This window comes from Talpa europaea (assembly GCF_964194135.1).
Source record: "Talpa europaea genome assembly, chromosome: 14".
NCBI classification, from domain to species: domain Eukaryota; kingdom Metazoa; phylum Chordata; class Mammalia; order Eulipotyphla; family Talpidae; genus Talpa; species Talpa europaea.
Window position 1 is genome coordinate 12534888 of NC_140082.1, and position 71265 is coordinate 12606152.

Consider the following 71265-nt stretch of genomic DNA (forward strand, 5'->3'; position numbering starts at 1 on the left):
GAGTCAGGAGCTCTCAGGTCCTCCTGAGGAGGTGAGTCACTACTGGCCCCTGGGAAGCTGTGGAGATGGGCTGCTGCTTCAGGGGTGTCTCTGAATCCCCACACATTGTCCTGACTGCGCGCGCAAAGCGCATTTGAACCACCCTGGGTTCAAATCTCAACTCCACCATCTACAACTGTGTGGGCCCAGTTTCCTCATCTGTAAAATGGGGAAATAATTACCTCCCACAAGAAGATTGGGAAGATTAAATGAGATAACATATGTAGAGGGCTTGGCCCAAAGCTGGGCAGACTGTAGATGAGCAAGGCTGAGTGAACGAGTATGTGAATAAGGGGTCCTGCTTCCCTCCTGTAGGGTCAGGAAAGGACACAGTGCAGGTTTTCTATGATCCAGCAGACCGAGGAGTTAGAGTCCTCAGTGGCTTTTGCAGGTTTTTTATTGGGATTTAGCAGGTACTTGGCAGGCAGGGGCGCTGGGGGGCTGGCAGGCCTCCTAGCCCCCAGCAAATCTTCACTCTGGGCTCTCCGACCTTCTCTCACATTCTCTCTGCTCTTCTGTTTGTTCTGCTGCTTCTCGGCTTCTCTTTCGGCTTCTGCTGGCGTCCTCATGACGCCGCCCTTAAAAGCCCAGTCTCAGCCCAGGTGAATCCCATCTACCTAGGCCCACACCCTGCTCCAGGTGCCCGCCATCAGGCATGCGTTCAGGACCGCAAGGATCCATCATCTGTCCTGATGGCGGGAGGACAGAAAAACCTGATACCTTTTCCCTTACCCTGCACCTCCTTCCCTCTTCAGACAGAGGAGAGAGGTGAGGATTTGAGCTCTCCTGCTGCATTGGGAGCCCAGAGAGGGAAGGGACGTTGTCTCTCTGGTCCACCGCTTTATTTTCAGCTCCTGGGATAGTGCCTGCTATGTGGCAGTTGCTCCCTGAATATTTGTTGGGGTGGCAGGTGGGTGAAGAATGCACTGGAGCTGGTTAAGTGTCAGCCAGATCCAGCAGGCAGTTCAGCAAGAGCCGGAGAAGTATTTTTTGACACTTCATGATACAGTGTATGTTTGACAAATATTTAGGGCGTGTGGGCCTCAATAAGCTTGTCCACAAGTGAATACCCAATCAATTGAAGTTGCTTGACCCCCAGTTTGGTTTAAAGAAGAAGGAAGGCAGTGTTCTAGAAAACTCAGACCGGGCTTCTCTCCAGCACCACTGGGGGCTTCAGGCCGTTGGCTTCCCTTCCCTTCTGGGTGCTGCATCCCTCCCTTGGGAAGGTTCAAGAACCCTGTGAGCTCTGGTCTCTGTGAGGAGGCTTCTCATGCCTGTGTCCGCTGTTTTGCAGGTAACAGCCCCGGGGCCTAATGCTTGACTGGATGGAAGCCCCCCAGCCTCTGTTTCAACCAGGTGGACACGTGGAGATGGGTCTCCAGCTGAGGAAGAGACTAGAAATGGAAATTGTGTGGCTGGACGGGCTGAGGAGCTGAGAAGGGGCAAGAAGGGACGGTGGCTGCTGGCCATCCCGACTCCTCCAATGACTATTTTCAAAGCTCTGTGGGAACTCTCTGAGGCAAAGAGCAAGATGGAGCGTGATGGGACCATCTCCTGGGTGTCTCAAGCCTCAAAACTGCTCTCCTAGCCCAAAGAAGCTCACCTTGACCTTGGGAAGGCTGGTGAACCCCACTCTCCTTGCTCTTCACCTCACCCCAACCCTAACCAGGCTGACCTTCCTCTCCTGGACCTGGTCATCACCTTCACAGAGGGAATAAGCTGAACAGCCCCAGGGGCTCCCTTCCTAAGGGAAGTTTGGGAAACAAAGCCCCCCTTCACCTCCTCCCCGGACCGCCCCAGCGAGCCCCTGCGCGTCATTCCGGAATGATCCCGCTATGGCCAAGCTCTGGTTCAAATTCCAGCGGTACTTCCGCCGGAGACCCGTGCGTTTCTTTACCTTCCTGGTGCTCTACCTGACAGCCGGGAGCCTCGTCTTCCTGCACTCTGGCTTCGTGGGTCAGCCGGCCGTCTCTCAGAGCCAGGGGAACCCCGCTGCAGGGGCCCCGGCCGAGGGCGCGGAGCTGCCCTTCTTGGGTGACTTGCATCTGGGAAGAGGTTTCCGGGACACGGGTGACGCCTCCAACATTGCCCGCCGGTATGGACCCTGGTTCAAGGGCAAGGATGGGAACGAGAGGGCCAAGCTGGGAGACTACGGTGGAGCCTGGAGCCGAGCCCTCAAGGGGAGAGTCGTCAGGGAGAAGGAGGAGGAGCGAGGTAAGAGGGTTAGACGGGCTGCAAGGTGGTTGAGGAGAAAGGATGGAGGAGGATGATCTATAACCAAGCTGTGGGCTCGCAGTGTGTGGTGGAACCAGGCACGTATGGGCATGGCTGCAGACACAGCACCACGCAGCTCCGCGCTTCCATTTGGCAGAGGAGAAAATGAAAACTCAGAGAGGTTAAGCAGCTTGCCCAAGGCCACACAGCTTGCAAACAGTCAGGCTTGGATTTGGACCCCACCCCTATCAGAGTTGAAAGTCAGACCCTCCCCACAGCCTTTTCCAATCCTTGTTAAATACACATGAGAATAAAAATAGCTGGCATCTCTTGAGGACTCTTCATGTGTTGAATCACTCCCATACTCTATGTGGTAAGTGCTGCTATTCCCACTGTAAAGATGCCCGTGGCACCAAGTCCCCCAAGGTTACGCAGCGCAGGACGGAGCTTCAGCGCCACCTCGGTCCTCTCAGTACCCTGCTGGAGCCCTTGGTGGTGGTGCTCGGCAGACATCAGTGCCTTGGGCATATTTTATTGCATTTCCTTTGCCTTTTACAGTCAAAAAGAGCTTTTCTCTGGGAGTACATTACCTCATTTGATTTTCGCTGCTCTGTGAACCTGAGCAGGCAGTGTGACCCTGTGTCCAGGAAACATGTGCAAACTGAGGCTTAAAGAAGTGACGACACTTGCCCAAGGCCACAGAGTTGGTGAGCGCTGGGGTTCGAATCACATCTGTCTGACCTGAACGCTTTTGGCTCTGCTGCTGCCTCCCAGTCTGTTGGCATCTGCCATCTGACCAACGTGCTGGGAAGGACACTGCAAACCTTGCAGCTGGTGAGAGTAAAACCAGTGGATATTTCAGGAATCAGGCAGATGGTTTGGGAAGATCCACCACTGACCGGGGCAGAAGGAAACCTCCCGGGTCTCAGTGTCCCTGACCACGCGTCACTCGCCTGCTGTGATTTGTGGAAAGCCCTTTTTTCCACCATGAGGGAAATAGGATCGATGGAGGGACCTCACCCTGGGAGCACACCACCTGTTTCTGGCCCCGAAGCCATCCCAGAAACTCACCTTCCAACCCCCAGGAATTTCCCTGAATCTGCCCCTTCAAGAGCCCAGAGTGCATAGGGAGGAAAAGGAGAAGGTAGCAGGTGGAAGAGTAGATTAGGGACTTGATTCCCATCCCAGCTCCATCTCAACCAGTTGTGAGTTCCAGGAAACTGGCTTCACCTTCTCACGCCTCAATTTTGTCCTCTGTGAAATGGGAATTATCACTCCTCCCTTGAAGGCTTCTCTTGAGAGTTCAATGAGACAGTGATCATGAAAATGCCCAGAACAATGCCTGGGACACGGTAGGTTCTTAGAGGTGATCAGGAAAATCTCACAGATCTACACAGGAAAGGATCCATCTGTAGTCACAGGTGAGGTGTGAGGTGCTACTTTGACGCTACTTTTGCCACAAGCTTGCACCTTGGGACATGCTCCCAGTGGTGTGTAGGATAAATTCTAGGGTCCCTACCATGGCTCAACTCTCCAACCTCAACTTACAAGCCCCCTCCCCCATCTCCCTGGCTACTCCCGGCCCCGCTGTCTTTATTGCTGTTCATGGAGCACACCAGTCCTGCTCCAAACTTAAGATCTTTGCACAGGCAGCCCCTTCCATCTAGAATGCTGTTCCACCAGATCTTTGCGGGGCTCACTTCCTCGGGGCACCCGTCAAACCTTGCCTTCCCATGGAGGCCTTACTGGACTATTCTAACTAAAATGGTCTTTGAATCTGGTGACAGTCACATCCCCCGGTTTTATTTTTGCCACAGCCCTTATCACCATCTGTAAGCATCTTGGTGATGTGTCTATCGCTTGTTTGTTGTCTGCCTCTGCTCTGCAACTGTCTGCTCCATGAAGGCGGCCATGTGGCGTCTCCTGTTTGCCTGCGTCCCATCAGCACCAGGGACAGCGCCGAGCACACAGATGGCGTGCGGTACTGGCTTGTTGAATGTCTCCCCTCTGGTTGGACATTTGAATGAATAACACCCCTCAGCCTCCAAGGGTTAACACTACTTGTCCTCCAGGTCTCTGCTTAGCTCATCTCCAAGAAATTGCCCTCACCTCCCTCCACACTTGATGCTACTCCTTGATACTCCCTGCCATGGCCCTTGCACGAATGGTGTTGCTGTTTGTCAAGGTTCTCTGATAGAGTACGAGCTCCTTGTGGCACATTTGATACAATGACAGCACCCCCCCCCATTTGTGATAGGAATGAACTTCTATTCATTCCTCCTCAGGCTACCACTACTAGTCATTATTCCCTTTCCTTGGGCACCTGCTTCATGCCGGCCATTGCCTGTGGCTTTTCATATCTTATTTGAATGGAACAATCCATGTCAAATGCTATCACATCTCCTACTTATAATTATAGGTCACTTAATAGTTGCTGTTATTAATAACTGTGGTAGTAATAGCTGATATCTATTGAATTATCTTTATGGGCCTAGAGTCTAAGTGCTTCATTGCTTTATTTAATTATCACAATAACTCACAAAATTAGAGACAGTTGCTATCCTATTTCACAGATGGGAAAAATTAAAACCCAAGGAATAGTCACTTACCCCAGGTAGCAAATGGAAAAATCGAGGTTTAAAACAAGGTCCGTTTAATTGCATAGCTTACAGTGTCTCCTACACCACACTGACCCCCTGGCCCTGGAAATCTTATATATGTTATAACATATCACAGAAAAGGAAATAGAAGATAAAAAAAGATGCTCTGAGCCCACAGCTCTCAACAGGCAGCCTTAGGAATCAGGCGGCATTATTAAGAAAACACAAATCCAGCCTGTCCTTGATTAACTTATTCAGAGTTCAGCGAGGAAGGAAAACATATTAGATTAACGCTAATAAAAACGAGACGCTTCTCTGACCTGATGGTAAACACATTTGGTTTTTCTCTGAAGCTGGCAAGAACTCTACTTGATGCGGTGAGGCAGGACTTAAACTGCAAAGGATTCAGAGGCCCTCCCAGGCCAGGAGCAGGAGGAAGGCCCTGCTCCCAGGATAGGCTGGAGCTGGGCTGGAATTCTGGGTGGAGTTGGCCTCTGCAATGTGCCCATCACTCTGCTGGGGCCTGTGCTTCACACAGCTGCTGAGAACCATGTCTTGAGCAGCCAAATCAGGGTTCAAATCCTGGTTCTGCTACTTACTGGCTGTGCAACCCTGGGTAGGTCATTTCACCTCCCTGAGCCTCAGTTTCCTCTTGGTGATAAAAAGTCCTATAACATTTGATGCCTATTGATGAGTATATAAGTTAATTCATGGGGTGCTCTTTTAAGCGCCAGCTACTGTGCTAAGCACATAGCAATGATTACATCACATAATCTTCACAGCAGCCCAGTGAGGTACATGTAATTTTAACCCATCTTAGAGAGAGGAAATGAAGGCACAGAGAGGTGAAGTAACTTGCCCAAGGTTCTCCAGTTAGAGGAGGGGATATTTGAACCCAAGCAACCAGACTGTACACCAAACCTTACCTACTACTTCACCTCACTTCTTAGTGCACACACAGAAAGTGCTCAGCACAGCACCTGGCACATAGTAAAAGCACTTAATTCATGGTCACCATTATTACTAATATTGTCATTTTACCCGTGAAAGAAGGTGCAAAGGGGCGGGGAGTGATTTGCAGAATGTAACACATCTAATTGATGGCAGAGCCAGGAGCCAGACCCAGTTTGGTTTCAAAGCCCATGCTGTTCCTGTCCCCCCAGGTCACAGGAGAAATGGGTTGGGCATGACAGAGGAGAGGGGTAGGCATTTTGGAAGGGCCACAGGGCGCCTACTCCCCACCTCCTCAGCTGAAGATGCAGTGTCTGCCCTGACTCCGTAGTTTCCTCCAGCTTCACATCAGGGAGGAAGTACCCAGCCCCTCTCACAGATGAAAAAACAGAGACTCAGAGAGGTGTAGTCACTTGTGCAATGTCACACAGCTGCTAAGGCAGAGCAGACTCCAACCAATTCTGTTTGAGGCCAAAACCCTAATTCTTTTTTTTTTTTAAAGATTTATTTTATTTATTTATGCATACAAGAGCTGGGATGTAGATCAGAGGTGTAGGGGGTGAGAGAATTCACCACAGACAGAGTGGGGAGCAGAACAGGTGGATCTACTGAAATACACTGCTGAGGGGAGCAGCGGGTGAGTCAGGAGAGGTCTGCTGTGCTGTGTGGGTTAACTCCCTGGCTGGGGATCGAACTCATGCTGCAGTGGCTGTAGATAGCTTCATAGTGCTTAGACCTAACACTTTTCACCACCAGGGAGGCCCCAAAACCCAGTTCTTAATCACTGAGCTACCACTTTCTTAAAGTGTAGAATTCCCAACTGCAGTGATTCATTCATGCATTCATCCACATGAAGTGTGCACCTACTATGTGCCCAGCCCTGTGCTGGGAGGTGGAGACACAGAATGGATTCAAGCACAGTTTTCCCCTCTGGGAATAGTCACAACCACTTGGGGAGAGCAAAAGGGAAGACACACAGGTAAAAAGATAAATTATATCTTCAAAAATGAATTTCTGATTTTCAAAATGACACATACTCAGTGTGAAAAGTTAGAATCTATAGAACAAGAGAGAGCTATGAAAACCCCACCCCACAGCTGCCACGGGGAGCGCTGCTGGCACGTCCCCCTCCTGTCTTCCCTCCTGTGTGTTTCCATATTTGTGTGTGGCTGCCATTGTACCCACTATTTTCCCACAATAGCACTTTCTTGTTTCATTAGAAATTCTTTGATGGTGACCCTGAATTATTTCTGTGTGAAAAAGTCCCTTCTACCCCAGGGAAACCCCGGTGTGAGGAGGAAATTCCATGTCCTGCATGGAAAACCAGAGAGCACTGAAGGGTCATCTGGAAGGACAACCTTCTAAGATGATGGAGAGGCACAATTCTGTGAGTCCCTTCTCTGTGTCGGGCCCTTTGCTGGCCTCAGTGCAGATGAGCCTCACTTACGGTCAGTCTCAACAACACCCTTATTTTGTTTCCTGAGGCTGCCCTAACAAGGTATCATAAATGGGAGGCTTCAAACACAGAAATGTGTTCTCTCGCAGTGCTGGGGCCGAGTCCACACTCCAGATGTTGGCAGGGACACTGGAGAATCTGACCCGCACCCTTCTCCGAGCTTCTGAGGTCACCAATAATCCTTGGCGTTCCTGGGCTTGCCATTGTGCGGCTCTGATCTCTGCCTCCATTTGCACCCAATGGCCCCCTTGGGTCTCCGAGTCTTCCTAAAGCCATCTTACAAGGACATCGGTGATTCTGGATCAGGGCCATGCTGCCCCATCATGACCCCATAACCTAAATGACACCTGCAAGAACCCTGTTTCCAAATCAGGTCACTTCCTAAGGTCCTGCACTTAGAACTGCACCATGCCTTTTTGGGGAAGGGGGTGAACAATTCAACCCATAACACCACTGGGTTTTGGTCCCACTTTTCAGACGGGAGGGAGAGCTGTCTGCCCAGTGCTTGAGCCGTCCTGCAAAGCCACTGCAGTGTCAGGATTGAAAGCCAGGTCTGGTTGACTCCAAAATCACTCTCCCTCTAGGACACTATGCCTGCTGGCTGGGAGTGCGCTCACAGACAGTCAAGAAGGGGAACACAAAGTAATATATGTTTGGCTATGCTTTTAACAAATTACCCTATTGAAGAGTGCAAAAATTTCTGGAAGAGGAAGATTAATGAAAGCAAAAGGCAAAGGGAAAGAAAAAAACACACCCAGAGGTCTCTTTTCCAGATGCCTGCACCCTCCCGGCCTCACCCTTGGCTGCTTTATGTGTTTGAGATAAATCACCAGGCTGGGGTGACTTTGCCATTTCAGCAATATTTGGATGACTGCAGAGATGAGCTGGTAGATTGTGTGAATGCAGCTATGAATCCACCTTCAAGTGGCCTGTGATTTTGTTCCTGTTTTACATACCTGGCCTCCCGGATTCTGTCACCGCTGCAGGTGCATTCTGGGACTTGAAGGTGGGGCCCGGGTGAATGGTTGTCCAGTGGGCTGCCTGCAACCGTGCCAAGGAACTCACTGCTCATGGGGGACGGAACTCCAGGGGCAGGGACATGGTTGTGTGGCTGCAGCCCGCTGTGCAGACCAGTGGGGAGGGAGCCCCCTGCCCGTGCCCAGGACAGGGAAGAAACTGACTTAATAGCCATGTTTTGACCACAGTGCTCAGCCCATTCATCATGCTCTGGTGTGAAATGTGCCCACATTTCTCCAGAGCATTAATGAAAGGTCATGTGTCATTTTCTGCCCCTGTGGGCAGATAAAATCGCAGACAGTCACCCGTTCATGCAGCAAGTCTTGGAGCACCTGTCGTGTAGGGATATCTCGGCCAGATGACTGGTCTGGTAGTCAGGTGAGGAAAGGTAGGCATGGCATTTAAAAGCCTGGACTTTTGGGCTGCTGGACCTGTGACCAAGTCCCAGCTCTTCTCCCCAAGGGACCCTCCGTCTCCCATCCTCCCCGAGATGTCTCCTCCTGAGCTGAATCTGACTGTGGTATGTGGGAAAGGGCAGCTTTGGAGATGACAGGTCTGGGGGTATCTTTGGGTTTGACCCTCACAATAGTGTGGAGTCACATGACTTAGCTTGAGTTCCAGAATATTCATCAGTGCTCCTTGGGCAACTCGGGACCATTCCTAACCTAGCTGAAGCTAAGTAAGAAAATGTACTATGCACCAAACTACAGGAGGGGCAGGGTTTGTAAATGAATGATTAGTGTCCGTCTCTCACTCTCCTCTCTGCTTATCTCTTCCTTAGTTCGGTTCTCCCAGACACACTTGCTTTGGTGCCAGGGATTATGGCTGTGGGTAGCTCTGGGCTTCCAGAATGTCACTGTCATAACCCAAGGAAGACAGTTTGTTCTCTCAGCTTTAATCTGTAAGAATCCAAAGAATAGGTCCTGTGCCCACTCCCCAGTGTCCCTGATGGTTTGCCAGTGAGACGGACAATATGACTGACCTTGCAAGGTCAGTGTCTCCCCAAGGTCAGGGTGGGTGAGATCGGCAAGTAGAAAAATAGGAAGAGGGGGTGCTTTAAAGGGGCAAAACATGCCATTACAGTCACTCCTTCACTCCCCAGTAGACACACACACACTTCTGCTCCCACTAATTCGATGGCAGGAATCTTGTGTGACAAAAAGCACCTACCTCAGCCTAAGGAGAGACCTCCGAGGTCCACCTGCCAGCCCAGCAGACCCCCCGAGGCCCACCTGTAAGCCCATGTCAACATGGCTCCCCATTAGATCTCTCTGAGGTGCTTCAGGACCCTGAAACCTCGAGGCCAGAAGGAAGCAAAACTTCCCCCCACGGGAGATGGCTGGAAGATAGACCCAGGCTTACTTTTCAAGTGGCAGGCGCTTGCACAGAAGACATAGCTTCACCTCCACTTAGAAAGGAGGAAATGCAGACATGTCGTGCGTGGCGATGGGTCAGAACATACACATGCGCCCAACCCAGGCGCTGCTCCTAAGGCAGACAGCTGGAATACCCCTGGGGTCAGCGTCCTCGTCTGGAAGCTGGGGGAGTAAGAAGCAGGTGGACTGTGAACAGTGACACACTTTGTAGTAGAGTCGCCCTCACGTCGAGATGGCCTAGGCGTGCATGAGCGTTTCGTCCCTCCTCTGCCTCCCTCCTTCCCTCCACCCCTCCCTGTGTTGACCTGATGACACAGCCCTCGTGCCACCTGGCCCCTCCCATCTCCTTCCTCCACCTCCCTCTTCTCCCCCTCTCCTCCTCGCGCTTCCTCTGTGTCCTCCTGCCACCCTAGGGTGCATCCTGGACACTGTCCCCTGGTGGACGACTGAGCCAGGCCTGGTGCGGCCCACCCCCAGCACGGCCCCGGGGTGCTCTGTCCCCCTCAGGTGTGACAGCCTCGTGCTCCAGGCCACAGGGCCGTGGTTCCATCTGCGACAGGAGGGTCACGCGTTGTTGAACAAACACAATGACAAGGCCCGGCTGTCACTGGCTGACATGCCTGCTCCAGGGAGGTGATGTTTCTTTTAGAGATGGACTGTTCTTAGTCGACCAGATCACCTCTGTCTGATGACAGAAAGCCGAGGCGGTCAGGGTCGAGGCGCGGGGCTGTCAAACCCCACACTTAGCCGGGCAGCCAGCGGCTCAGGGCTGCTCAGCGATGAGGCTGCATCTTCCGCAGGCGCTGCAGGCGCTGCAGGCGCAAACCGCAGGGAGACGGGCAGCAGACTGTCCAGCAGGAGGGACGGGGACCGGGGGCGTTTCCCTGGTCATTCTCTGAGGACCTTTGGGTCCCGGGGTCGGCCGGCTCCCCCTCCCCGACCTCCACTCCTTCCAGATGGAGAAGGGCGTTGGTTTGGGTCCACCTGAATATAAATCTTCGTTCTCACACCAGCTGAACCTCTTCCCTGTTCTCCGGCTCTGTTTAACCACCCGAGAGAGAGTGAGAGAAACCAGGGCTCTCCCGCAGCACCTGCGTCTCCGCACAGATCCCTGGTGGGAGAAGAAGCAAGTAGTTCAGAACATGGACTCCGGGGCCTGTGTGCCCGGGTCCCTCCTGGTGTCACGCATACAAGCTGTGTTTCCTTGGGCAAGTGACTTAGCCTCTCTGGGCCTCAGTTTCCTTGTCGGTCCAGAATGCAAAATCAAGTGCTTACTTCACAGGCCACCGTAAGAATTCAGTGAGCCCGCATGTGTAAAGCGTTGGTCAAAGATCAGATCCAGATAATAATAATAATTGTAAGAATAGACTTCATAAACTGAAAATACTTTATGAACTGAACATGTGCACGTAGTTCATGTGAGAGTTATTTTTTTAACCATGAAGCACAAAACACATTTGCTACTTTAAGAAAACGAAGTATGTGGTTTATAATGGGACGGCTGTTTTACTTCATTTGAATTTTTCCTTCGGCTGGATGGAAACACTCACTTGGCTCACAACATATGCAAACTGTAAAGTGCTTACTCAGCACTGTGAAGGGCCTGTTCCTTATTTCACGCACCTTAACTTTGTGATCATCATATGCAAGACACTATGGTAGAAACATTTGTCCAAGTCATTCTATTTTACCTCACTGGGTTGGTGTTTTTATCCCCATGATGAAGAAAACTAGATCTCAGAAAGGATGACTGGTGCAAACTCACCACTCCTGGGAAGTACCCAGGGGTGAGAGCCTCGGTCTCTAGATAGCCCATTTCCTCCCAAGGAAAGATAAATATCCTTTTTAAAGGATTTATTTATTTATGCATAGAAGAACTGGGGTACAGGCCAGAGGTGTGGGGAGTGAGAGGATTCACCAGAGACAGAGTGGGGAGCAGAATAGGCAGACTGACTGAAATACACTGCTGAGGGGATCAGTGGGTGGGGAGAGACAGGAGAGGTCTGCTGCACCATGTGGGTAGCTCCCTGGCTGGGGATCAAACCCCTAGGCCACCAGGGAGGCCCTGAAAAGTAAATATCTTAAGAAAACTTGTAGCTGAGAGGATGCTGTCCTCTGGTGAGCATTTCAAGCTGTCTTAATGTGCATCTCTCTCCTTGGTGCTTAGGGCTAGGAAACAACACTTGGGTTCCTGGTGCCAGCTGTTTCCAGGAGAGCCCAGGGGTTTGACCATAACCATGGCGGATGAAGGGTCCCTTCCTCTGTGTTGGCCTCCAGGCCCACAACTGGACCCACTGCCCTCATGGGTCAGGTTCTGCCAACGCACATCACATGGTTTCCAGTTTCTCCTGCATCTGTGCTTCTGCTTGGAGGGAGGAATGGATACCAAAATGTCGACAAGGCCCCATAACAGAGGTTACTCCGTATAACCCTTTCAGCCTTGCACCCCATCGAATCTGACTTTTTTCCTCTCCCCAAAGCCAAGTACATCGGCTGCTACCTGGATGACACCCAGAGTCGGGCCCTGCGAGGCGTGTCCTTTTTCGACTACAAAAAGATGACGGTCTTCCGTTGCCAGGACAACTGTGCCGAACGGTAGGGCCCCGACGTCCCAAGCTCCATTCATTACACCCCCTTCCTTCTCAGCTTCCTGCCTGTGGTGTTCTCTCCTGCTCCACAGAGGGTGTGATGGAGAATGAATATACCTGCCACAAGGAAAGGGCGACGCAAGGGGACATGTGTGTGCATGTGTGTGTTTGCATGTGCATGTGCGTGTAAATGACAGGGTTGTCTGGAAATGGGCTGGGGAAATCTGAGCGTGTTGTATGAGACCGTGTCTAGGAGTGAGTTTCTAGAGTGCAGGGTGAGCTGGTCATGTGTGTGTGTACTTGATACCACACATAATTATCTTAAAGTGCTAGTAGCTGTCTGTACAGGGATCTCTCAGCATTGCAAATATTAGCTCTTTGACCCCACAAGATCGCTCACATGATGGGGTCCACATTCCACAGATGAGGAAACTGGGGTGTGCAGATACCAAGTTTGATGGCTGCAAGGCTGAGAGTGCTGCATGATGAGGAATATGGGGGAGGGGGGATTCTGAAGGTTGAGGTATGAAGGGCTTCATATGGACGGCCCAGGACGACTGATAAAGGTGAAATCTTGAGTCAGGTTTTGAAGGATGAATAGAAGTTTTCCAGATAGTAGAATAGGGCAGAAAAAAATGGCACCCTCAGAGAGAATTCCTGAGACATCCTAATACTCAGCCTCCTCAGGTAGGCAGTATGGGGGTACATGGAAGGCCCAAGAGGAGCTATTAGAAGGGGAAGCTACAGAGCTGGCTGAGACCCACTGACATGGGGTCCTGAATGCCAATGAAAGCAGCTGGCTTGGCCTTGGATGCATTGGGAGGGTGCTGGGGTGTTCATCAGGACAGTGGTCTCCATCCACTTAACAGATACTTATGAGACACCCATCGCATGGCAGGCACCGTCTCAGAATACAGGAACCCCGCAGGGTCACCACCCTCCTGGAGATTATATCCTACAGTGGAAGACAGGCAATTTAGAAGAGAAATAAATAAGCCAGATCATTTCAAAAGTCCTAAGTGTTAGAAGAAAGTAAAACAGGGAGGCGGGAGAGAGCCTGGCAGGAGGGGCGATGTTAGGGGGGTGGGTCATGGAGGATTTCTCTAGGACGGACTCTTGGAGCGCAGAGCTGCAAGGCAAGAAGGAACCAGCCACGTGAAGAGAAGGGTTAGTGTTCCAGGCAGGGGAGCAGCGGGACAGTCTTTGAAGCAGGGTCAAGCTTGCATGTTTCAGGATCAGAAAGCCCAGGACTGCAGCAGAGTTTGCAAAGGAAGGAAGGTAGGAGGTGAGGGTGAAGTGGTAGGTTGGGGGGTGCTTGGATGGGGGCCAGGTCAGCCAGAGTAGGGGTTCTTCACCTGGAGGGCAGCCGGCAGCATCACCTGGCAATCCTTTGAAACATATCTTGGTGGGCTCCGCTGCCACATTTTGATCCAGTGGGTTTGGGGTGGAGCCCAAGAGTTCGCATCTTGTGTAGATGCTGCTGGGACCTAGGGTGGTTCTGAATTTTACACCCAGAGGCACATTAGAATCACCCAGGAAACTGTTCAAACTCTTGCCGCCCAGGTCCCACCCAGGTCAATTATGTCAGACCCTCTGGGCATGGGACCTAGACTTGGCATATAAAGAATGTCCCCCAGGTACTTCTAGCAGCAATCCAGCTTAGAGAACTGCCAATATGCGGGTTTGTAGGCCAAGCCATCTGAGTGCAGTGGAAGCCGCTGGGGGATTGTAGGCAGAGGAGAGCTGTGATCTGTTTTAATTTCTGGAAGGTCCTTTTGGCAAAGAGATAGCAGGAGGCCTAGTCTGGAGTCCTCTCAGGGATGGATGGGGGGCCCATGGTGCTGCCTCCATTTCCCTGAGGTATGTTATCCGTGCTGGGTGACCACTGTCCCAACATTAGCATCTTAAAACCACACATTCATTACCTCACAGGGTTTGTGAGGGTCAGGAGTTCAGAATTTGGGGATGGGATGAGCCAGGTGATGCCGCCTCAGTGTCTCTCATGAGGCTGCAACCAGGGTCCCAGCTGGGACTGCAGCCATCTGAGGGCTTGACCCGGGCTGGAGAACCCTCTTCCAAGACGGGCACCCACACGGCTGCTGGCTGGGGGTCTCAGGTGCTCTCCACCTGGGCCTCTCCACGGGGCCACTTGAGTGTCCTCACAACATGGCGGGCGGTTTCCCCTGGAGAGAGGGATCCAAAGAGGAGGCCAAATCAAACGTACCGGCTCTTCCACTGTCTGCTATTCGGTAGAAGTGAGCCCGTATTCACGGAGAGGCAAATTTTCTTCTTTTTCAAATTTTCTTGAGGGAAGGAGTAATATAAAGAACTTGTGAACACAATTTTTTTAAGTTACAGTTTTTCCATTTATTTATTTATTTTAGAGTAGAAGAACTGGGGTACAGGCCAGAGGTGCTGGGGGTGAGAGAATTTACCAGAGAGAGAGTGGGGAGCAGAACAGGCAGACTGACTGAAATACACTGCTGAGGGGAGCAGCAGGGAGACAGGAGGGGTCTGCTGCGCCATGTGGGTATCTCCCTGGCCGGGGATTGAACTCAGACCATAGCAGTGATAGCACTGAGTTTTAACCCCTAGGCCATCAGGGAGGCCCTGGTGAATACATTTTAAAACCACCTCGCCTCCCAACCTGTGGGGTTCCCTTGGCATAACTGTCAAACGCCCTCTGCTTGGGTCTCCGAGCACGCCCGTTCTCTTCCTCCCCAGACCTCACCCTCCCAGCCTCTGAGCAATGGTCCACCTACTGCTGTGGAATTGATAACACCCTCTGGGCCTACTCTTGGGGAGCGTTCCTTTCCTCACTGGGTCCAGTTATAGGAGAAGGGCCCCAAGGGCACCCTGAGATTCAGGTTTGAGAGAGACAGAGACTGACACAGAAGGCGGAAGGGGGGCGACACAGACCCAGAGGGATTCAGGCACCGAGATGCCCATTTACTCTCACCTGCTCTGGCCAGGCTTGGCCACATGCCACCCAGAGCAGCCGGCATGCGGGGTAGGTCTGTCTGTGGGTGAGTCTGCCTCCCCAGGGCCCCTTGGTGTCCAAAGCAGCTGGACATGAGCCGATGGGTCCCACTGGCCAGCCTGAGTGCTTGGGCTTCTGAAGATGCCACCGAGGTTCCGTGGTCCACAGGGCTGAGCTGGGCCTGTCCTCCCACACCCTCCCCGCCCCTGAAGCCAGAGCCAGCAACACGCTTTTCCTGTGTTTACAGATTGGCATCCACTAAGAGTCCTTTTTAGGAAAGGATTCTATGGCTGTGGAAAAAAAGTTGAAAACCTCGTGCTGCCTGCATTTTTTTTATTGCAGGGGAAAGCTTGTTGTGCTTGGCCGGTGCGAGGCCTAGACTTCCCACCTTCCCAACGGAACACAGAGTAGGCTCTGTGTCCAGCTCCTCTCAAGGGACCTGGCGGCATCATTCCTGGGAGATGTTTCCTGGAATGAAGGGGCCGGACTCTGGAGATTCCATGTCTCCTGGCTGCAAACAGGGAGAGGCAGAAGAGGGGTGGGGGGGAGCCCCAGGAGCCGAGGGGTGTGTGTGCACGTGTGTGACGGGCACCTCATGGACGGTGTATGTGCAGGTTGGTGTGAACATGCACGTGGTGCATCTATGTGGGCAGGCCCCTGGGGGTGGCAGACAGGTGGGAACACAGGAGATGGGTCGCCCCTGGGGGTTCTAGTCCCCAGAGCCCTCCCATTCCCCAGGTCTCCCTGTCCCTGGGTCTCCACGGTGGCAGCTGCTCCGACCTGACGGCAGCTTCCCCCAGGGGTTACCTGTACGCCGGGCTGGAGTTCGGCGCCGAGTGCTACTGCGGCCACAAGATCCAGGCCGCCAACCTGAGCGAGGCCGAGTGCGACATGGAGTGCAAGGGCGAGCGCGGCAGCGTGTGCGGTGGCGCCAACCGCCTCTCGGTCTACCGGCTGCAGCTGGCCCAGGAGGCGGCCCGCAGGTGTACGTGAGTCCGCCCTGGCCCCCTGGCTCCAACTCTGCACCCTGCCCTGCCCCTGCTGCATGTCCCGGCTCTCCCCGCCCCTTGGCTGCCCGGAGGCTGCCCAACCTCCTACCCCACCCCCAGCGCAGCCCTCCGTGGCAGCTACTTCCAAGGTTCAGGGTCCTCTTCTCTCCCGGGCTAGCTGCCTCCTCAACAGACTCGCTCGCGCCCGAGCTATCCCGCCCTTCCTGAGTGTCGTCTGATGTTCTCCCAAGAGGTCGCTGTCCACAATGATGCCACGTGCATGCGCCAGGCCTTGCTAAGTGTCTGTGCGCATCAGCCCGCCTCATCCTCATGAGGATCCTTGAAACAGGCACTATGACTCGCCTGCTCCCACTTGACAGAGGAGGAAATTGAGGCTCAGGTCACATTGCTCATGAGCACTGAAGGATTTAAAGCAACGCCAGAGCCTAGGTCTTTAGTGGCACCATGGAGAGATTTATCCCCCACGGGCCAGTGCCGGAGAAACCTCCAGGCCTCTCTTCCGTGTACATTTTCTCCTGGGCGTTCAGTGACAAGTAATATCCATGATCAGAACCTGCCATGTGCCCAGTGCTGTGCTCAGCCCCGCTGGCCTGGTTTCATTTGCTGTTTCTACAAGATTTTCAGACAGTGGCCAGTGCTCAGTAGCCCCATTCTATAGCCAGGAGCCCGCAGCCCCGTGGGCTAATGGTCTTGACTAGAGATAGAGGCTGAGGTTTCTTCTGGCTGTTCTTCTGATGCAGTGTGGAAGCAAGAACGGGAACTCTTTGGCCAGTGCGTGCCAAGTATGAATGTGCAGGTGCATTCCTATGGAGATCTTGCTAAAATGCAGATTGTGATTCAGCAGGGCGAGAGGCAGGGGGAGAGTATACATTTCTAAGGAGCTTTCAGGAGCTGCCAGGCTGCTGGTCCATGGACCACACTTGGAATCATAAGACTTTAGGCTTCAGTGGAGCTGACAAGTCCTGCCCAGGTAGTCAACCTGCCCAGACAGGTGAGTTTGGCAAAGAAAGGCCTCTTCCATATGAATGCCATGGTTTGCAAACATTCTTTGTTGCTGTGCTTGATAAAGTGTGCTGCTTTTCAAATCCCATTCAACCTTTGCTCTGCAATAGGGTTGCAAAGGGGCTGTTTGCAAAGGGGCTGGTTTCTACAAATGGATGCATTGTCTACCCCTCCCTGCCCTCCTCTCACCCAGCTCAGAAGGCATGGCTGGTACAGGGCAGAGGTGGTGGGTGAAATCTGGAGAATGTCCACACAGTGAGTTTCTGGTTTGGCCATTAGTGGAATGAGGTTTTAAGTTGCTGGTAGATTTATCATCCTCACTACTGATCCCTTGAGCCAATATTTACGTTATATTGATGGTGACTTTCACCCGATGAGGAGGGGTCTTAAAGTCATGGGTATTTAAAGGGAAAACTGCTGCCACTAAAATGTCTTAGTGGATGAGGATGAGCTACATAACTACAACTATTGGCCAGACCTCCTTTAGCTAATGTTCAGATTGACTGGGTGATCTGGAAATCCTTTCTCTCTCTCTCTCTCTCTCTCTCTCTCTCTCTCTCTCTCTCTCTCTGTCTCACACACACACACACACACACACACACACACACACACACACACTGTTGTGATTACCTGGTATAATAACACTCTCATGGGCCATCAAAGATTTTTCACTCAGCTGAAACACGCACACAAAGACCACTAGCTTATGTTCTAATAGGGTGTCTTCTGTCCTTATAGCAATATAAGAGCTGGTGGTAGCCAGAGAGCAGCCTCCGAGCTCGGCTGCAATGCTGCTGTACCCTCATCTTGCTCACTTTTGCAGGGGCAAAGATTGCCTGGGTGGTGTTTTATTCCATCTGAGAAATTTAGTATTTATGTCCAAGTAGGGGCCCAACAGAGAGTGGAACCCTGAGCTCTCTAGGTCCACCGCCGATATCCTGAATCACTGCTGTACTAAGTTTGAAGCTTTAGTCAGAGAATGCAGAAGAAAATCTAAGCCTTGTTAACCTCAAAGCTACAATGGCTGAGGTGAAAATGGAGATGGGTAAGGGGGTGGTCCAGTTGGCTCTCCCAGTGAGCTCTCAGCAGAGGGCTCATGGAGACTTGCTGAGCTCCCAAGTGCATTAGACATGGAGAAGATCAGTGGGGGATAAAGCACAGTCCCTGCCCTCAAGAAATGCACCATCCAGTACAGAGATAGACCTAAGACTAGTGAGACTAGCTGGAGCATGGTGAGGGGCAGGTGATGCTTGGGATTGCAGGACTGTGTCTGCAGGAGTCAGTGGAGTGACATTTGCACTGAATCTCATTCTAAAGAGATGTCCAGGTAAAAGGAGAAGTATTCTTCTCAAGCAAAGTATTCTTCTCAAGCAAAAGTCCAGGGCCAGCAAAAGTCCTGGGCCAGCAAAAGTCCTGTGAATGCCCTGTTGGAAGCAACTTCCTTGCGATGTCCCCATTTCACAGTTTTAGAAACTGAGGCCAACGGAGCAGATAGAACTAACTTGAATAGCCCTGAGGAGGCTCCACAGCAGGATATGATTAGACCTTGAAAGATGCAGAGGATTTTGTCTGGTGTATAAGAGGTTATCCAGACTCAAGGAAGGTCTCTAGGAGTCGGAGTGAAATCTATACAAAGGGAGCAGAGTGTGCAAAGGCCCAGAGGTCATTTCAGGAAATGATGGGCAGACATGGATTTTCCAAAGCCGTCGTGCCTCTTAGGGATTGGGCATGGGCTGGAACCCAGACCTCTGATTCCTAATTTGGGTGTCCACTTTCTGCAGTGGAGCAAACACCTTGACCTCTTATATTGTTTTCAGTACCCCGAGCTCCTCTGTGTATTACACAAGCAAGAAATGAGCAAAAATATCAGGAAACAGGTATGGTGGGAACCAAAATACAGTGGTCAAGCCGTTCATGAGTATTAACACCATGTCTTAATTATGTTTTCCTGAGCAACAGCATAGAGCTCTTAATGACTGTGAAGATTCAAAGGAGGCTCCTCATCCCCCAAGCACCACTCGAATGGGGCATCCTCCTTGAAGGGGGGCCAGCCCTCGTGTTTCTGAGGTGATGAGTAGCAAAAGCGTGAAAAGGTTGACAGAGCAAATGTCTGCAGGCACCTGCTATTCTGCCTTGACACAGACTCTCGGGCACATGGACTCTTTGCCCTTGTTACAAAAGAGCCGAGAAATGGACTTCCTTCTTGCTTGGATTACATTTTTCACAGCAGTTTGCTAAATGCATTGGCAAGTGCAGCTCTTCTCCCAGGGGCAAAGACCTGCTGGTGATTTGAGAACATTATGGCTTTATAGGATGCTGCAAAAATTTTCATTTGCCTGAAAGATTCTTGCAAGATTTGCCTTGCAAGGTTCATTAAAACGACACTGAACACATACATGTGGGACCCATGGGTGGCTGTCCGTGGTCCTGAGCATCTTTTTGTTTTGCCTAAAAGCCCCATCACAGCAGAGGGACCTCTCCCAGGGCTAGGCCACTTCTTCCTCGTATTTTTGCTTTTTCTGTCTTGGTGAAGGTATTAGGAAACGTGCATTGTCCCCGAAAAAAATGGATCTTCGACTTTTAGTTCACAATTCACACAGCAGATTTTGTGTACTCTTGTTAGTTTTGGCCATTTTTGTCTTCCAGACATAGAAGGGGAATTTTGTTGAGGCTGTGCTTCATGCTGTCTGGCGCTGCATTCTAACCACTTTTTCTGAGGTTTCCTGCAGAGCCTCAGGTGACCATGGAAAGGTACACTGGATAGATGGACCCTATCTAGCTCCTTCTTTGTCAGGCCTGGAGACTTTCCCCTTCCCTTTAATATATGCCTGGCACCTTGGAGCTCTATAATTCAAATGGCCCCTCGAGAGTTCTGCTGTTGAGGACCAAAGGGATGATAGGTAAGAAATGTCATCCTGTATCCTGATGGGAAGGGGTGTTGGTTTGCTTATCTCTCTTAAGCAAAACCCAGGAAGGCACGGGAACAATGTAGAAATCAAGCAGATTTTGTCTCATCCCAGCTTTCTCTCTTACTTGCTGTGTCGACTTTGGCCAGTGCACTTATTAATTCTGGGCCTTAATTGTCTCATCTGTAAAATGGGCACAATGCCAAACTTTCAAGCACTGTGACCATTGAGGAAGGTAAAATCCAAAAAGCCCATGGCACAGTATCTGTTAGGGAGTAGCTGTGGTACCCCCCTTTCCTAGGGTGAAAACTCTTAATTCACTTTGGGCAGCACCCAGTTCAAGCTACTGGAATTTCCAACAGCCGGCAGGAGCCTTTGGTGATGCCTAAAAATAGCTGGTTTGAATTTTCCTTGGACAGTTAGGCGCTTTGTGTAATTCGGTTTCTCTCTGATTATAGGTGGCCGTTAACAGCTCCCAGCTCCCTGCCTTTCCTCCTCACCGGCATCTTTAATGCAGTAAAGCTTGGCCTAATTACCCGGGGGGTGGTGGCCTCTTTCAAACCAAGGAGAACTCTTCTACGCCTGGCTTTAAGCTGATGCCTGGTGACATTTACCTCATTTTTGTGAAGCCCTGGAACAAAGAGATGATAGGACTTCAGAGATAGATGCAGCTGGTTCTGGGCTGTTCTTCATCTGCCCCCAGCAAAGAGAGTTGATGAACCGTTGTTCGGTTTGCTTCTTGCTAGTAAAAACCCCAAGCTGCTGAGGTCAAGCTCCAGCCCAGCTGGCCTGGTCATGAAAAGCTGACATTGTCAGAATGTGGGGCGTGGGCTTTTGTGATCCTTGGGCCCCTACGGCAGGGACTGGGAGGGCTTCTGGGAAATTTAGGTGTCTGGCCTGGGGGTCTCTGCAGCCCAACCATGTTAGAATTGGACAGGCCCCCTGCAATGACAGAGAGGTGGGGAACTGCGATGTGACGTCAGATAAGATGGGGGTCAGACCCCAACTCTGCTTCCCACTAGCTGTGTGACCTGGAAAAGTAATCCTGGTTTGAAGTCTCAGGTCTCTGACTGTCAAACAACATAATTGTATCTTCTTGTCAACCTCATAGGTTGTTGTGAGGATTAATTGAGACATAGTATGTGTCACACACTTAGCACGAGTGACACAGTCTAGAACTGTTGTTAGACGCTTGTTGTTTCTCTTTATTTGGGAAGACACTGCTCAGGGTTGACACCTCCGGTGGGCACCGTTCTCACAGACTGTGGGCCTTTAAGAGTGTCCCTGAACTCTGCAGACTAAAATGCTTAAAGATCCAGGATGTTGTAAGCTGGGTTCCCCCAGAGACAAGGATGCAAACCTTGGTGTGTTGGGGAGGTGACCCCGGGATGCACCTGTCAGGGAGTGGAGGAGGGAGACAGGAAAGGGAAGGAGACAATACAGGTTCCTTTCCAGGGCAGATTACTACTGAGCTCAACTAGCACTTAATCCCAGTGGGGAGCTCTGAGAGATGGTGGGGAGTGGCATCAGCGGTGGCCTCCTGGAGGAGGAGGGTGCCACAGCATTTGTTTCCCACGCTCACCCATCCTGGGCTGAGGGTAGCTCCTGGGGAGACTGACTCCCTGGCTAGTCCAGCCTGTCCCTCCAAGGCCGTAAAGTGGAGAGTCCTTGTGGTTACAGTAGGTCACTGTCAGCCTGACCGGGGTGGCCGGGTACTGCCAGCACCTCCTAGGCAGGATCTAGCCCACCCTTCACATGTCATGGTGGGCACTGGGGAAAGGAGCAGGAGACACGGGCCGAGTCCTGGCTGGGTTTCAGGTGCCGTGGATGTCATCACCTGGACTTTCCCCCAACTCTGCAGATGTGACTCCATCTACAGATGAGGAACCCAACGCTCAGAAAGCAAACGCCTGCCCAGCCACAGAGATAAGGAACACCTCTCCCGGGTCTGTCTGAATTTACAACCAATGCCCTTTCTTCTGGGCACCAGACCTTTTTGCCAGCAGGGAGGCGGCCACCTCCTGCTGTGGAAATCCACTGTTCTTTATATCACAGGAGAGTGTCAGGAAGGTTGAGGGAGCCGGTCTGGACACTTCTCTTTCATTTTTAGACTTAAGAGGTGAAAGATCTCTCAGCACCGATGGGAGGACAGGTGACCCATTTTGCAGATAGAGGAAATGAGGGAAGCAGGAGGATTAGAGGTCTCGGCTGCTTTGTAAGCTCCCAGCTCTCTGATTCCCAAGCCAAAGCAGAGTGACCCACAGAAACGCCCTCCAAAGCTGTCCCCAGACCCCAGGGGTCCAGCCTTTCCCCTGGCCATCACGAAGCCCTCTGTGACTCCACACATCATCCCCCAAAAGCTGCCAGGCCAGGACTTCCGGAAGGCATTCCATCTGGCAGAGTCACTGTTCTCTGCTAGAACTGACTTCCCAAATCTGCTCCCCTTGCACCCCAACCCTAACACACACCTTGACCAAAGAGAGTCTCCCAATAGCATCTCATAATCCTTCTCTGGCCCCGTAAAGCCTCTGAAAACCTCGCCTTATTGAGTATTCAGGCAGTTAGCTCAGCCTTCTTCTCTAAGCTGGGAGGGTCAGGGACTCGTTAGCAGATGCTTAAATGTCAAAGGGGGACCTCTCTCAGCAGAGCTGGCCTTCCTGTCTTCCCTCCTCTTCCCTCTCTTGCCGTCTGGCCCCCTGAAGTCCCAGCAGGCAGGAGAAAACCTCATGGAGAGATGCCAGGGCAGTGGCTCAGTTCCTCCGTCCCTTCTTTTCCAATTAAGCCTAAGGGCAGCTGGCAAGGAAACAGACGGCTCTACAGACCCTTGCCCGCCCCTGCCGCCCTCCTCACAGCTCGCCAGGCTCACTCATGGCCATCTCTGAATGACTCATCCAATATTCATGCCTCCATTTCAGAGATAATAACACGGGGCCCCAAAGGAGAGGAAACTTGCCCAAGGTCAGACAGCAAGGAAGGGAGGAACCGCCGGTGGCACCGTGGGGAGGAGAGCCGCGGTGGGCCAGACAGACTGCCTTCCAGGGGAGAGCAATGTTGGCAGAACTCTGGTCTCCTCACTGCCAGTCTTCTGCTTCTTGACCTGGGCAGCTCCTTGACCCCGTGTGCCAGGGAAATGCCAGGCCTTCTGGTGAGCTGCCAGGCTGGAGGCCTCTTCTGGAGCCACCGAGTCAGGGCAGGTCACCTCTGGGCCGTCTGTAGACCCAGACCAAGGTGGCCCTGTCAGCAGAGGGGCCTGAGAGACAGGCACCAGGTGGGGGTGGTGGGAGGCAACAGCACTGGCCAAGGAACCCAGATGCAGAGCACCAGGGCATGGGGCTGCAGGATGCCCCAGTGCCTGCAGTTACTCAAGCCATGTCTGCAAGAGGATGCCAGGGTGACCCCTGACTGCAGGCAACCCCAGACACCACTTGGGTACACCCCAGACGTCACACCCCCTGCGTCACGGACGCACTCCACACTGCACTACCGTGTTGACACAGGAAGGACCTGAACAGCAGCAGCGCCCTGGCTACCGGCACGAAGGTCCCACGCTCAGCATGCTGGGGAGAGGCTCAGTCAGGGCTGGACTCCAGCAGAGGGACCTGGCCCCCCTGCTGCTCTCAGGGGATGATGCAGGCCGGAGACAGCTTTGAACAGGGCAAGTGAACGTTTCTGTTCCAACCCCGGCACTGGCTGTTCAGGGGTTGTTGAGAAATTCCCAGTCTGGGAAGGTGGGAGGCTGGTGGGGCTCATCCTGGCCCTCTGCTCGGGGAGTAGGGAAGCCCTCCCTCAGCTACGTGGTTGCCAGGCAACTCAGAGAGCACCCTGGGAACTGTGTCTCCATGCCTGGTGGACTCACCCAGCGGAGGTCCCGTGCACAGACCTGCCCACACAGGTGCACACACACCTGCCACACCGGGGCCCATGATCCCGTGCAGACAGGCCACAGGGGCTTGGTGAACTATGGGCACATTTAGTCTCAGGGCTCGACATTCACCCACAGACAGGTAGATCTGGACCACATTGCCTCAAACACACACACACACACACACACACACACACACTCACGAGAATCACGTGCAGCCGCCCTGTGACACACACACTGTGCACGCATGTCCTACCCCCCAAACACCCCCCACCAAACCCCTGCTGCCCCCAAGGTCAGCCCCTCCTGGGTGCACACACAGGTACACCTACCCCGTCTTGTGCCGGAACACCCCCACCCCTTCTGATACAATTCTGTCTTCTCCTGCACAGTCTTATGTTGGGGGTCTCAGATCCCAACAGTGTGGCGAGAGGGGGCTTCGGGAAGGAAGCACCCGAGGCCATAAAATGCAGTCTGCCTAGGATGGCCCCAACCCCAAAGGGGCCTCCCTTGATCTCAACCCCAAAACCCCCACCTGTAGCCACCCTCCTGGCCCCAGCTGTGATATAGGGGGACTGTTGTAGGGTGGACCCTCAAATAGGAGATAGTCTGGAGTCTTGGAGTCCACATCTAGACATTTTTGAGAGCTTGAAGGAGAATCAGAGGCCTGTGTCTAGAGATGGGGTTAGGACTGATGATGAGGGCGGGAAGCGGAGCGAGGTGAGGGACAGGAGGGAGCAGGCCCGTGCTACAGTGTTGTGAAAATGCTAAAACGAAGCTTGAGGGTGGCTTCCTCCAGAGTAACGTCCCAGAGAGCACGGAGACTGGGCGCTCGACACCCCTGGGTCAGAATCCAGAGGCGGCTGCTCATGGGCTGTGTGGCCTCGGGTGAGTCACTTCCCCTTTCTAGCCTCTGCTTCTCCTTCCACACACGGGGAGGAGGCGGCCTCCCTGGCAGGAGCTGCAGGTATTGTAGCCAGCATTCGCCCAGCGCCTGGCCCACAGGGAGCGCTTGGTAATGTTATCCAGAGTGGAACCACTTCGGCTCCTGGGTCAAGCGGTTTGACCCTGAACCTTGAGTTTCCTCCTCTGTAAAAATGGGGGTTCTTGTGCCATTGGGGTGATGTGAGCGCTCAGTGAGATGGCACGTGTGAGCAGCTCAGCCTCTTTCTCCACAGAACAGTGATATGATAATACCATAAACATGGGATGAGATATGATATTACCATAAGCATCTCGTCCTGATAATAGCATTATTTATAATCAGTATCATCATCATTACTATTATTATTGGAAGAAGCATAGGTGGGAGACAGGAAATTGGCTTTAATCTCATTCCGTCATTTATTTATTTTAAAAAGAAAAGCCTGTTGTTTTATTTATTTTGATTTTCATTTTTGTATAGAAGAACTGGGTGCAGGCCAGAGGTACAGGGGTGAGAGGATTCACCACAGACAGAGTGGGGAGCAGAACAGGTGGATCTAGTGAAACACACTGCTGAGGGGAGCAGTGGGGAGACAGGAGAGGTCTGCTGCGTCATGTGGGTAGCTCCCTGGCCGGTATCAAACTCAGGCCTTAGTGGTGATAGTGCTGAGACTTATCCCCAAGATCACCAAGGAGGCCCCATTACTCTCTTATTTAATGATTCTGTCACCCTGGAAGTCAGAGAGCTTACCTGAACCTCAGACTTTTCATCTGTAAAATAGAAGCCTCTAGGCACTTTAATGGACCTAAGTGCCCAGCACCAGTGAGCCTGGTGGCTCAGTAAAGGCAACTGGAGTCTAAAGAGAGGGCCATTCTCTTATTTTGAGGCACAAGGCCAGCCTCTGCTGGTGCTGCCACCTGAGCTGGCATCCAGTTAACTGTGCTTCCTGGTCAAGTGGGGATGAATCCTGGAAGACTGTCCTGTATTTCCCTGATGGGGCACTCATGGCACTTGGGATGTGATGATTCCTTCCTCATTTAGGGAGTGGAGGGCTGTACTGGACAGAAGAACATCACTGTCTAGGCTCCCTGGCCCCCCACTTGTCTGTGGGTAACTGAGCCCCAGGACTACATGGTGAAGCAGCAGCACTCTGACCTCCCACCCCACCCACTGTTGCCGCTGCCATCTGTCTCACCAGCCTGGAGCCAGAGATGGGAAAGCGGGGCACAGAGCCTGGGTGTGTGTGAGCCTGTGGCCTGCTCTGGAAATGAGCCACTTAACCAAATTCCAGCTGTCTCCTGAGTTTGCTAGATTTGCCTCCACAATGAACACCTTCAGGCTTGGGTGCCAGGTGGTGCAAGCAATCGCTAGGGTGCCTTTGGCAGCTAAAATGTAAAATTATCATTCATGAGCTCCCTCCCGTCCTCTGCCATGATTCCCCCCAGGGAGTAATTCCATATCCTTCCCTTGCACGTAAATATACATCTCCGTGTATGCTTTCAAAATTGGCTTTACGCTAGCGATGGACCCAATATAGATAGAGATGGAGCTAGATGGCTTTTGCAACTTTGCCTTTTCCCAGGGGTTAACATTTTGTTTCCAAAATAATCCTCCCTTAACTGGAAATGAAGTCTCAGCGATAGTTAGACAAAGGGCTTGTTAGACCACCAGAGAGCATTTGAACCTGGGAAGCAGCATACAGATTTTACTCTGCAAGCACTGTTTCAACAAACCCAAGTTTGATGAGTTCATACAGGTAGGAACAGCGAGTCACTAACATTAAAAATGGCTATTATTTTTGCCAGGGGGTTTCTGGTTCTAAGTTCTTTTGACCTAAAGAGATGTTGATACTATCTATGTGCAGAGGAGGGCGATGCTGGGATTTGATCTCTTTCTTTTTAAAGAATGCACCGTGCAGACCCCAAGGCTGAGCACCCCTGGATTGGTGCTCTTTATATGGCTCCCTCATTGTTGTGGGAAGGCGGGTGTGGTAAAAAGACTGGTTTACCCACAGTTTGCTAGATTTGCCTCCACAATGAACACCTTCAGATTTTGGATGATTTCAGAGTCCAGTCTATGAAGATGGCTTTGCTGCCTGTCTGCTGAGCAGAGAGGGTCTTGTTCCAAGAACATTTTATAGGATGTTCGCAGGTTTTTGGTAAAGGTCAGTCTTCAGAATTGTCGTGGGGTCCAGGGTTTTGCCTCTAAAGCCCAAGATGACGGGAGGGAGGGGCACACCTTGGTGCTGTGAGAAGGGGCAGCTTCGGGCCCTTTGTTCATCCAGCCCCCAATGCCCAGCTCTCTGCGATGGAAGCATGACATCCACCCTGGAGTCTCGTTTGCCTGAAAGAGTAGTTGCCACCACCATCGAGCGTGAGGAAGCGAGGGAATAAGTGGCCCAGGAATTGCTTCTCGGTGCTCTGGATTGTTGACAAATTTGCCAGGGTGGAGAGAACATTCTTTGAATTATCTACTGCCTTCGTCTCCACTTGGGCTTACTCTGTGAGCCTGGGCCAGACGCGCTTCCTCTGGGCTTCCCGGAGCGCTCCCTCTGGAGCTGGCTCCCCGGCCTGCATCTGACTGCTGCCTTTGCCTCCCGCTCTCAGATGGCAGCGCTGTCTTCCGAGGCTGCTTCCGCCGGCCCGAGAACCTCTCCCTGGCCCTGCCGGTGACGGTCGCGATGCCTAACATGTCTGTGGACAAGTGCGTGGACCTCTGCACAGAGAAGGTGAGCCCAGGGGCCTGCTCAGGGGCTCCGCGGGGGCCGTGAGGAACATCTGGAGGAGCGGGGGCTCGGGGCTGAAGAAGCAGGAGCTCAGCTGGGATGGGGGCGGTTGTTCCCGCTTTGGGCCTCCCACCGCACTGCTGGATCCTGATCTGCAGCTAGATGCCACAGTTCATATTTAGTATCTGTTAGAAAGAAATAAAATCTATTGTGGCAAAGCTCCCTGGATCCAGGGACTTCATTTTGCTACCAGATTTTTCCTGGACCAGCTATTGGGGAGAAATCAGGGCTGTGAGTCTGGAGCCGAAGCCAATTGAACAGAGGACAGCTCATTGCCCTTCAAATCTCAGGGCATTCTGCTCCTACTTAGCTGTTAGATAGAACAAATAAAGCAATTAGAGCAGCTCTCCCAACAAAGGCTGTGTCTGCACTTAGGTGTTAATATCCTTTTTGGCTTAAAAGAATGGATTCAGGCAGCTTTTCCTAAAGCCTGGGCTTCATGTTACCGTCAGACAGAGGGACGGGGCACTTACTATGGGATGCACGGCCCGAGACAGGCATTTCTTTTTCAGTTTTCTTTCAAATCCTCCATGAGAAAGCTCCATCTCAGTGCCCAAGTGTCTTTTACCTCCTCTCTACCCTTTGCAGGGAGGAGGGAGCCGGCCCCGGCCCAGGGTCTGGGCTGGCTTAGTGCCCAGTTAGACCTGACCTGCGTTGTTCTGTCTCTGTCGCGCTCGCTGACAGTGTGAGGATGTGCAGAGGTGCTACTTCTCTCCACGTACTACTTGTGGGTGTGAATCGAGGTTTTCTTTGAAATCTAAGTTTCAAAAAGTGGGTTGACTTCAAAGAAACATTACAGGGGAACGGAAACGAAGATGGTAGCGTGCAAGACAAGGTGTGAGCTCCTTGGGCTGCGGGTGGTTGCACAGAGTGTACAAACATCGAGTATCTGCTGTGTGTGAGTGCACCTTATACTACAAACTTTTTATTTGTCAACTATCCCTCAGTAAAGCTCGGGGAAAGATACACAGATGAAGCAGAAATTATACAAGTGGGATTTTCGGGGTATCCTCAATTTGGGGAGAACGATGCAGGAGGGGCTGGTGGGAAGTACGTCGGGCCCAGCATTGGGAGTCTGGCCGGTCCAGGGGGCTCATGACTCTCTTCCTCTCCCGCTCATGTCCTGTCTGCAGGAGTACCCGCTGGCGGCCCTCGCGGGCACCGCCTGCCACTGCGGGTTCCCCACCACGCGCTTCCCCCTCCATGAAAGGGAAGATGAACAGCTCTGTGCCCAGAAGTGCAGCGCGGAGGAGTTTGAGAGCTGTGGGACCCCCAGCTACTTCATCGTGTACCAGACACAGGTCCAAGGTAAGCCAGGACCCCCAGACTTCTCCAGCCGCTCCCCGCTGAGGTACCCAGCCAGTCCCTTCCATACAGCTTGTTGGGCAGGAGAGAACTGTGCAGGCCTGAGAGCACACAGCAGTGGCAGGGGCGTTGGTGACCTGACCAGGCTCTGCATACAAGGTGGGCAAAGAGGAAGGGCCTTAGGCAAGGGGCGGGGCTTCTGAAGACCCTCACCTCTCTCCCTCGTACTGAGGACCCCCACGGCGGCCGTGAGATGAAGTGGGAGACATCCAAGCTGGGCGGGGGAGACCTGGGTCTCCAGCACAAATGCTGGGCAAGTCACTTCCCTCTCTGGGCCTCAGTTTCTCCATCTGTAAAATGAAGTTATGGATCGTTGACCTCTGAGGGCCCTTCCACTTTGAGAATTCTCTGGGCCTCAGTTTCTCCATCTGTAAAATGAAGTTATAGATCGTTGACCTCCGAGGGCCCTTCCACTTTGAGAATTCTATACACTCTCCTCTTTCTCATCTCCATCTTCTCCTTCTAGCCTTCTTCCTTGACTCATGGAGCCCACACTTACTGTTTTTCTCCTCTTCCATCTCTTGGGGTCACCAGACTATGATGATGATGGTGATGGTGACGGTGGTGATAATGGAGGTGATGATGCTGGTGATGATGATGATGCTGGTGATGGTGATGCTGGTGGTGGAGGTAGCAGTAACAGCACTTAGGGTTTCCCAATTATTTTCCTTGTGCCCGACCCAGGATTGGGTCCCTGTGCTGCCCAGCCTACAGGAAAATCGGAGCCTGAAAATCAGCCCACGCTGTGCTCTGGATGCCAGAGCATCCGCCCAGAGGAACGGGGACGTGTTTTTCTTCTGATTTTCACAAAGGTGTTGTAAAAGCTAGAGGCAGCCCCATCAGAGCTTGGCCTGATGGGGGCACTGGTGGTGGGCAGCTGGGCAGTTTTCGAGGCAGCTCAAGTCCAGTTGAGGGCCCTGCGAGCAAGCCTGTGTTTAGCAAATTCAGCTCTTGGTGTTATTTACACTGTGACGAGGAAGGGTGAGCGTTTGTTAGTTTTCAGGAAGTGTTGGTTAGTCTGTGCAAAACTGTGATGCCCCAGCCTGGGGGGGAAAGTCATGCACAGATTAATTATCCCATGACCGTGAATGGCTTTGATGTGGACAGAACAGACGTTGGAGCCTTTTCAATAGCAGATAAAGAGCCCCTAATTGATGAGTTTGCTTGTTCCCTGTGCCCTGCCCCCAGGCCATTACTGCTCTTCAATTTTTCCATGTCACACTTGCAATCCCTACACACTGGGAGGTTTGAGAGACGTGCAGTTCATTGGATTGCCAAGAGCCTGATCCACTATGCCATTTATTAAGCTAAGCACCTACTATGTGCCAAGCCCTGGCGTTCCTGCCAGGATCTAAATAACTGTTGAACACCTACTGTGTGCCAGGTTCTGTCTAAACCTATAGACCGAATTAACTCATTGAACCCTCACAACAATCCAGTGATGTAGAGGCTGCTATTATTTACCATTTGACAATGAAGGCAGCGTGGCACAGAGGGCACTTCAAACCCAGGCAAACTGGGTCGAGAAACTGCAGTCTTAGCCACAGCTTCTCAACATACGCCATAGATACCTTACATGCATTAGCCATTTGATCCTGTAAGTTTTATTAACCCCGTTTTACAGGCGAGGCATAGAGAAATGAAGAGCCTCATCACACGATGAGGCTGTCACAACCCTGGATCGAAACCCCGGTCTGTCTGGTTCCAAAGCAATATACAACACAGATGCCTCGGGCGTCTGCTTTGATTTATGGAGCTTCAGAACCAAATAAACTTGCTTCCTTTTTAATGCGGAAAACATCAGACTTTCCCTCAGAGTTGGTCTGAGCCTCCCAGGCAATATTTGAATGGGGAATTCTATTTTCAGAGGAAAACAGATTGAGAGGCCAGATACTTTCTTCCTCCCAACATTTTATTGTGAAAAAAAAAAAAAGAGAGCGCTCCAGAAAAAATGGAAAGAATTACGTAGCGAACACCCATAGACTCATCCCGTAGAGCTGACATTTGTTAACATTTATATATTTACTTTATCATGAACCTCTCCACGTCACCATCTCTCTCTCAATCCTTCTTATATTTGATGCATTTCCAAGGAAGTTGCAAATGTTAGTACACTTCATTCTGTGTATCATTAATTATAATTCAATATTTGCCTCTGATGTTTTGAAGTAACATTACGTCGAGCGAAATGTACCAATTTTAGGATTTCTATTCAAAGGCAGCAGGATAATCTACCCCCCTATCAAGAGCTGAAAATAGCCACCATCCAGAAAGTTCTGCAGCTCTCTTTCTCCTTTTGCAATGTGTTCTTAGGAAAAGCACTCTCACACACCTCCTTGGTTTTGACAAAGACAAAGCCTTGGTTCACTTTTTCCAAAGTCTGCTCGCCTCTGAACAAACAGATGCAAGAAGGCTTGGCGAGAGGCGGACCTGACTCTGGGGGGAGTGACAGTGCTAAGCGCTCCCAGGGATGGCGGCCACAGTGAGTGAGCCCCTGCGAACATTCCAGGCATTCTCTCACCTGGCCCTCCAGGTGTCAGTAGTCCCATTTTACAGGTGAGGAAACTAAGGCTCAAATACATCATTTTCCCAAGGTCACCTGGCAAGTGGGTGGCAGAACTGGAATTTAAATTTTGGGTTTCAAACATCCCCCTTGAAGAGCTGCCATGAGAAATCACCGTGGCTCAGGGGCAGATGTCAATAATGGCAGCTAATGTAGAACAGGAGCAGGTGGATTTTGGAGGGAATCGCAAGGGCAGAGTGTGTTGCGATCAAATGCTGCTGAGCAGGCACGGGAGCTGGGATGGACTGAAAATGGATGGGGTCCTGGCTGCCTTCTGCAGAAGTTGGTCTGTACAGGTAGCAGGGAGGAGCCCACTGGGAAGCAAGGAAGTAGGATGTGGGCGTGTGGGCAACTCTGCCAGAAACCAGCTGAACGAGGTGAGGAGGTGAGGAGGTGAGGAGAGTGATTGCTGGAGGGGAATTTTTTTTCTGATGATGGAGCTATTCAATCGTGTTGGATACTAATGTGACCAAGTCAGCAGAGACGGGGAGAGAAGATACAGGGGGACTGGTGAAGCAAGGAGACTGGGAAGGAGGGAGCACTACAGTAGGGGACAGTCCCTTCATTCCTGGAAGGGCAGGAGGGAGGACATAATGGAGTGCAGAGCCATCTTGTGAGCCCAAGGGGCAGGGGAGCCCAGCGGGGAGAGGCAGGTTGATCTGCTGTCCCCTACGTGGTGGAATAAGGAGTGAGGTCCTCAGCCCAAAGTGAAGAAGCAGGGCTGGCACGGAAAATCTGGGGGTCCCCCCTCTTCCTTTCCCATCCCAGAGCCCTGCTCTAGGGCTTCCCTTACATCACCTCTGTGCCTTCTCACCTCCAGTAGGGGTGTGGTGGGAGAGGCTGAGGCATAAACTTTGCCTCAGCTCTGATGGTAGTGGCATGAGGATGCCTCTGTAAAGCCAGAGAACCGAGAGTCTCAGGATGGGGCTCAGCTCCCCAACCCATTTTACAAGTGAGGAAGGAGAGGGCTAGAGAAAAATAGTAATAGCTTCCTCTTTTGAGTGCTTTACTGTATTAACGTCTTACATGCCTTATTTCATTGGATTCTTATAAGAGCCCTATCAAGTCAATATAATTATTTACTCATTGATTCTCCATCCATCCTTTACCACCTACCCACCCATCTACTTACTGTCACCCACCCACGGACCCACCCACCCTTCCACCTACCCATCCACCCATCCACTCATCCACCCACCCATCCATCCACCTACCCACCCAGCCATCCACCTGTTCATCCATCCAACCGACCATGAAATATTTACTATCACATGCCAGATGTGATATATGTTACACTAGTACTAGGGAATCAGCAAAGAACAATACAGTCAGGGTTTTGACTAACAGTTATTTGAATTGCAGCAGTGATAAGTGATAGGAAGGAGATGAACATGACATACTCATGAGAGCCCGCGGAGTCAAGGGAGGCAGGAAGGAAGTACCAGTTCAGTTGAGAGCTGAAGGATAAGATGTGTCTACCTGGCAAAAGCAGGTAGGAGACCTTGAGGGGAACCGTGTGAAGGTGCTGGGCCAGGAAGGAGCAGAGATGGAAAGTAAAGAGATACCAGGTGGCTGGTGGGTGCAGGTATGGGTGGTGAGAGTGGGTGGGTGGGATGTGCCTCGGCCAGGCCAGGGCCAGGCCAATCCGGACTGGGAGGCCAAGATAGGAACCTTGGACTGGATCTCATGTGGAGGGAATGAGGGTTTGATTCTGGAGGAAAGTGTGGGGGTGGTATGTGAGAGTGACTCACTGTGCCGGGGGAAACTGAGGCAGGGGGAAAGACTTATCCTCCCAGCTGACTTTTGTTCTGTCCCTGCTCAGTGTTCATCCCTTTTCACACAGGGTCTCATTTATCTCTCGTATCAATCCTGAGAGGGAGGAATGACTTCTCCCACTTTACATGTGGGGAAACTGAGGTCCAGAAAGGGTCCCATCCTGTGCACTGAGTCACATGAATGGAAAGTGGCAGGGGAGGGACTTATGCTGGCCCCTCCAGACAGGCCCGATGACCCCCCACTGAGCACTCCCCATGCCCTGCCCTTTGCAGACAACCGCTGCATGGACAGACGGTTCCTGCCAGCCAAGTCCAAGCAGCTCATCGCTCTGGCCAGCTTCCCGGGTGCCGGCAACACCTGGGCGCGCCACCTCATTGAGCTGGCCACCGGCTTCTACACTGGCAGCTACTACTTCGATGGTTCTCTCTACAACAAAGGTGAGGAGGCAGAGGGCAGCAGGCAGGGCAGGAGCCTGGCAGGGCTTGGGAAGGACCCACTGGGAGATTGTGGGAATACCCCTTCCTGAGCACCTACTGTGCGTTGCTCCTCTCCCCTCAAACATTATCTCTCAAATATCTCCTGGACACCACATCCTGGGTACCTCACATGCATCCATTCAATAAGGGACATATGTCAAGCACCTACTAAGCGCCTGGTAACTTCTCCCCAATTAGGTCACTACGAACATGTGTTGAGCACCTACTATGTGCTGGGGACTGCGCCATAGACATTTGTTGACCAGCAACTCTGTGCTCTACACAGAGGTGCAATAACTATGTTCACTTTGGGGGTATTTATTGACATTTACGACATTTATTTATTATGTATCTCATCCACATTAAGTCAGTGATACTTGTTGTGTGGGTATTTTATTTTTACTCTGTTCATCGGCATTTACTGAGCTCTGCTATGTTCTAGATGTGCTTCCTAAGTCTGGTTTGCTGACAGGTGCTGATGGAGTGCCAACTGTGTGCAGCCTCTAGATGTAGGTTTGGATTCTCACAGATGTTGTCTTGGCCACTATTAGGTGCCAAGAGCCATGCTGGCACCCTGCACAGTGGATGGAGGATGATGACACCATTTCCCAGAAATGAGACCTGAGGCACCTGCAGAGGAGAAATAACTTCCCCAAAGCCACACAGTAGGGGCCTATGGGCTATGGCCTAACAAAGAACAGTGCCCGATTAGAGGACAGGTCACTGTCTGTGGGTTCTCACCCACGAGCACAATTGCAAGAGACCTCAGGCTCCAGGAACAACAACCATGGGGTTTATTTTACAAACAGGTTAACGAAGAGCTTACTGTATCCACAAGTGACGGCTACCTCACCAGATGGCATCAGTGATGGTCGCCACCAGTCACCAGAAGTGAGGGACAGCACTGGCCGGTAGTGACCATCAATACTGGTCCCTCAGAGGCGGTGTCAGAGACACCCAGGGTTAACAGCCCTTTGTGAGTTGTTGGGCTATACCAACAACAAACAGCTCTTTGAGACACCAGGCCCGGGGCCTTTGCTTCTTTCAGGAAATGTCAGAGGCAAAGGTCCTTTGGCTTCTCTTCAACCCTCTTTGGTCAGAGGTGGGCTGCTAGATGCTTCTTTTCTTCTTTTGTCGGAGGCCAGGAACTGAGTCTTCCCCTTCTTCCTTCGGAGGCTGGAACCATCTTCTCTCTTTCTTTGGAGGCTGGGGTCGTCTCTCCTGTTGGGGGCTAGCATCATCTCTCCCTCAGCTCCCTCCAACCCTGGCTTATATCCTCTTTCAGGGTGCCCCACCCACACATCTGAATGGACCATTTTTCAATCCTGTGACTGATTGGGCCATGTAGCACCAATCAGCTCATAGCTTGCACCTGATTGGTCCATTCCACAATCCAAGTGCACTGTTACATACACTGCTACAGCAGTACACTGTTACATAAAAGGGCTCTGAGAAGCAACTGCCACAACTGACGTGGTGGAGCAGCAGGGAAAAAGAACACCACCGCTGCTGCCGGCTCCCACCACTGAGGCAGCTGGGTTCTGGTAACAGCACCTCTATGTACGAGGCTCCCAGCTGGGGAGGGTTGCATGCTTAGGGCAGTATCCAAGCTCTTAGCCATTGGGCAGTGTCTTGGAGAAGCCCCCTGGGAAGAGCCCCAAGCTGCCTCCCTCCCTGGCCATGGCAGCGCCCCTGCTCCTGGACTCTCACAATGTCACAGGTTGGAGGGTCCTTGAGAATCATGTCGTTCAGTGACCCAAAGTAGTTTCATCTCGTGTGCCGGTCCCGAGGAATGCCTGCTTTGGGATGCTGTGTTTAGAAGGAGTCTGAGGATCTGTTCTCCCTCGGCGACAGTGTTCCTTGACCTGGTAGTGATGCTGTCGAGGGTGTAGAACGGGGAACGGCGGTCTACATGCCAGGTCTGTACCATCTCTGCTCCAACTCAGCCTCAACCTCAGAGAAAGGGCAACGGAATCTCAGATGAAGCCTGCAGGGTGAATTTTCATTCTGAACGCTCGCTTACCACCTCTGGGAGCTTGGACCAGATCCTCCACTGCTCCGAGTTTCTTTTTCCTCATCTATAGTATGGATTGTCAGCACCAAAATCACAGATATTTCAAAAAAAAAAAATAAGATAGTATGTGATATATGTATTATTTATTTTTAATTATTTAAATTTGCCCACACCACCCCTTGTCCCTCTCCCCCGCCCACCCTTAACCTCAGAGCCCTCATAGTATTGCTTAATGTCTGTTGCTTTCCATCTTTTGCTTTATCTAATTGGCTGCTTTGTGAATGTCCAGTATTTGTTTTTGTCACCTGCCTTGCTCTACGTTACATAATTCACTCAAAATCCCTCCATCTTGCTGAAATAACTGCATTTCACGTATCCGATGGCTGAATAGTAGCCCATAGAGGGGTGGACCACGTCTCAATTCAGTCCTCTATTGATGACATCCGGGCGGCGGCGGTGTTCCGGGGTTGTAAATGGTGCTGCGATAAACGTTGCAGGGCGTATATTTTGTTTCATATTTTTGGATAGAGGCCCAAGTGTGGGATTGCTGGGTTCAGTGGTACTTTCATTTTTTCCAGCCTTTTAAGGTAAATCCAGATTGCTCTCCAGTCTGGCTGCACCAGTTTCCATTCCCACCAGCAGGGTAATAGGCTGCTTCTTTCTCTGTAGCGTCTCTTGCGCTTATTGGGGGGTTTCTTCCTGTGTGCTGTTCTCAGGGGTGTGAGATGGGATCTCATTATGATTTGAACCTGCATGTGTGTCTTATCAGAAGCCACGATGAACATTTTTCATATGTCTCTTGGCCTTCTGTAGCTCCTCTTTGGTGAGTTATTTGTTCATATCTGCTGCCCGTTTATGAACTGGGTGATTTGTTTTTCCGTTGTTGGATTGTTTGAGTCTTTATGTATCTTGGATATTAACCCCTTATCAGTTTATATTGTGGAAATATAAAATACACATTATTTTTAGAAAGAAACATAACAAGGACAGTCAGCTATTTAGCCAAAGTCAGGAGGCTCCATCTCTAACCACACACCTGGGGAGTTTTTAAAGTCTTGATGCCCAGGATATAGCCAAGATCATTTTGATTAGATTCCTGGGATTGGGGCAAGCCATCAGCCTTTTTTAAAGCTCCCCATATGATCCCAGTGCAAAGTCAGAAGGAAACCCCTGACCCTAGACTAGGAACCCAGCAGTCTCCTTCCAGACCCACGACATTGCCAAAATGGGTCTCTGCCTTATGCTTTTTTATACTCGAGTGTTGGGGGATATCAAGAGTTAATAATTAATTGGGTTGATAATAAATTTAAATAGATAATTGAAATTTTAAGGAGAGGAAGAGAAGAGAGAGACGAGAACAAGAAGGAAAGAAAGAAAGAAGGAAAAAGAAAGAAAGCAAAGGAAGGCAGGCAAACCCTCTGACAACTCCCCTGGCTCAAGCTGTGTAAATGTTTCCTTAAGCCCCACTGAGAAAGGCAGGGGGTTGTGGGTTGGTCACAGGCAGCTGAGGCTTTGCTTGCAGCTGCCTTTTCTTTAGGGCTTAAAAATACTTCCCATGGCCTGAACCCTTGCAGAGAACAATGCGCTCTCCCTGGGAATTCAGGACTGGCAGTGGGGTGCAGGCAAAGAGAGGACCCTCCATCCCCCAGCTAAGCCCCCAACCTCTCTCCCATCACGTTTGCAGCAGAGAAACGCTTAACTTCATGAAATCCTGGAGGGCCCTGGAGGGTGCGAGAGGGAAGCTTGGAGCCAGAGGGAGGCGGGGCTGCTTGTGCCCTAATTTGCCCCCACTGGGCTGTGGTCCTGCTGCCCCATTCAGGCAACAGACTCCAGGCATATGAACAGTTTGCAGGGGATACACACTCATCTGCACCTGCTCTTTCTTCTCCCTGGGAAGTCAGTCCCCTCCCCACGCTTGCCCCAGCTCATCTGTCTGGAAACCTGGTCCTCCAGCAGAGGGGCACCTCCCCCTTTGCAATGTCTCTGGCGGACTCCGGTGTTCTTCTTTCACCCTCCTAGTACCCAGGATCCTTCAGTGTGGCCCCTATTGATATATTCTTGTCACCATTACTAATACTAATCATTGTGGGCATTCACTGAGCGATGGACCCAGCACTGTGACAGTGATAGGTGCTTTCTATTTTTTTTATAAGTCAGAATTGGGGTGTGTGCACACAAGGAGAGTAGGATTTAACGAAAAGAAAGGAGGAAGCGTGGGCAGAGACACGATGAGGGGAGCCCCCAAGTGTCCTTTGAGAACTGTTCACCCTATCCTGGGGGCAGTGGGCAGAGAGCCTGGTGAGCAGTGGAGGTTTAAGGGGTATTAGGCAGAGAAGTGGTGTTCGCAGATGAGTGGGGGAGAGGGGTTAGCTGCAGGGTCACCCAGCTGAGCGACAGTGGGGAGGAGAAAGGGGCAGTGGGGAGGGACATTGAGGAGGTCATTGATTAGAAATGAGGGCCCCTAGGTGATGGGGTGGGGATGGTGGCTTCTGTCTGAGCTGATCCTCCAGCGACTCTTGTTGCTTTAAGTCCTTTAGAATTCCCCCCCCCCCATTCCTGCTCCTATCTAAGTGGGTAGCTGCGGGCATGACCACCTCATCCCCCATGCTGCTGGAGACCTCCATTCCTCCCGTGTCTGCGGGTCCTCCCCTGGGCCCTTCCCAGTTCAGAAGGGCTGCCTGACGTTTACTCACTGCCCTCCACTCTCTCTCCCATCATCCTGGCGATAGTCCTCACCCCTCAGCCCCTCACACTCTCACACAAAATACAGAGGCGCTGTGAAGGCATTTGAGTGAAAGAGAGAGGCATGGATGGAGGGCGGATGGATGGTTGGAGGGGTGGATGGATGGGTGGATGGAATGAGATGGGTGGATGGTTGGGTTGATGGATGGGTGGATGGATGGGTGGATGGAATGAGATGAATGGATGGGTGGGTGGCTGGGTGGGTGGATGGAGGGATGGATGGATGGATGGATGGATGGACGACCCTATCCTTCCAGAATCCAAGTGTCTGCCCCCCTTGAATTCTGCCTTCTCTTCCTCTTACCGAGTGAGGCTGCCTATTTGTAATGCAAGCTTCTCTCTGCATCTGTGCATCTACCCACCTGTCTTTCTGTCTACCTGCCTGTCTGTCTCTGTTCATCTTTCTCTGGCCTCTGTTATGTAAGTGTAGTTCCCATCTATTCTTTCTGTCTTTGTGTCTCTGCTCTTCTCTCTCCTTATTTTGTTTTTGTGTTTTTCTCTCTCTCCTCTTCGCCCGCCCTCTCTCCAGGCTCCTGTCTGCTTATCTCCTCTCTCTACTCTCCCTCGGCTCTGTGTCCCCTCTCTCTCCCTTGCTCCACCTCAGGGACCCCACAACCTCAAGTATATGCTCAAATTCTGTGGCTTGTCAGGACCACAGAGGGCCCGAGGGAGGGGTGCGAGGAGGCCCAGCATGGGCAGCAGATTGAAGAAGCAGCCTCTCGGCAGGAATTTCTGTTTTGTAGACAATTTGCCTCAACACATACCCCATTGTTTCTGGGGGGCCCCAGCCTCCAGGACATCCATGTTTTGGGGGTAGGAGTGGACATGTCCTGCCCCAATAAGCTCAGGGCATTCAGAGTTGTTGAGTGTCTGCCGCTGCCTTTCTCTGTGCCTGTTTTCCTAACTGCAAACTATATAGGCTGCTGTAAGATGGGGTGGGTGTGGGGGTAGGGAAAAAAAAGCCTTATTCTCTGTGTCCCTGAACCCACAAGATCATTTCTGCAAATCCTGAGACATTGTCTAGGCCCTCAGGTGATCTCTCTCTGCCTCAACTTCCTCACCTACAAAAACCCTCATAGGATGGTTGAGAGGACTGGGGTGTCTGGTGTATGTGCAGGACTCAGAATCGGTGTCCAGCCCAGTGCCAGTGCTGTCACCCCCTCCCCCAACCACGCAGGCTTCTCTCGGCTCCTCAGTTGTGAAATGAAAACCTGATCAAATCAGATTCCCCCTTCATTTTGCTAAATCCTTTTAAGGACTCCCCAGTATTTTGAGTCAGGGGCTGATCTCTTTATCACGATCCTCACGACCCTCCCACTCATGTGCTCCCCGTACTCTCTTCTCCCTCAGTAGTCACTTGGTGACAAGTGTCTCCCGCCCATCACAGGACCGTGGCATTTGCTGCTCTCACCATCTTTTCCTCCTCTCCTGGGCTGGAAAATTCCTCTTTATCCTTCAGTTCTCAGTTTAAACTCCTCTTCCCTATCTCCCAGAAACCCTTTCTGGGTGCCTCTTACTGTCAGTGATCTTGGCTAGGCCGGCTGGCTGCTCAGTGCCAGATCACAGATTGGATCTCCGTCTCTTCGGTGTGTCTCTCACCATCTGCAACCCACAGCCCCCCAGAGCATGTCCTTCTCACAGAGATGGTGGAAGCACAGAGACGCAACAGAATGATGGAATGCATCTTGAGGCTTCGCTAGAAACCCACTTCTGCCCTCATTCCACTGGCCAAAGCAAGTCCATGGGCATATCTAACCTCAGTGGGGTAGGGGAGTCGATGCCAGCCTGAGGAATCCTCCATTATGCCACCACCTGGCCCCCCTTGGGGCGCCCAAGCACAAATACTCAAATGTAGAACGGACCACGGCAGTGATTTAAAGTCCCTTGCATTCACAGGCACTTTTGCAAACCATTTTATCCCCAGCTCCGAGGACAGTGTCTGGCACATAGTAGGTGCTCAATAAATATGACAGTAAATGAAAGAGTGAAGAAATGCATGCACGAGGCTTCCGGAGGTGGCCCAGAAACCGGTGGGTGGGGTTCGTGCCTCCCCCAGCTCACTGGCCTGTTCCCTGCCCCCACCTGCGGGAAGGGTTTAAAGGTGAACGGGACCACTGGCGCAGCGGGAGGACCATCTGCATCAAGACGCATGAGAGCGGCCAGAAGGAGATCGAAGCCTTCGATGCCGCCATCCTGCTCATCCGTAACCCCTACAAGGCCCTCATGGCAGAGTTCAACCGCAAGTATGGCGGCCACATTGGCTTTGCTGCCCATGCCCACTGGAAGGGCAAAGGTATGGCTTGGTGCAAGGGCAGTGAGTGGGGCAGGGCCCTTGAGGGCACGGTGTGAGGTGCAGCTGCTGCTTTCCATGTCCCTGCGGACCCACAGGCACCACCCGCCCCTCCATGCCCCGCGACAATCACAGTGCAGTGGGTAAGGGCAGGAGCTCCTGGGCAAGACTCCCTGTTTTCAAACCCCACTCTGCCACTTCCCAGAAAAGCTGCTTTGCTACCCTGAACTTAGATTGTCCTGCCACTTAATAATTGGGGCAGAGGGAGATGGACACCCCGTGGGTCTTGAAGCAGGTTCAAAATTCCCAGGAGGGGGGAAATGTGGATCCAGCCCAGGTTGGAGACCAGGTGGCCATGGGCTCATCGCTGAGCTCCTGTGCGCTTGCGTGCAAGTGTGCCTGCCGCGGACCCTCCCGGCAGCTCTGGGGGTCGGGTTGGGAGGCACAGAGACCGCTAGTGACTTGCCCCAGGTCATCTGGGAAGTGACAGAGTGGGGCACTGAGCACCACCTCTGGCTCTTGGCACTTGGCAGGTGACAGCTGTGTGGGTAAATGACTCAGTGCAGGAAGTGGCCCTGCCCACTGACAGTTAAGAGAGCTTTGGAGTGGAGCCCACCTCTGCCATCTTGAGTACCTTGTAACCCCTGGGGGGGGGGGTGTCCTTAAAATCTGCCTTTTTTAAAAAAAGATTTATTTATTTGTTTGTTTGTTTGTTTGTTTGTTTGTTTATACAAGAACCTGGGTATAGACCAGATGCACGGGAGGGTGAGAGGATTCACCAGAGACAGAGTGGGGAGCAGAACAGGCAGACTGACCGAAATACACTGGGGAGCAGTGGGCGAGACAGGAGAGGTCTGCGCGCCATGTGGGACTCTCACTAGCCAGCCAGGATTGAACCGGCGCTGCAGAGGCTGTGGACAGCTTCACTGTGTGGTGCTCAACCGCCTGCGCCACCAGGGGAGGCCAAAAATCCGGTGTCTTTTATCATCCACATCTCCATCACCATAACCAGAATTTTTATTTTTAAAAAAAAGATTAATTGATTGATTGATGCATACAATAACTGGGGTGTAGGCCAGAGGTATGGGGGGGGGGTGAGAGGATTCACCAGAGACAGAGTGGGGAACAGAACAGGCAGATCTACTGAAATACACTGCTGAGGGGAGCAGCGGGTGAGACAGGTGAAGTCTGCTGCGCCTTGTGGGCAGCTCCCTGGCCGGGGATGGAACTCACGCTGCTGAGGCTGTGAATAGCTTCATAGTGCTGACACTTAACCCCTTGCGCCACCACCTGGGAGATTTTTTAAACAGCAAATCCCGCCCCAGGCTGGATCAGAATCTGCATTTTAAGGAGATTCCCCCAGAAGCCTCATGTGCTCTTTAAAGTTGGAGAACCACAGCTGTAGGACGCCCTCAGCATGCACTATGGAGACTCCTGCGAATCCCCCACTCTTTTGGTTCCAGAACGTTAATTTTACAATCTCCCTGGAGTGGGTCCAAAGCAAAGTTTTATGTGATATGATTACACAAGGTGAATTGTCCTGGATCTGTTTAATGAAACAGAGACTGTGTTTAATGATTCTCTGGGGAATTAAGTACAGTTAAGCTATTAATCAGGCCCCGGTTCCTCCCGACGACAAGACGGAGCTGAGGGTGGCCAGCCGGTGGCCCGCCGGGCCCGTGGCGGCAGTTCCGGCGGAACCAGCACTCATTACCAATGGTCCGCGGCTCAGCGGGTCTTTATTACCCGATTTGAAGGCAGACATCAATTACTAGAAATCCTGAGCTAATTGAGGGCCTTTGTTTTTAGTTTTTGTTCTTCCTACAATGAAGTAATTGAGGAGCTTCAAATGAAGAGGCTGTGCCATAGGGTTGGGGGGAAGAGAGGGAGTGGACAAACCTCTGGAACTGCTGGGACTCCAGCGTGGGGAGCTCTCCCCTACTCGATGGGCAGGTGCGTGCCTCCGCGATGCTGGGCGCCAACATCAAAACAACTGTGACAGGGACCAGCACTTTCCGAGCCCCGCTGGGTCCCAGCCACTGGGCCCGGATGTGGGCAAAACATTCCACTCCCTCTTCCCAGCTTGTCCAGGCTGTAGGTCTTGGCACAGCCACCGTTTTGCAGGTGGGTAAACTGAGGCTCAAGGAGATGGACGAGCATCTGCAAGGTCACGCAGCAGATCTGGAGAGGGGCTGGGGTTTGAGCCCTGGCAGGCCGTCTCCAAAGTCCCCATGTCTACATCTCACCTGGAGGGACACTAGGATCTAGCGAGGACAGTGGGTTGGTGATCAGATCCGGTGCTGCTAGGGTTTGCTACGAGGGTTTGCTGGAAGGGCAGGAGCCGGGCTCAGTCTGGGATAGCTGTGGGTTCAGTCGGGGTCTGGGGGCTCCATCCACCTGGCTTGTGCCCCAGGAAAGCAGTGGTCCTAGACCATTGGGGATGCTGTGAAGTGACTCAGGAGTGGGAAAATTCTAAAACAGGGCAGATTATACATGAGCTGGATTTTTCTCTAATCACTTAGATGCATCTGGTCTTAACCCATTATAACAGTACGGGCCCAATTAGCCAGATACATTGTAAATAATCTATTTTAAGGATAAAAACTATCCTTGTCACTGCATAAATATTGCCCAAACAGCCCTGGTGCTCCAGCGGGGCGGTGGGGGCGCAGGAGCTTCACCGCGGATTCTGATGTGTTCTGCAAAGAAAGAGGAGCCCTTTATCACATTGCTGTTTGGAGTTGGGAATTTCAATTTAGTTCAACAACCATTTATTGAGCCCCTGCCGGGTGCAAGGCAGCAGGAGGAAGTGGGGGTAAGGCTGCTGGTGATTGGGATGGGGCCTAGAATCAGACAGGCCTGGTCTGGGGGGTGCTTCCCTGCTGTGTGACCCCAGGCAAGTCGCTTCACCTTCTCTGAGCCTCAGTTTCCTCACTGCTCCTTTCCCTTCAGGGTAATCACTAGGATGAAATGAGATAATTGGTCACCCCTCCGGCTGGCGTAAGGATTTGGTGATGAGCCTGTCCTGACTTTGCAGCTACCTTGGGAGACCCACTGACCTTTGTTCCAGAAAGAGCAGGGTGGGGCGAAGAGTCTTTATGCCTCAGTGTCTTCTTGTATTGAATGAAGACAATGGGGGCCTCCCTGGTGGTGCAAGGGGTTAAGCAGCGCATTAGGAAGCAACCGCAGTCTCTGCAGCGCGGGTTCGATCCCCGGCCCGCCAAGGAGCTACCCTCATGGTGCAGCAGACCTCTCCTGTCTCGCCCGCCGCTCCCCTCAGCAGTGTATTTCACTCAGTCTGCCTGTTCTGTTCCCCACTCTGTCTCTGGTGAGTCTCCCCCCTACCCTGTCCCACACATCTGGCTTGTCCCCCAGATCTTGTATGCATAAATTAATAAATCTTAAAAAAAAACCTTATGAATGAAGACGATGATACTTACTTCATAAGGCTGTGAGGAATAAGTGGAATGGAGAACTGTTCATATATTATTATACGATGCCGTATATTAATATAAATGTATTAAAATATAGAAATACAGTAACCTCTGTGGTATAGGGCTGTGCGGGGCTAGTCACTCACCGAGAGAAGGGAGGGAGGGCTCTGAATACTCAGGCAAAGCAGCAGCGCTGAGTTGAGGTGGGGGTATCAGGTGAGCCCTGGGGCTCTAAGGGAAGCTAAGGGTGTCACGGCTGCTGTGAATGACCCCCCTCCTGTCACCGGCCCCCCTGCTCTCTCCACAGAGTGGCCCGAGTTTGTGAGGAACTATGCCCCCTGGTGGGCCACCCACACGCTGGACTGGCTCAAGTTCGGCAAGAAGGTGCTGGTGGTGCATTTTGAGGACCTGAAGCAGGACCTCTTCATCCAGCTGGGCCGGATGGTCAGCCTGCTGGGGGTGGCCGTCCGGGAGGACCGTCTGCTCTGCGTGGAGAGCCAAAAAGACGGCAACTTCAAGCGCTCGGGGCTCCGGAAGCTGGAGTATGACCCCTACACGGTGGACATGAAGAAGACGATCTCTGCCTACATCAAGATGGTGGATGCAGCCCTCAAAGGGAGGAACCTCACGGGGGTTCCCGATGACTACTACCCCAGATGATGCGGCAGAAGGGGGAGGGAGGCTGGGAGTCCTGATCAAGCAGGGCCTGAGACTCGAGACCCTGGGGGGCCCCATCTGTCAGCTCTTTGGTTTGGGGAAAACCCCCTTGGCTGCTTTTGCCTTCAGTGAGTTTCCTGCATGACAAAGGGAGCTCAAGAGAAGAGATTGTCCAGGTACTCCCCACCCTAACCTCACCCCCTGGAGAAGGAGAGGGCTGCTGGCTGGAGGAGTTCCAGCCACATGAATCCTTTGCTATCTCCCCCTCTCTACTCCACCACTTTGGGTTCAACATGAGGGAGGAAGTGCCGCAGCCTGTGGGTGCCCCCTGCAGGTTTGGAGGACCTTGATGCAGGAGCTAAAGGGACTTTTGTAAGAAAAGGGGCTGGGGCTGCGTTTCCCCCCTGGGCTGAGCATTAAGCGCCGCCCCCTTCTCTTCTCCACCCGGGGAGCCATGTCACCAAGGTTTTTGCAGGTCACCTCCTGTCTGAAGAAAGATTGCTGGGAAGCTTCTCCGTGGCCTTAGGTTTCTGACACTCTGGGTGGGGGGCGGAAGGCAACGGTGCTCGTGGTTCATTGGCACCACCCTGTGGGGGTCATGGCATCAGCAGCCCACCCCAGGTCACAGCCTCCTGAGAAACAGTCTTTCCACCTGCCCTTTTCCTCCCTATGTCAGGTCATCTTGGGGTTCTAGAACCTACTTCCAGGGGTTCCTAAGGCACCAACAGTTATCCCACTGAGGCGGCCCTGCAGTCTCGCACGCAGAGCCTGCATCAGACCGGGAGCCCCAGTGACACCCTCTCTCCATGGGTCCAGCATGGATCTCATGTGCCCTGTTGACCACCAGCGGGGCCTGTGTGCCCAGGTGTGAGAGGGCGCCCAATCAGGCAGAGCCACGCCCAAAAAGAGACCCCCCTGGATCATAATCCCACAGGGCTGCTTAGGGGACCCTTTAAGGAACAGGATGAACTGGAAGGCTTTTCATTTTCATGCAAATGCTGCTTTCTTGATGCTGAGACATCAAACCAAAGGATTTCCAAGAACCCGAGTCACTGATCACCACGGAAAACGTGGAGCCAGGGTCCCAGCTCTGCCCCTGCCTTGGCCGCCAGTGGCCGCTCATCGGCCACACGGGCACCTGCTCCGGCCCCACCGTGTAGAGGCAAAAGCCATAAGTCACAGCTCTTTGCTCTCCTGTCCAGAGCAGCCCGCCCCAGCAGTCCCTCTGAAGCCTCGGGGGGGGGGGGGCAGGTCAGTGCTCATTCCCAAATAGCCAAGAGACTATGGAGATGGCGAGTGTAAAGAGATATATTTTTTTAAGAGGAATATGACTAGTACATTCCCCCCCCTGGGACCTGGCCGTGCAGAGAGAAAGCCCAGGCACGAGACCTGGGCCCTCCTCCCGGACCCCCCACCCGCAGGGTCTGGGCCTCCCCGGGGCCAGCCAGGGGGCTCTGAATGTATTTTGTACCATGTTTCTTTCCCCGGGCTTATTTCTAGTCTTCTTCAGAGAGGCTGAGGAGGACTTGGCCTCCCTCCCTGGAGGTCGGCTCTCTCCGGGAGACTCTTGGCCCAAGAGCTGGGCCAGTGCTTTGTGGTGGCCACTTCCGGCCACCCGCCTCTGTCTGAAGATTCCTCAGGTCAACACCATCATTAAAAGCAAGTTTTATTGAAAATCTACCCTGTGGTACAGCGTCATGTGAGGCGGGCTCATAAATGGGGGGGTTTCGTGTGTGTGTGTATGTGAGTGTGTGTGAGAGTGAGTGTATGTGAGTGTATGAGTACATGTGCGTATGTGTGAGTATGCTAGTGTGAGTGTGTGTGTATTTGTGAGTGAGTGCATGTGTGAGTGCATGAGTGTGCATTCGTGTGTGTGCTAGACGCCCCGAGCGTGCTGTGCACTAGCATGCACAGAAGGGAAGCTGGTGAGAGCACGGGGGACTGACGAGACAGCTGCTCTGTTTCCTGGTAGGCAAAATGGGTTCTCAGTTTCCAAACCCATGAACACCCCTGAAGGTGGCCTTGTGTCCTGTGTCCTCACACGAGAGCGGCCCCTGTGGAGCGGCGCGGGGGCCCAGCCGGGAGGAGGGACAGCATTTCCCTGTGGAGGTGAGGAGCCCAACGTGGGAGACAGGGGGGCCAGGCAGAGGTAGGGGAGGGCGGGGTTCAGGAGGACTGGGGAGGGGGAGGCCTGTCTCCCAGCCTGGGGTCCTCTGAAGCAGGGACGGGGAAGGAAGGGCTCAGAAAGAGAGAGCGAGAGGTTGCTCCAGCGTCGTCCCTGCCTGGAGATGGGTGCCGGCTCCGAAAAGTCTTCGGTGATGACTGTCGGGGCCCAGGCTGAGCTCTGACCCCAGCCTCCAACCAAGCCTCACCTGGCCACACAGTCCCAACCCTAGGCTCTTCACCCAGGGGCCTGTCTAATCTCTAATCCTCATCATAGACTGAGCCCCGATCCTGGGCACACACTGATCCACAATCCTGGTCTCACACTGGTCCCTGACCCAGCTCCACAGGAACCCTGACCCAGGACAGTCCCAGATCCGGCCCTACTCGGTCTCACCTGGCCTTTGACACGCCCCGGCCCGCACAGGCTGCGCCCTGACTGGCCCAAACAAATGCTGACATTCTCCAGGCTGAACCTGAATCTCTGCCACAGACTGCGCCCCGGTTCTGACCTTGGCCTCGGTCTGAGCCCTCACTTGACCACAGACTGGCCTTGGCTCTGGCCCCAGGCTGAGCCCAGCATTTCCTTCCGTTTCTCTGAATAGCACCTAAACCAAATCCTCCCTGACCGCCAGTGAGCGGAGCCGGGGGCACCTGGCGCCAGGCTCTCCTGGACTCTCCTCCTCGGTGGTGGCTTCTCCTCCTCCCACGCCGGGGCCCTGTGGGCGATAGGCCGACACCCCGCCCTGCAGGACAGGGGAACAGCCAGCCCCTCTTCTCTGCCCTTTGCATCACACCTCGTGACCGTCTGGACCCGAGTCTGTGTGTTTCAGGCCTGGAGGGAAGCGAGGCCGCACTCACCGACTCGCTTCAACAAACTCTTGCAGGACATGGGCGGGGCGGGAGGGGCCTGGATGCTCTAACTTCTAGAGATGAAAAAAATAAAGCCAACAAAAATCCCAGCCCTGAGGAGTTTACATTCCCTAAGCAGCAGCAGTGCCGGTAATGGTCGGAAAGCTTTGGGGAGATCCTGGTGGGTAAGGAAGGGAAAGACCGGGGGTTGGGGGCTCCTGACCCACCCAAAAAGTTATTAACCCCATTTTATGGGGGTAACACTGACGCACAGAGATCATCAGTAACTGGCCTGAGTCACCCAGAGGTTAATACCAGAGCCGGGCCAGCTGGTGCCCTCTCCAAAAAGCCCCAGGGCAACAGGGGGTCACAGCGCCCCTGCACCCCAGGAGGCAGGAAAGCAAGGGACACCTGTGCTCCCGCCCCCGCTGTCGCCTCGGGCACAGGAGGAGGGACTCAGCATCCGCTACCTTCTGGGGTTTCCTTGGGCTTCTCCTGCACCCCTAGAGGCGCGGCACGTGCATTCAGGGGACAAGGTGGGGGGGGGAGGCCAAGGGGATGCTGGGCCGGGGCTCCAGGGGACCCCTCTCCTGCCAGACTCAGCCGCTCCCTCCTGCCACCCCTTCCACTGGGCTCCTCCCCCTCCCTCCCTGCTGTTCTCTTCACAAGCCCTGCTCAGGGGGTCCCTCCTCCCTGTCCATCCTCCAGGGCTCAGCAAACCTTTTTTCTTTCTAGTCCTTCCCCCTCCTCCCCTCCTCCCTCTCACCTCCTCCCTCCTCCTCTCTCCTTTCCCCCTCCCCCTCCTCCCCTTCCCCCTCTTCCCTTCCCCTCTCCCCCTCCTCCCTTTCCCCTCTTCCCTCTCCCCTTCATCCTCTCCCTCATCCCCTTCCTCCTCCCCCTCCTCTTCCCCCTCCTCCCTCTCTCCCCCTCCTCCTCCCCCTCCCCCCTCCTATTTTGTGATGCTCTTTCTCAATTTCTGCTTCTGCTTGTGCCCGCATCACCCCATCTCCCTCCATCTCTGAGCTGCCTCCTGGCCTGCCTGCCTCTTGCTTGCTCCCTCCACGCTCCCCGCCCCTGCTGTCCTGGCCAGCCACCTCCTCCTCCTCCTCATCTTCCCGGAGAGTGGGGGCGACTCAGCAGGATCCAGACGCAGGGAGACAAATGCTACCCAGGCCTGTAACCAAGGAAGTGGTTTCCTTAGCAACAGCATCCGCAGGCACGCGCTCCTGGCCCATCCCTGGCTGCTCCAGTGAGCACGCAGGGGCGGGCAGCGAGCCCGGGAGGGGAAGCCAACAGAGCCGCATCCCCATCGGGGTCCTCTCGAGTTGTGGTCAGAGACCAGCTCAGTGCCTGGCATTTTGGGGAGACTCAAAATTAGGAGCAGTGGCGGGGGTGGAGTCAGAGAGGCCGGTTGCTGGTGGAAGAATCCCTGGAACTTGGGGACAGACCGGGGGGTGGGAGGGCGAGGTGGTGAAGAAGGCAGAGGGGCACCGAGGCTGCGTCTGTGCAGCCCGAGGTGACGTCACAGGCAGAGGAGCAGGGGGTGGTGGGCCAAAGATGGTCAGCTGCCAGCTCTCTGTCTCAAGAGCGCCCCGTCTAGGGGGGGACAAAGGGGAGGGAAGGTGGAGACCCACACAGGAATGTCTCCCTTCATCCTCCCTGCAAACGGGTGTTCAGGAGCATGGGGGGCAGGGGGCAGCACAGCCCCAAGGACTGTGCGAGGCTCAGAGAGGTCACTTCCTCGTGTGACCCAAAAGTGGGTGGTAATCCTTGGATTTGAACCTGGAAATGATCCAGACACTATCCAAGAAGGTAGAAGACAGAAGAGGGTAGGAATAAGGAGAGACAAAGAGAGGGAGAGAGAGAGAGAGAGAGAGAGAGAGAGAGAGAGAGAGAGAGAGAGATTTAAGTCATTGCTTTGGCACTTTTTCCCACTGGTAAAACAAAAATATGTTCAATTTTAGAGAAATGAGAAGAGGGGAGGGAGGAAGCAAAACGCCCCGTAGTACCATAGATTTTGCAGCTATAAATAACTGTCCCCAAAGAAAGCACCTGTCAAGACACATTCCTTTCCAGAGAGAGGGATTGTGCCCCCACAATCCCTGATATTTAAGGGACTCACAGGGTCACGGGGGCAAAGGGCAGAAAGTTGATCGATGTCACACAGAAACCTCCTTGGTTCGGCTTTTCCCCAAATGCAATCAGCACAGGCGAGGAGGGCTGTAAATCTGGATGATAATAATATCCGTCCTCACAAAGGCAACATGTTTATTTATCATGTTCGCACGTTTACTATTTCCCCTCAAATTTACAGTCTGCAATCTGCCAGCACGCAGGGGGAGAAACATGGAAATGAGAACAAACTGGCAGAACACGGACGAGGAAGAAATGATAAAATATTTATCCCTTCCGTCCATCCCCCCACAGCCCGACCACCTTAAATCCAATTTTCAAACAAAGGTGGTGATGCCTCTGGGCCGGACCCTGTGTCTATTTTGGCCCTGGCAGCTAATTGAAATGAACAGTCATCGTGGAATGGAATGTCTTGCAGCAAAATGATTTTAGTGTATTCTGGAGTCATCTGCTGAACAATTATGGGGAATGAAGAGTCGGCCAGAAGTGAGAGAAAGGGTTGAGCTTGGGGAGAGGGGGAGGGGAGAGCCGTGAGTGTCTTGGGGGGGACTAGCAAGAGGGGGACCCTCCTCCTCTTTGGAGCTGCCAACAGAGTTTGGAGTTTGGAGCAACCACCGGTTCTCTTTCAAGACCTGACTTAGGCGCCCATGCTTCTAAATCAGAATTTCCAAAAGATGGAGTACAGCAGTGGGGAGGGAGGGAGGGAGAGGGATCCTGTGGACTTGCCAGGAGGCAAACGTGTATTTGCACCATGGAAAATGGCAAATGCTGCAAATCAGGTGGGTGTGGGGTTTTGTTGCTGTTCAAGCACCAGGTGTTACGTGTTTACCAGCACTGTCCAAGCACGCAGGCCACTATGAACTGTTTATCTTTTCCCTGTCTTTATCCATCCTGTCCACTCTACCCGGAAAGCCTTCATCTGGCTGGTGTCTTCACCTCCTTAAAACGTGACTCGGGTTCTTCCTCTTCCAGGCAGCCTCCCCAGATCAGACAGAACAAAGAGATGACTGTTCTTCTAATCCCCTTGGATCATGGCTCCAGATATGGCCACTGGTGATTGCTTCAGTAATCTGGTGTGTGTGTGTGTGTGTGTGTGTGTGTGCGCGCGCGCTTGCATGCATGCACATTCTCAAGTGTGTGAGACCAGGATGTGAGCTCTACTAGAGCAGAATCCACGTCTTTACCTGAGTATTTCCATATGCCTCTTGACACTAAGTGATGAACAAATGTTTAGCCAATATAAGAATGAAAACATCGATGACATTTAACACCATCCACCAACCTTTTAGCTCTCACAATTTTTGAAATAATACTGAATTGTTTTTGGATAGAAGGATCCACTCAGATCCTGCTCAGACAATGGCCAATAAGAAAGGGGAATGAGGGAACTCCCTGGTGGTGCAAGGGGTTAAGCACAACACTGTGAAGCTGTCCGCAGCCACTGCAGCACGAGTTAGATCCCCGGCCGGCCAGGGAGCAACGCACATGGCGCACAGACCTCTCCGGCCTCGCCCGCTGCTCCCCTCAGCAGTGTATTTCAGTCAGTCTGCCTGTTCTGCTCCCCACTCTGTCTCTGGTGAATCCTCTCACCCCTCCCCACATCTCTGGCCTGCACCCCAGCTCTTATACGCATTTAAAGATTAATGAATCTTGGGCCTCCCCGGTGGTGCAGCGGTTGAGTGCTGGGTTGCAAAGCTGCCCGCTGCCTCTGCGGCGCCAGTTCGATCCCCGGCTGCTCCCCGGCCACCAGAGGAGGGTCCCACATGGCGCGCAGACCTCTCCTGCCGCCCGCTGCTCCCCTCAGCAGTGTCCTTCGGTCCTTCTGCCTGCTCTGCTCCCCGCTCTGGCTCTGGTGAATTCTCTCACCCTCCCGTGCTTCTGGCTGTACCCAGTGCATGTGTAAACAAAACAAACAAACAAACAAACAAATAAATAAATAAAACATGCCTTTATTAAAAAAAAAATAAAGATTAATGAATCTTTAAAAAAAAAGGGGGGGGGAATGAGAAACTGTTCCCAAGACCCAGCCACCTCAACATGTTCTCCCGCCCTGCTGCTCCACAAGTCAGTTGTGGCAGTTGCTCCTGAGGGCCCAGCAACCACCCTTTATTCAGCTGCCCTTTTATACTTACTTCCTGGATTGTGGAACAGGCCAATCAGGTGTGAGCAATGAGCTGATTGGTGCTAAATGTTCCAATCAGCCACAGGATTAAAAACAACGCAGACTTGTGGGTGTGGCACTTGAAAGAGAATATAAGGCAGGTCGGGGGAGGGGGTTGCGGAGGAGGTGGGAAGAGAGACTGTCCCAGCCTTGGAAGAAAGAAGGGGAAGACATTGTTCTGGCCTCCAAAGAAAGAAGAAAGAAGGGCCAGAAGTTGAAAGAAGGAGGAAAAAAATAAGTATCCAGCAGCTGACCTCTGAGGAGGGAAGAGAAGATGAAGACCTCTATCAGGGTCTCTCCGGTCTGGTCTCTGACATCACCTGAAAAGAGCGCCAATGACTGGGCCTGGTGTCACAAAGAGCTGTTAACACCACCTCAGGGGGCCCAGTAGTGACCAGCACTACTGGCCAGTGCTGTCTAGCACTCCTGGTGACAAGTGGCTGGTGTTCTGCTTGTACTCCTGGTGGACACTATCTGGGTGAGACAGCCAGCCACTTGTGGCTACAGTAAACTCTTTGTTGCCCTGTTTGTGAAATAAGTCCCGTAGTTGAAAGAGCTTGAGGTCTCCTGCAATTGAGCACATGGTTGAGAAGCCACAGAGAGTGACTCGGCCTCTTGTCAGGCACTGTTCTTTGTTCGACTATAGCCCATAGGCCCCTATGTACAGGTGTTGTATTGCTATAACCCTTGACCTTGACTTTTGGTCTTTTGGCCTCTTGGGGCTCTTTGGCACCTCTCTTGTCTCAGAGCCCAGGCAGGTGGGTAGCCATTCCAGCCTATCCTGGTATCCCATCCAGCCTCCTGCCCCTACCTCCCCTGTTTCAAAACTTCTCACGGTGATAACACCGAGCTAATATTTATTGAGTACTAATAAATATGTATGCTGGGCTCTGTGCTGAGAACATGCATACAACATCATTAACTATCTGAGGCAGGGACTGAGGTAGATGACTAATAATCCACCCATTTATAGTCAAGGAAATTGAGGCTCAGAGAAGGTAAGTAATTTTCCCAATGTCACACAGCTGGGAAATGATGGAACTGGACTTTGAACATAGACAGTCTAGCTCTGGAGTCCATTAAGTTTAAAAACTGCACTGAAATCTAGGGGTAAAAGGAGTCCAGAACCAAGAAAATGTATGTCTTGGGCCTCCCTGGTGGCACAAGGGGTTAAGCACAGCACTGTGAAGCTATCCAAAGCCTCTGCAGCACAAGTTCGATCCCTGGCTGGCCAGGGATCTACCCTCATGGCACAGCAGACCTCTCCTGTCTCTCCCACTGCTCCCCTCAGCAGTGTATTTCAGTCTGCCTGTTCTGCTCCCCACTGTCTCTGAGTGAATCCTCTGGACTATACCCCAATTCTTGTATGATAAATAAATAAATCTTAAAAAAAAAAAAAAGAAAAGTTATGTCTGGCAAGGCACCTGCAGCAACACAGGTGATAAGGGGAGAACAAATCATGCAAAGGGTGAACTTTCTGGGGTTGAGGATCCATGGGGTGGGGTGAAGGTGGAGGCAAGGCCACCATTCATGAAGCAGGCTGGGAGCTGGCACTCCAGATGACTTTGGGTTCTTAGCAGCAAGGTTGGTTTATAGGTTCCCATGGCAACTGCCAAGCAATAATCTCTTTTTCCACAGTTCAGTGATTCTCTAGAAATTCGTTCCTCCTTTCTCTCACTGCCACGCCTCCCAGCCCACAGAGGCACAGTGACAGCCTCCTCTCCAGGAGAGGCTGCAGAGAAGAGAGAATGACCCAAGATTCTCTCACTGTATCAATGGAGGAGGGAAATTTGAGGGTGAGGGCAGAAGAAGAAGAGAAAGAGGGTCCTAACACCTCAAAGTTCCAATCATCAGACAGGGGAGGGGCTGCAAAGGGGCAGCTGAAAAATCTCATGGAAGCTATGAATTGTCTCCCCAGAAAAATCAAAGAAACAACCCCTCTATTGAAACAAGCAAACTGGCAAAGACTCTGACAAAATCAACTTTTTTGGAGCCTTTAGAATCTAATCCAAGATCAAAGCAACCAGGGAAATGCTTGAAGAAAAGCTCTTAAGGATAGAATTTCAGTACTTAAGGAAATCCCTGTCAGGTATCTGACTGAGCACCAAGATAATGCAGTAGGTACTTCAGTTACCACACAACACAAGGAATATGGTTTTTATTTTAACTTTTTAAAAAATTTACTTATTTATATGTATTTTGCATCATTGTTACTTTTTTAAACAATGTTGGCTTTTTTTTTTTTTGTCAAGGGTCGCCGCATAGAATTCCCTCCACCAAGGCACCCGTGCACCATCACCACAGCCCCCTGTGCTCCTTCCGCCCTCCTTCGATCCTTCTCAGCCCCCCTCCCCTGCAGGATGTCTCTGGTTTATAATTGTCTGTTTGTTTTTGTTTTGTTTTGTTACTATTTTCCCCCATGTCTAATTTGTTTCCCTTATATTTCTTCTATAAGTGAAACTATCCGATATTTTTCTTTTTCCTTCTGACTTATTTCACTGAGCATAATTCCATTCTCAGCAACATGGATGGAGCTAGAAGGAATATAATTTTTGAAAAAATAGTTTGGAAAAGTCACAAAACAGACAATTGCAGCACCCAACAATCAACAACAGTAAACTTTGGGTAAAGGGTGGGGGAATCTGATTTTCAGAGTTCTCACCTCATCAAACTCAAAATGCCCAGTTCTCCACACACACAAAAATTAAAACACAAAGTATGGAAAAGAAACAGCAAAGCATGGCCTATTCAGAGAGGGAGAAATTAATTGGAAGAAACCATCCCTATGAAGTCCATATATTGGACTTAGAGATAATGACTTTAAGTCAACTGCCCCAAATTTGCCTAAAAAGTTAGAGAAAGCCATAAACATCAGAAAAATAATGTGCAAGGAGAATATCAGTAAAGTAGAAATTATTAAAAGGAACCAAATAGAAATCATGGACCTGAAAAGTACAATAACTGAAATGAAATTGACCGGAGGGATTTAACAGAAGATTTGAGAAGGCGGATTGCGTGGATCTGCATGCTCTGCTCCCCACTCTGTTTCTGTGAATTTGAAGATAGGTCAATTGAAGTTATCCAGTCTGTGGGACAGAAAGGAAACTGAATGAGGAAACATAATGCCTGAGGAACCCACGGGACACCAACAAGCATAACAGCAGGTACATTATTGGGGGAAGGGGTCTGGGGAGGAAATAAAAGGATCAGGAAGGTTATTTGAAGAAATATTGGCCCCAAACTTCCCAACTTTGTTGAAATGCATGAATGCACATATAAAAAGTTCAGTAAACCCCAAGTAGGAAATACTCAGGTCCCACTGAGACATGATAATCAAACAATAAAAGACAGAGAATCTTGTAAGCAACAAGACAGAGGCTACTTAGCACACATAAATTATCAGTAAGATTACCAGCCAATTTCTCATCAGAAAACCTGGAGGCCAGAAGGAAATGGAATGATGTATTTAACATTCTGGAGGGAGAAATTTGTTGACCAAAAATTCTATGTCCAGCAAAATAGCTTTCAAAAAATGGAGAGATGGACATTCCCAGATCAACCAAAATGGAAGAACTTCATTGCTAATCAAACTGCCTTATAAGAAATGCCTTGTAGGGCCTCCCTGGTGGTATAGGGGTTAGTCTCAGTGCTATCACCACCATGGCCTGAGTTCACTCCCCGGCCAGGGAGGTGACCAACATATGGCACAGCAGACCTCTCCTGTCCTGCCCACTGCTCCCCTTAGCAGTGTATTTCTACTCCCCACTCTGTCTTTGGTGAATCCTCACACACACACACACACACACACACACACACACTCCTGCACCTCTGGCCTGCATCCAGTTCTTCTATGCATAAATAAATAAATTAAAAAATGTATTGTAGTCTTTCAGTCTAGAAAGAAAGGATATTGGACAGTAATTCAAAACCATGACGAAGTATAGAACTCTGGTAAAAGCAAATACATAGATAAATAGAAAAGTCAGTATTGTATTTTTACGCAGTCTATTAGCACAACAACATGAAGGTGAAAGGGGTGGAGTGGGTGATGGAGATGTATAGGACCATGTGCGGTGAAGGAGTCAGCCAGGTGGACATGGTACTAGGGAACCCAAGACCCACTGGCATTTTACTGAGAACTAGGATGTAGCCTCTGCTGGCTCTGCTCTGCATGGATTACTGAATGACTTCTGCTTCTTGCTCAACTCTCTCCTTCCAGATTCCAGGAATACCCCCTTTCCTTCCTACTTGGGGCCTGAAGGTGGTTACAGTTTCTTGGGTAGCATCCCCAGATGACGACACAATCTTGTGAGCCCCCCACATCCCGGGAACAGCTGTGTAATGACCCCTTTGTAATGAACTCTCCTCCAAAATTCCTAATCTCCTACTGATATGCTGACAGAGACACTTGGAGGCTGAGACTGCTGGCTGCTTCTCCAGCATCATTCATTCACCAATACATCCATCATTCATTCACTTGCTTGCTCACCCGCTTCTTAACTCCTTAACCACTCATTGGCGCACATATACACTCATCACCATGTCTCCCCCATTCACTGCTGAGTGGTGTTGACCCAACATGCTCCAAAAATGAGTCCAGTCCCCACCCCAGAACCAAGCTTCAAAAAGACTACCTAAGCAAGGCCCCACCTTCTAGGTCTCAGGGTCCCCTTCTGTAGAATCAGGTCATTGAATTGGGTGACAGCTGAAGGGTTCAGTCATCTATGCAAGGGGAAGACCCAGGTGAACGCGGACTTTCAGTCACACAAACCAACCCACTGGAGGAACCAGGCCTGGAGAGTGGAAGGGCCTTACTCAGAGGCAGGGTTTTTCATACCTGTGCCCCCTATTGTCAAAATCATGTGCCCTCTCTGTGTGTTGAAGGGCTGAGTGCACAGAGGCCACTGGGCCCTAACACCAGCCTGAACTGGGAAGAGCCTCACCTAGTTCTGGCTTCATTGACTGTCCCAGAGAGCCAGCCCCTCCTCCCCTGGCCTCCCAGGGCTGGGAAAAGTGTTTAATTAATAAACGTGCCTTGAAAGCAAGCTAATGTTAAAGAGCAACGTTTAAGTGCTAATTATTGTTATCATAGGCCGCTTTCCACCTCATTAAATGCATGGATTCTGTAATTGTTAGCTAATTCCCAAGGAGAAACCAAGGGCCCTCAGGTGTTAGGACTGCATGTTTCTCCAGCAATTGATCCAATTCCCAATCCTCATAGTTGCAGGCTGGTTGGTCTCAGCCTGGAGGAAGGGTCCTGGGGAAAATGTATGAGGTGAACCTGTACTTTCCCGGGTTGAAGTCCTAGCCCTGCCACTTCCCAGCTCCATGGCCTTAAGAATGTCACTTCATGTCTTTAAGTATCAGTTTTCTAGTCTAGAAAATGAGGCAAATGTTTTTGAAGTGCCTGACCCATTTTTCTCTACCCTGACCTTTGTGTTTTGTCTTGTTTTGTGGTCAGGTTTACAGAAATGTACTTACATATGACACAATTTTTCAGTGTCATATATATGATTTGATGTTTTAACAGTCATGTTTATAATCATGGGACCACCATCACTCTCATACTATAGAACACTATCATTTCCCTAGAAAGTTCTTTCATGTCCTTTGCTGTCAGTTATGTCCCTCCACCCCCATGGTACCTGGCAAACATTGCTTTCTGTGATTATGATTTCCCAGAATTTCATATAAAAATATAATCACAGAATCATTGAATCTAGTTTTTTTTTTCAGTTACCATAATGCTTTTGAGATTTATCTACATTGTTACATGTATCAGTAGTTCATTCTTTTTATTGCTGAATAGTACTCCATTGTATGGACATACCACAACTTTTTAAAAACTCATTTACCAATTGATAGAAATTGGAATTCTTTCCAGGTTTTGCTTACTCTCAATGAAGCTGCTATAAATGTTCACATATAAGTCTTTGTGTACACATATGTTTTCATTCTCTGAGTTAATACCTAGGAGTGGAATTGCTACTGGGTCACAAAGCAAATGGGTGTTGAACTTTGTTTTAAAAAAACTGCTGAATTGTTTTCCAAAGAAACTACCATTTTGCAATCCCACCAGCAGTATATCAGAGTTCAGTTGGTCACATTCTCACCAACCCTTGGTGTTGGTTGTCTTTTTATTTTTAAATATTCTAGTGAGTATGAGTGATATCTCCTTGTGATTTGAACATGCATTTCTCTAATGGTGAATAATGTATATCTTTTTGTGCACTTACTATCTCTATATTTTCTTTGGTGAAGTGTCAATTAAAATATTCTGCCTTTTTTTTTAACATTTGTGTTGCTTATCTTCTTTTTAATGATCAGGCATTGTTTGTATATTCTAGATACAAGAGCCTTATTTCAAGTCTGTGTCTTTGCTTTTCATTTTCTTAAGTGTCTTTTGAAAAACAAGAATTGTTCATTTTAATAAAGTCCAATTTATCCATTTTCAATTTGTTTCCTGTATCTTACTTAAGAAATCTTTACTTAAATTCCATCTGTTCTTATGAACCCAGGCATAATAGGGGTGCTAGCCTCAGTGAATTACATAAGTATGCTTAGCATTTCCTTTCTCATCTTGATGAAGTTTATACATCACAGAACAAGTAGAGCTGTGTCTTAAGTATCATTATTTATATGGCTGATTTCCTGGATGTTTGACAATCCCTTTATGTTTCTAAGTAGAAATTCACCTCCTTCCCTGCTCTGGACAATTTGGGTAGGTGTTACCAGTGCCTCTATCCTCCAGTGCCATGCTTCTGGTCTTACGCTTAAATATACAATGTGGATATGATCAACTAAATCCTCATTATGGTTGATAATATTTACAATCGCAGAAATATCTGACCCACAGTGAGCTCATAATTCTTAAGCAAAACCCTAAGAAGTAAGCCCCAAAACTTTGTGGTTCAACAAATGAAGTAGAAAAAGCCACTTTAAAAGATAGGGTTTCCTTGGAGCTTTCAATGTCATGTATTGAAAAGTCAGGAGGATTCTCACAGATCTCAGAGATCACATTAATTTGTAAAAGTGGTCCTAGTTCGTCACCCTTCCTCTTAGCTGTCAGCATGTGACTTTGAAGTGTCCTCTCACCCTGACTCAGGGCATGGTCATGTAATTTGCTTTAGTTGATGGAATGGTAGAAAATATGATGTAATCACACTGGAAAAATACCTGCAGGATTGAGTTTGATTTCTCTCTTGCTTATCTGCTACCTCTGCTGGAGGATGAAAGCAAAGCTCACTCACCTCAGTTGCCCACACTGAGGCCTTCCCAGATTAGCCACAATTGGTCATCCCAGACATATGAGTGAGCCCAGTCAAGATCAGTAGAACTTTCTGATCAACCAGTCCAGATAGATAAGCAAGAAACCCTAATTTTTATATGCACTGAAATTATATGATTGTTATATAGTATTATTGTAGCAAGAGGTAACTAATACACCACTCATCCCAGGAGTTTAAAAACAGGACTCCTCAGAGTTCCAGACGTGAGTATGGAGTAAGAGGTCCAAGCCCCCAACTTAGCTTTAGCTAGAACAGTGCAGGTTTTCTGTTTCATGTGTTTATTTGTGCAGAATTTCATCTGACAAATCATCTTCCCTTATAAGTTTGGAATGTTTTGAACAGTAAATATTAGAATATCTGACCCACAGTAATACATATGTGTTGTATAAATATATGCACATATATATCATTGTCCCTTATCTCACTTGATGATAGACAGTTTGAGGCCCAATTCAACAATTTAATAATGATGCCAACCAAGAACCCATATATATATATATTATATATAATATATATATATATATATAGAGAGAGAGAGAGAGAGAACTCTTGTCTTTTGATGATCTCCAGTTGTAGCCTCATGGCCTCATGGAAGATAGTTCCATAACCCCAGGCAGCAACACTGACATTTGAGTTGGGAAGAAAGAAGAAGTGATTGCCAGCCACTCTTTCTTCTCTAATGCATATTCCTAGGACCAGGGTCACATGACGACTACTAACTATAAAGAAGCAGAAAAAAAGTGTGGTAAAGAGAGAGTGAAGTATGAGTGCTTAATTGAATCAGGATTTAACTCCTGGGGCTGGTCATATTGCTGCCCAAACAAATCAGAGCTCTGTCAGCAAGAAACAGTTCAAGGATGTCTGTGGGATGTGGTGTAGAGGACTTTGGGATGGGCTGCCCCTTTCCATCAAGCCCTAACCCTTGGTTATCAGCCCCTCCAGGGACTGACTCAGCTGCAGTCAAGTAACCACATCAAGGTCATACCCTTTCTAGGTAGCCAAGGTCATGCCCTTCCCAGGCAGCCACATCCAATGGCTGATTGATGTAAGATTTAAAGGTCTGAACACTTCAGCCCAACTTGGGACAACCCCATGGGAGCATTCTCTCTCTACAGGCTAAGTTGAGATGTCACTGAGCTTGCATCGCAGCTTAACGTAGCTCTTTCTTTCGGCTTCCTTCCTCACTTTCCACATAAGTGATCCAAGGGGGATCACCTCCAGCTCAGAGCCTGCTTCACTGCAAACCCAACATGTAACAGGCAGACAACCAAAAGTTGCCACTTCCTGGAGAATCAGTTTACTCGACTAGAGAAAGGAGCAGCATTCAGGGAGAGGAGAGTTACTTTTACATAGAAAAGCAGAGTCATTTGCAAAATAGCTGTGGAAGTTTAAAATAAATAAGACGATCCCAATGTGCTTCCCCACCCAGGCTGCAAGACTGTCTTGCTAATGTCCCAGGATAGCTGTTCCCCAACATTCTGATGGACTCATGAAAATGTAGTGTGTTTGAAGAAGGCAGGTTTGGGGGCAGAGTGTTGGGTCACATTAACTCTCTACCTTGCTTATTTGGGGTGTGGATCCCAGTCCAGCCCCACCAGCATCACTTGCTCAGGTTCTATATTAGACCCATGGAATCAGAATCTCCATTGTAACAAGATACCCCAGGATTTGCAAGCACATTAAAGCTTGCCTCTAGCCAATTCCTATTCATTCTTCATTCTCTAGCCAAGTCCTTTTCATTCTCCTATGTCTTCTGGGATGCTGTCCCTGGAACCCCAGCCTGGGTTAGGTGACTTAGCAAGCATCACACCTGCAGGCAGCTGCCACTTTATTTGGCTGGGACCCCTGGGGAGTGGGCAGGCCCTACGTGAGCAAGATGACCCCCCCCACCCCATCCTGGCTTTTGTTATTAGTGGTCTCCATTTTGGTGAACGTGTTCATCAACAGGCGACTTATCAGCATGTCATTCTCACACTGACCCTACTGAATAGAAACCAATACTACCCCGTTTCGCAGATGAGGAAACTGAGGATTAGAGGATTAAATGAATTACTTGAGATGAGCATAGAAGAGGCAGAGTTGACACTTGAACTTCAGTGGGTCTGAGGCCTAAGCCGGAGGGTTTAACCACTTGTGATATGGCTCATAGCAGGTGGGGAATTCCGGAGGGTGGGGAAATGTGCAGCCATGTAGGAAATAAGAGAGGGACACAAATACACCAACAGTTTATTAGAAGGAAATCGGTGCCTTGTGCAGCATGCTCCGGAGGTGCAAGGAAGCAGAAAATCTGAAATCTCTAAAAGCCCTTTTTTCTCTGGCTCCATGGTGGTTTGCAGTCCCCAAGCCAAGCCTCCCCTTAATCCAATTAAAACGGACTTGTTTATGCTTATCAGCTCTTTATTTGGTTTGTTAAAAATGTGCAAATTACCCAGAGGCCTCTTGGTCCCCTGAACCAAACGGCATCGATAAAACTATTAAGTTAAATCCAATTAAACGCAGCTGCTGCAGTTTGAGCTTTGTGGAGCAGAACTAAGGCAAGAGAGGGAGGGCCAGGTTTGAATGGGGAGAGAGGAGATCTGGCTCCCCACTTCGCCAGCTGCTCTCAGAATGTTCCTTGTGCCTGGGAAGGCGAAGAGCAAAAGGAGACACGGTTTACCACATGCTGGTCCATGGACCTGCCATGCATCATTAATGCATCCACCAGTGTGATTGGACCCATTTTGCAGATGAAGGAACTGAGGTTCCGAGAGGCAAACTACTCCAGAGGTGACATTGATGGAGAATAAGAATAAAAATACTGGAGACCAGGAAAAAGAATACCTATAAGAAAGAAAAAATCAAAATCAACAAACAACTATGAACCAGAGACACTCTATGATGGGGGGTGGTGGGGAGAAAGGAGGGATTGTGGTCAAAATAAGGGGGTTGCAATTGTATGGGGAATATAAAAATAAAATTAAAAAAAAAAGAATAAACATACTGGAAAGGAGACACCACAAGCTCAGGAAGCTGTCTCTCACAAGGGGGGGGGGGGGAGGGATTAACATGGCCATTAATCCAGAGAGAGAAACCTTCAGACTACTGGAGGGAGTGTCAGGAGCACAGACCTGAAGGTGAAGATATGGAGATTAAGGAACAAACCCTCCCCCCCCAAAGATGAGCCCTGCCCAACTGAAAGAAGATAAAACCTAACACTACCCCCACAAAGGGGCAGCGTCCTTCCGCCCACCTGTGCCTATGAGGGTGCTTCTTGTTACCAACGTTCTCCGTCCGCAGGGCAGCAGCCTCCTGGCCGCCCATGAGCTGCACCTGCCCGGGGTTCTCCTCACTGACCCCTCTCAGGCCGCCCGCCTGCGACCATGCAGGCCTCTCAGCAAACCTGTCCCTCTGAGGCAGCTCTTCCTGCCCGCTGGTGTCCATGCAAGTGTCCTTCACTCTTCTGTCCTTTTTCTAATAAACCAGCTCTTTTAAGTATAACCAACGTCTCCGCCTCGTGGAGAAACTCGCCTGGGAAACGCCGTGTGCTGCTGAAAGGGGAGCTCTGGAGACACCTTCCCCAAAGTGAACCCGAGTGTAAGGGGCAGGAAGACCACTGAGCAGGTTCTCTATGACCCGAGCAGAAGGGGTAAAGGAGGAGAGAGAGTCCCGGAGCCCTCAGTGGCTTTTGCAGGCTTTTATTGGGATTTACCAGGTGCATGGCAGGCAGAGTGCTGGGGGGCCAGGAGGCTGGCAAGCCTCCCAGCCCCCAGCAAGTCTTCACTCTTTCTGGACTCTCTGGCCTTCTCTCGTGTTCTCTCTGCTTCTACTTCGTTCTCAGCTTCTCATGGTTCTGCTTCTTCTCTGCTTCTGCTGGCGTCCCCGTGACGCTGCCCTTAAAAGCCCAGTCTCAGCCCAGGTGAATCCCATCTACCTAGGCCCACACCCTACTCCAGGTGCCCGCCATCAGGCATGCGTTCAGGACCTCAAGGATCCATCATCTATCCTGATGGCGGGAGGGCAGAAAAGCTTGATACCTTTTACCTTACCCTACACCAAGGACCCCAAACCCCAAACCCACTGACTCCAAAAACAACATCATCATGACTAGGAAGTGACAGAGGCAGGATTTGAACTCTAATCCGTCTGTAGTGTAAGGAAAAATGTCAGGCTTTTCTGCCCTCCCGCCATCAGGATAGATGATGGATCCTTGTCCTGAATGCATGCCTGATGGCGGGCACCTGGAATAGGGTGTGGGCATAGGTAGATGGGATTCACCTGGGCTAAGACTGTGCTTTTAAGGGCAGCGTCACGGGGACGCCAGCAGAAGCCAAGAAGCCGAAAAAGAAGCCAAAAGAGAAGCCGAGAGAGAAGCAAGAGAAGCTGAAGCTGAGAGAAGGCCGGAGAGCCCAGAGTGAAGACCTGCTGGGGGCTGGGAGGCTGCCAGGCCCCCAGCCCCCCAGCGCCCCTGCCTGCCTTGTATCTGGTAATGTAAATAAAAAGACCTGCAAAAAACCACTGAGGACTCTGACTCCTCCTTTACCCGGTCTGCTGGATCCTAGAAAACCTGCTCAGTGGCCATTCCTGCCCCTACACCGTCTCATTTCTCTGCCTTCAATTGTGGAATGTCAGCGTTCACAGGGGGCTTAGAGGCTGTGTGGGCAAGAGCAAGCCGAGTCCCCACCCTTGTAAGACATGCCTGCCTGTGCCACCTCCTGGGGGGCGGGGAGGAGTCGCTGAAACCTGCGCCTCTCAAGGAAATTACAGGCTGTGTCTCAAGCCCCATCTGCTCTGCTTCCTTTGTCTCAGGAGAGGCTGACACCTAGGAGGGGAATGAACCTGACCTCAAGGTTACACGGGAGCTGGTAACTCAAACGCAGTCTCTTGCCCTCTGGTTTTACATCCCACATCAGACCCTGCTCCCCTCCTCACCACTCCTGACCCAATGAACAGTTGGGGCGCAGGGAGTCCGCAAAGCCGGCAAAAGGCCTGTGTAAGCCGGGCGGTCTGCAAACAGCTCCACACACAGAGCATCGGGGGAAGCTTTCAGGAGCCGTGTTCTTGGTCTCCAAAGACTCAGGACAGGTTCTTAAATCCTGGCAAACTTCAGGCCTGGGGGACACAGATGGCTGAGTGGGGGGAGCCCAGGCGCCCAGGATTCCAGGCAGCGCTAATCCCACTAGAAACGCATTAGGAACCGGACGGGGCGCACAAAGTGCCTTCTTTTCCAGCCCTGTCCCTGACTGGCCCCCAGATTCTCAGAAAACTAGTAAGTGGCTCCACATAAGCAGAAGACTTGCAATGTGCCCGGGAGCCTGGCCACACCCTCACCAACACCCCAGGCCCTGAAGCTCTCTGCTGGTGACCAGCACCTGGAAGTCCAGCAAAGATGGCTTCATTCCCCTCCCATGTCATCTCCCCAGCCTGGTCACCCCCCAGAGCCTCCGTGCTTCACCTGTGCAGTGTAGAATAATTGCCCACTGCAAATAAAGTGTTGTTATGAGCCATCTTCCAAGTGACTTCATGACTCTTTCATTCCAGTTTTTAAGAGGCAAAGCCTGTTGGGAGCAGCAGAAAGCCACAGTAAAGGGGAACTTCTGGAAATTTTGAGGAGCTGTTATTGTTAAGCATCTGAACACCTGACCTTGGTCCAGTTGGCCCCCAGGGCCCTTGCGCCTGGGAGGAGAGGCAGAGGTGTCACGGCGGAGGGGGGCGTGTGATACTCTGCTCACAGCGATGGCTCAGAAGGACAGTAGACGAAGGTCAGGCGGTTGTCTTGAGGGAGCAGTTTTCTGACGTCTTTAATTCCCTTCCTTTCACACACAAGGCTGCGCCGGGCAGCCAGCTCCGGGGATTCGCCAGGGTGAGGAGCACACCCCCGCCCCCCCGTGGTGTGAGGCTGTGCGCCTGGCCACAGCAGAATCTACCCAGGAGAGGAGAAGAAAAGGCACGTCCTTCCCAGCAGCGGGCTTGTAGGATAAGGGAGACTCAGGAGAGCGGCCCGCAGGGGCTGCCCGGTCTTTCCTCTTGCAGGGAGCACGCGGGATGGGGCTGGGGTGAGGAGGGCCCACCTCGCTGACTCTCTGGGCTGCTCCATTCCCGTGTGGCCTGGTGGGAGCCGGCAGCCGCTGGGCACAACTGAGTCACCTTCAGACAAGATGGGTGCTTCATTCCAGACTGAGCTGGGGGAGGGCAGGGCAGGGGTGCTGGGGGTTTCCATTCAGGAGAGCCCGGGAGAAGCTAGTCAGCACTAGTCAGCATGAGCGCCTCCTTCCATGGTTTTCCATGGGCACATTTGGGGAGAATGGAGGCATCTTTGGTTGGGGGGGGGGGGTGGAGCAGAGGGCCCTGAGCAGCTCCAGACCCTGCTGGCTCTGCTGAGGCCCTCTGACTAAGCTCCACCCTCCCTGCACTCACAATCAGCCCAGGAGAAAACTGGGAGGTCAGCTCAGAAATGCATGTTTCTCCAGGGGGGACTTCCCCAGGAACCTGTCAACTATCATTTGCACAAAAAAAGTAAAAATCAAAATCAACTGGCAGCTGTAAACCAGAGACACTCTGCAGGGGGAGAAGGGAGGAGGCGCAATCCAGGGAAGGGAAGAGCACAAGGGACCACGATGGCCATCCCGGTGAATGGGGGGTGGGGACTTCATGGGGACCATAACCCAGACGAAAATGCATACATTGTGCAAAAATGAAAAATGATGTAAAAAATATATATAATAAAATAATAATTAAAATAAATAAATAAAAGATTTCTGTAAGGGAAAAAAAGTTAGACTGGCCGTGTTGGTTTGCTAGGGCTGCTGTCACGAAGTGCCACAGGCTGTGACTTACATCACAGAAAGGGACTGTCCCCAACTTGGGGTGTTGGGAGGCTGGAAGTTCAAGATCAAGGAACCAAGCTGGGTCCTCTGGGCGCAGGGAGCAGCTGGTCCTCTGTCCTTGGCTTGCAGGTGACCTTCTGGCTCTTTCTGGCCTCTTTCCTCTGCAGGTGTCTACATTCAAATTTCCCCATTTTTATAAGGACTACAGTCCTATTAAATTAGGACCCACCTTCACAATTTCCCCATTTTTATAAGGACTACAGTCCTATTAAATTAGGACCCACCTTCAGGATCTCATTTTACCCAGTGGACATTCTCTAAAGGTCACGTTCTGAGGGTCTGGGGGTTAGGACTTTAACATATGGATTTGGCTGTGGCGGGGGCAGTGGACGGGGGATACAATGCTGCCTGTAATATGGATTCATTTTTGCCTTCTAGTTTGTTTTGTTTCCTGACAACAACATGGGAGTGGAAGAGGTGAGAGGGATATCATCAGGGAAGACCCGAGCAGATGCAAACAAAGAAATTGCATTTTCTTCACACACCCAAATGGTAACAAGCATTCCATGTGCGACCCCAATACATAATTTAGGCAGATTTGTGCAGCCTCCTGAATCAATGGCCTGGATTAGGCACAGCCCCCAGAGATCACAAAGCAAATGCAGTCTTATAGCTCCAGTAAAAAAAAAAAAAGAAAAAGAATTTACAACAGCAAAAGCTGGCAACTCTTAAGCACATGATATCGACAGATGCTGTGATAAGCTCTTTACATGTATTATTTTATGGAATCCGCATACAACTCTACAAGGCATTTTACTCCCAGTCTTGCAGATGGGGAAACTGAGGCGCAGATGGGGAAACTGAGGCTCAGACGGGAAAAGTTATTTGCCCAATCAGCCTGAGCTGAATCCACAGCTGTGTGTCTGCCCAATGGCCACCCACGGCCCCACCAGCCCTTCTTCTCTGAGCTGGCTGACCAACTCTCCCCTCTGCGCCAAGGGGTGTAGGGACCCAGCGGTAGAGAGTTCTAGTCACCCAGATCTGCCCATGTGGGAGCAAGGTTTTAGAGGCTCAGCTCTGCCTTAGCTACTCCAGGGCACTCGGCCAGGGAAACTAACACCAGCAACACTTTTAAAAAGATAAAACCTAAATATCTAGCAAAGGGGGTTGCCTAGATATGGCTGTACTTCTACCAAGTCTACAACTAGGCAACTACTTGAAGAATCAAGATGATAGCGAGGACTATTTGGTGACCTGATTTAAAAAATGGATAAAAAATGCTGGAAAACAGACGATACGTACAAATCTCTTTGCTAAATAGACGGAGATTGAAAGATCTAGGCATGTAGACCAGACTGTAGATCAAGAATTGAGATGGTAATAACGCGGAGCCCCCCCGGTGATCTCTGGGATTACAGGGATCTCTCTCTCATTTTTCTTTTCTTTTTGCTTGTTCTATATTTTAATTTTTTTGCCAAAGATTGTATGCTGCTTAGCATAAAGGGAAGGAGAAATCATTATTCTCAGGAGGGAGAGCATTCCGATTGTCTAAGGAGTGTCATCTTAGTTTCTAAGCCCCATCTCCACCCCCTTCCATCCCACCATGCACCAAGACATATTTTTGTTCAGCTCTAAGAATTTATGGTTCTTTATAACAAGAAGATGAAGCTGTGGTCTCATCTGCTTGCCATAATATCTTCGTGGTTGGCTTGTCTTCCATGCAGGAGACTCCACTGGGTGTCCATCTCGAACCCTTTTCCTTTCTTCCTGATGTGGACTCTGGTTGTGTTTGAATGGCCACTGCCCTCTGAGGAATCTTCTGATCTGGCTTATTGATCCAAGCCAATCTCCCTTCCCTGTCATTGATTTGTTTAACCGTCACCATTTGACCCGGTTTGGACTGATGACGTGAGGGAATCTGCTGGGGCTGGGACATCTGACACTACCCAACCAGGGAACAATGTCCTGTAGGAGAGATGTCATCCAGGGGACAACGACCATTTGCTGCGACAGAGCAGAGAGAAGGAAACACTCAGGTCCTTGACTTCGTTGTCATTGTTGAGTTACAGCATTCCCAACCCACAGGGGTTCTTACTAGGTGAAGGAAAGCGCTTTCCTCATTCTGAGCTGAGCTTTCTGTTACTTGCAGCCCAGACCCTCCTGTTCACATAATCTGACATCTTCCTACCTTTGCTTTGTTTATTTCAAACTGTGAGTCCAAAGGTGAATGCTAATGGGCATGGACTATCAGGAATGTTATTCATATCGTTTATAGTCCCAGCTTTTTAAGATACATTCATCTTCTGCCTCTTTGCTTCTCAGATTAATGTGGGCTGATGTGTCCAAACCAAAACACGAGAAAAATACTGAGGCTTTGAAAAGATGATTGCGTTGAAGAGCAGAGAGCACAGTTGCTGGGCGTGGGGACTTTTGGGATCTTCCCCTGGAACCGGGGGACTGTTTTCCCACCAAGAATCTTGGGGAGGGGCTCTCCTCAGCAGACCAGAAGGGCCCTGTCAGCTTTGCCATATTAAGACCAAGCAAGCCAGGCCTCCCCTGGTGGCGCAGCGGTTGAGCGCTGGGTTGCGAAGTTGCCCGCAGCCTCTGCAGCACCGGTTCGATCCCTGGTTGCCGGGGAGGGTCCCACATGGCACGCAGACCTCTCCTGCCATGCCCGCTGCTCCCCTCAGCAGTGTATTTCATCGGTCTGCCTGTTCTGTTCCCTGCTCTGGCTCTGGTGAATTCGCTCACCCTCCCACGCTTCTGACTGTACCCAGTGCATGTATAAATAAATAAATAAATCTTAAAGAAGAAAGACCAAACAAGCCATTTCCACATATCTACCTATCCACACCCTTGAACGTGCTGTGGTCAGAGGCCCAGCATGAGGTTTCCAAGTGGGTGACATGCCTGAGAAATCCAAGAACCAGAAATGAGTAACCTTTCAGATTCCAACAAGCTGAAACTTCAGTTGTCCCTGAGGTGATCCCGGAAGGAGACCATGAAATCCTGTTCTGTTCCCAAGTTCTTGCTCCTTCAACCCACCTGGGTGCCTGCAAGTCCACGTTTAGCTGCTATTCGTTTGGGTTAAGCAGGGCTAGTTCCCTGCTACTCTTCCAAGGACTGGGAGAACTGTCGGATCAGATCACTCTCCTACTTAGAGGAGTCGGGAAGGAGGGCAGTTACTGACAGCTGCATCCTGACTCCCAGAGTCAATCTCAATTCAGCGAGTTGCAGCCAAGAAGTGTTTTTCCTCTCACTCCCAAGAGGTTCAAGACTTTATAAAAAAAGCCTTTCTCTCCCTTCTGTACAAATTCCTCTAAACCTAATACATATAACTCAGAAAGCAGCACATCCAGTGAAACAGTATAAACCACAAAGCTCTACAGACGTGGGTAAAAAAGTCCCAGTTCATGTACACACTAATATTGTAGGATTGATTCATAACAATAAGGATGGTGACCATTGGGCCTCCCTGGTGGCGCAGCGGGTTGAGTGCTGCGCTGTGAAGCTGCCCGCAGCCTCTGCAGTGCAGGTTCAATTCCTGGCCAGCCAGGGAGATTCCCACATGGCGCGGCAGACCTCTCCTGTCTCACCCGCTGCTCCCCTCAGCAGTGTATTTCGTCAGTCTGCCTGTTCTGTTCCCTGCTCTGTCTCTGGTGAATTCTCTCATCCTCCTGCACCTCTGGTCTGTACCCCAGTTCTTGTATAAATAAATAAATCTTTTTTAAAAACTTTATTAAAAAAAGAAAGGATGGTGACCACTGACTGTGCCCAGAGCTGGGTATGGTGCCAGGCACATAGTAGGTGCTCAATAAAATCAATGGCTGACTATACTTGTGGTTCTGGGAAACATTACTTGGCCCCTTTTGGGATAGGGTGGTCCCAGGGAAAGGGAAGTTTTCAATTCCCTGCTTGGAGCTGGGCAGGGAGGAAGGAGATCAAGAAGAGGATCTGGAGAGGTGCATGAAGCAGAGAGAAAGGTGAATTGAAGGAGCTGAGCTTGCTTCTCAGTCTTGGATTTGCACCAGGGACTTGAGGGACACTGAAGGAGACACTTGAAAGAGACAGAGACGTGGGTGAGAGACCTGACAATGGCAATCTTTATCTTGATATTGATTTTGCTCTTTTCCTTCCAGACTTGTCTGGCCCCTTCTGCCCCTTTCCTGTGGGGCCCACCAGAAGGGGCCTTAGACTTGTAGCAAGTTTTGGGGCCTCAGTGGTTCCGCTTTGGGCCAACCCTGTTCAGCTGGCTGTTTGCCCATGAGGAGATGGGTAACACTGGGTGCTTGATTTGGAAACTCTAGTGTCTCTTCTCTTCTCTTTATTGCACACTAATCGTATAAAATTTCTTTTTCATTGAAGGTCTCATGCACTAGCGTATGTCTTGTCTTAATGCACAGACAGCAGAACCTATTTAGAGCAAGCAGGTTTGGGGGTTCTGGGGTGCCCCTGCCCTGTAACATTTTCAGTTTCTTCATCTCTAGAGTTAAGGGATTTTGCCCTTCAGGCTTCCGATGAGGATGAAGTGAGAGGAGGGCTGTGGAATTGCCGTAGACCGCTTGTCCCCAGGCCGAAAGCCTGTCATGAGTCAGTCCTTCCCAGTAGAGCACTGGACCTGGGCAGCCCAAACATCTGTATGGACAAACCACTGGGTTCTGCCTCTCCCAGTGCTAGGCATCTGGGCCCCCGCGACACTCAGTCACCAGGTATCACCCAGTGCCCAGCACAGACCTGGCACCCAGTGGATTGCTCCATCCATGATTTCCAAATGGAAGGACAAACACAGGAAGTTTGTGGTCATGCTTGTATCGGCCAAGTCCTTAACCGAGTCCT

General features: G+C 51.1%; 1 protein-coding gene across 1 annotated transcript; it reads left to right on the forward strand.

Annotated features, from left to right (window-relative positions):
• Positions 1-1874: 1874 nt before the first annotated feature.
• WSCD2 (WSC domain containing 2) lies at positions 1875-45031 on the forward strand (the record flags this gene model as incomplete). The annotated part of the gene is made up of 8 exons (XM_084253859.1): positions 1875-2253; positions 12134-12248; positions 16022-16206; positions 27533-27654; positions 28845-29019; positions 33688-33852; positions 40740-40940; positions 44679-45031. 8 exons carry the CDS (start codon positions 1875-1877, stop codon positions 45029-45031), a joined length of 1695 nt encoding a protein of 564 aa, XP_084109985.1.
• Between the last annotated feature and the right edge of the window lie 26234 nt (positions 45032-71265).